The 67779-nt window shown below is 52.5% G+C and overlaps 5 protein-coding genes across 10 annotated transcripts; 1 reads left to right on the top strand and 4 right to left on the bottom strand.

Moving 5' to 3' along the window:
- Positions 1–25949: 25949 nt before the first annotated feature.
- OSBPL7 (oxysterol binding protein like 7) lies at positions 25950–37861 on the bottom strand. Of its 3 annotated transcripts, none has more exons than XM_061143851.1 (23): positions 37700–37856; positions 36208–36357; positions 35960–36085; positions 35728–35781; positions 35016–35129; positions 34595–34705; positions 34419–34500; positions 33676–33779; positions 33267–33359; positions 33057–33189; positions 32876–32970; positions 32602–32697; positions 31825–31962; positions 31159–31252; positions 30223–30455; positions 29949–30086; positions 29131–29194; positions 28951–29029; positions 27953–28097; positions 27712–27856; positions 27499–27625; positions 27165–27287; positions 25950–26983 (listed from the first exon to the last, which is right to left on the bottom strand). In XM_061143851.1, exons 2-23 carry the CDS (start codon positions 36280–36282, stop codon positions 26875–26877), a joined length of 2478 nt encoding a protein of 825 aa, XP_060999834.1. In that variant the 5' UTR covers positions 36283–36357; positions 37700–37856; the 3' UTR covers positions 25950–26874. The 3 variants fall into 3 exon arrangements, 2 of the variants coding, with proteins under 2 accessions (XP_060999834.1, XP_060999833.1); XM_061143850.1 differs by having other exon boundaries at positions 36208–36306; XR_009693014.1 differs by lacking the exon at positions 25950–26983 and having other exon boundaries at positions 27499–27581; positions 36208–36306; positions 37700–37861.
- Positions 37862–39478: 1617 nt separating this feature from the next.
- MRPL10 (mitochondrial ribosomal protein L10) lies at positions 39479–45290 on the bottom strand. The gene is made up of 5 exons (XM_061143854.1): positions 45157–45290; positions 43079–43248; positions 41698–41862; positions 41300–41444; positions 39479–40445 (listed from the first exon to the last, which is right to left on the bottom strand). The coding sequence occupies exons 1-5, from the start codon at positions 45206–45208 to the stop codon at positions 40189–40191; spliced, it is 789 nt and encodes a 262-aa protein (XP_060999837.1). The 5' UTR covers positions 45209–45290; the 3' UTR covers positions 39479–40188.
- A 40-nt stretch (positions 45291–45330) lies between these two features.
- On the top strand, positions 45331–49817 carry LRRC46 (leucine rich repeat containing 46). 2 transcript variants are annotated; one of them, XM_061143853.1, is made up of 9 exons: positions 45331–45446; positions 45620–45694; positions 45795–45903; positions 47191–47299; positions 48184–48230; positions 48515–48624; positions 48815–48884; positions 49051–49199; positions 49401–49817. In XM_061143853.1, exons 2-9 carry the CDS (start codon positions 45685–45687, stop codon positions 49769–49771), a joined length of 975 nt encoding a protein of 324 aa, XP_060999836.1. In that variant the 5' UTR covers positions 45331–45446; positions 45620–45684; the 3' UTR covers positions 49772–49817. The 2 variants fall into 2 exon arrangements, with proteins under 2 accessions (XP_060999836.1, XP_060999835.1); XM_061143852.1 differs by having other exon boundaries at positions 49329–49817.
- Positions 49818–50402: 585 nt separating this feature from the next.
- On the bottom strand, positions 50403–54137 carry SCRN2 (secernin 2). Of its 2 annotated transcripts, none has more exons than XM_061141119.1 (8): positions 54029–54137; positions 53471–53644; positions 52984–53165; positions 52224–52423; positions 51562–51840; positions 51252–51417; positions 50981–51161; positions 50403–50720 (listed from the first exon to the last, which is right to left on the bottom strand). In XM_061141119.1, the coding sequence occupies exons 2-8, from the start codon at positions 53642–53644 to the stop codon at positions 50562–50564; spliced, it is 1341 nt and encodes a 446-aa protein (XP_060997102.1). In that variant the 5' UTR covers positions 54029–54137; the 3' UTR covers positions 50403–50561. The 2 variants fall into 2 exon arrangements, with proteins under 2 accessions (XP_060997102.1, XP_060997103.1); XM_061141120.1 differs by having other exon boundaries at positions 51562–51777.
- Positions 54138–59580: 5443 nt separating this feature from the next.
- On the bottom strand, positions 59581–64416 carry SP6 (Sp6 transcription factor). Of its 2 annotated transcripts, none has more exons than XM_061141117.1 (2): positions 64281–64416; positions 59581–62083 (listed from the first exon to the last, which is right to left on the bottom strand). In XM_061141117.1, the coding sequence occupies exon 2, from the start codon at positions 62023–62025 to the stop codon at positions 60898–60900; it is 1128 nt and encodes a 375-aa protein (XP_060997100.1). In that variant the 5' UTR covers positions 62026–62083; positions 64281–64416; the 3' UTR covers positions 59581–60897. The 2 variants fall into 2 exon arrangements, with proteins under 2 accessions (XP_060997100.1, XP_060997101.1); XM_061141118.1 differs by lacking the exon at positions 64281–64416 and adding an exon at positions 64049–64154.
- Positions 64417–67779: the final 3363 nt, after the last annotated feature.

The raw sequence follows: 67779 nt of genomic DNA, 5'->3' as shown, positions 1-67779 counted from the left end.
TCTCAATACACACCACCTCTTACTCCTCAGAGACCCAGATATCCTCCACCTTTAGCGCTGCCCCTGAACCTGCTACCCTGAGGTCCGGCTATTTGGGAAGGGGAGTGTCAGGTGCCTGGATACACTGCTTGTCTCATCCTCACCCCCACCCCCAGAAGTCAGACCCCTCTACTAACTTCACCCACCAGGCTCTCAAAATGGCTCATAGCCTTATGCCATCACAGACCCCTCACCCACCGCACCACCTCCCCCAGCTAACTGAGCCTGGCAGGAGTCTGGGCTGGGTCATGTGAGTCCAGCTCTGGTCCTTGCAGTCCCTGGTTTTCCAGAGATAGCAAAAGTGGAGGGACTGTGAAGTGGTAAGACCAGAGACTTTCCTTGGCCTGGCACAGGCTGAGACAGTGAGAGTTGGGATGGGGAGCTTAGGCTCAGGGTCTGATTCAGCAGAGAATTCAGGACCCAGTGGGATGCCATTGCTCCTGCATCCCTCTGGTAAAGGGTGGAAAAGGTGGGATGTAGGGAAGGGAAGTCCTACAGACTCACCCTCTCCACCTCTCTTCCTCCGCACAGTTCAGGCCCAGGGCCACCTTTCCTGCAGCCAATTCTGAGGGGATGCAGCCTTCGGGTGCCCAGTCAGGGAAAAATCACTTCCAACCCCTCCCTGCTTCACAACAAAGGAAGCCAGGGGCAGAGGAAATCACACTGACTTGACAGGAAAACTGGGTTCTGTGCCTGACACTGTCATGGACTGTTGCCGCCTCTCTTGGTCTCCGTCTCATCTGTAAGGTAGGGATAAGTATGCCATGCAGCTCAGGTGATGGTGTGGCAGACTGGTTCCTGAAGATGTAGTTTGATCTTGGAGGGCTGGAAGGAATAGGGATCCTGACAACTGTAGGTGGGAACCAAAAACACTTCCTAAAATTCCCTAACAGCTGAAACAGAGCAGGTGGTGACCTGGGGTCTCTCTCAAAAATGGGGTCCCTCACCATCAGTCCGAGAGGGAACACAGCATCCCTGTGTCTGTTAGCCTGACGCCCTCCCCAATTAAGGAGCCTCAGGCTGTGAGGAGCTCCTGACCCACCTGCATCAGACACTCCAGGCTTAATGGGGCCAGAAAGTCCTGGAAGGGCAGCGCATCCTCGGCTGATAAAGATGAAGGTTAAGGGGGCAGAAATGGGCACCTGCCCCAGGCATCACCTTCACTTTCACCCTCTTCTTCACCTGTGGCATAGACCCAGGGTGGCCGGGGTTGGGGGAAGCCCCGATGCCTGTGGACACCCAGCTTCTCAGGAGCACCGGTGGCAGGGCTGCGCTGCTCAGCTTGGCCGCTCGGGTGTAGCTGGGGCCGTGGCCGCGGGGCGGAGCCCGAGGACGGGAGACGCCCGAACGCATGGCCCCGGCAGGGCAGGAGGGAGCGGAGCTCCGAGTCCTGGGTCGCCTCTGCGCTTCCCTTGGGGCTGCGGGGCTCTGGGCGCGGAGGAGACCGGGGCTCCGCGGGGGCGGCCGAGTCTCCGCGCCCTCCCTCCGCGCACACGATCGCGGGTCCCCCGGCCCAACACGCTCACCGCGCGCTGCGGGACCCGGGACCGCGCCTCCGCCGGCGACGCTCCCCCTGCAGAGGGCAGGCCCCTCAGAGTTACCAAGCAGATGCGGAGGCTGCAGGATGACAAAAAGGCACCTGGGTCCTGTGAATTAAAGGCGTACGTTTGTATACTGTGGGGGACCAGCAGCTCACACGATTCTCTCACCCCCTTTTGAAAATATAATAAGCCATTTTGAGGAAAAGGCACATTTATTGTAAAATGACAACTAATCAAATAACATTAGGAAAGAAAGTAGAACCCGGGAAGATGAGTGCCTGTCCCTGCCTCCCTCTGTCCCCAGGCCTGCTTTGTGGTCACATGATAAAAGCCTGGTGATTCCCTGTGAGGGTCTGAAGGACAGGCCCTCAGACCCCTAAAGCTGGGGTGCTGGAGGGGAGACCCCAGAGCAGGCTGGTGCAGACGGAAGCCATCATGCCAGTGCCATTACCATCTGAGATTCCAGGAGGACAGGGGCCCTGAGGGCCTGGGGAAAGACTGGACTCTTTGGTGGAACCTGGAGCAAAGACTTGCAGGCCAAGCAAGCTGAAGGGTCCTGTCCAGACACGGCCACCATTGACCCAGCGGCTCTGTCAGGCCGAACTGCTCTCCTCACACCCTCCCCTAGGAGTCTGAGAGCCCAAAGGCTTCCTCCACCCTCCTCAGGCAGTAAGACACTCTTCTGTCTATGCCGACCCTCAGAGCTGAGGAAATTCCAGGAACTGACCAGCAAACAGAGAAACCACAGGGCTTGGTGAGTGTGGGCAAAGTAATATCACAGGTCACTTAAGATGACTCAATACTTCAAGTGAGAGATTGTGTTAGGAGGGCCCCCCTGCGAAGGCTGCACCAGTGAAGGGGACCCTTAGGCTACCCAAGCCTGAACCAACCTTCAGGGTCTGTGTCAAGGACTGGGGATGAGAGCAGACACCTGTGGGTCAGCCAGGGTCGCCCAGCCCTCTGTGATTTGGGGCCCTGAATGGTGGGCCCTTTTCAGACTGGCAAACCAGGGATTGAACCCAGTCCCCCTACATTAGAAGCGCCGAGTCTTAGCCACTGAACCACCAAGGAAGTCCTTGTTCACATATATTCATTCACTCATAGTCGTGTCTGACTCTGCAACACGACTGAGCAACTTCACTTTCATCATTATCGTAACAATTATGTTCCTTTACCCTAATTTGTTTGATTGTTCTTGCTTTTACAATGAATGAATGAATGTATTTTTTTCTTACAATAATTTATTTTCTTTAAAACTTTTTCAAAAATTTTCAAAAATTTTTCAAAAAATGATGTTTTGGTTATGGATCTGCTGTGCCCCTATCTATACAAATATATACCTTAACGTATGTTTATCTTTCAATGCATATGGAAAAATCTTGAATCTTTACTACAAAAATGTGAACAGGGTCTTCCTTGGTGGTCCAGTGGCTAAGACTCCGTGCTCCTAATGTAGGGGGACTGGGTTCGATCCCTGGTCAGGAAACTGGATCCCCCACATGCTGCAACTAAGAGTTCTCATGCTGCAACTAAGACCTCATATAACCAAATAAATAAATACTATTTTTAAAAATGTGAACAATGTCATGTCTGGGGAGTTAGACAAAGAGTGAGAGCAAATCTTCAATGTCTTCTTTTGTACCCTCTAGGACTACTTACACATTTTATAAGTACTTCTTTTAGAGTTAAAATAAATTTGAGAAAAAGTATTCATAATATTTCACTCAATGATCCTAAAATAATAAGCCTCTGTTAGCACAGATTCACGTGTAAGGATGTTGGCTACAGCATGATTTAGAGAATATTTAGAAACTAGCAACCTAATCTTCCAGCAATAAAGAATTGGCTAAATCATTTGTCATCTACTTTTTCCATAAAATATGATATAACTTCAAAAATCCCACTTTTATAAAATACTTGATATGGGAAAATGCCCTTGATACATGCCCTTAAGTTTTTTTTTTTTTTTTGCCTTTAAGTTTTAAAAGCAGGAAACAAGTTTAAATGCAATTTATAATTTTCTTAATTTTGTTGTAAGTTTTCAAATTTTCTCAAATAGATTTGCATCGCTTTTATCTGCAAATGATTTAATTAAATGAATGCAAAGAGCATTTAAGCCTAGAAAAGGTTCATAAACCTTCCAACCCCTCCATCTAACGATGTGCACGTTGAATTGTTCCCCCTGTCCCCACCACACCTTTTTCTCCAAACTCCCCTGCCCCTAACTCAATCACCTCTTGACCCTCAGTCCTTTTCACGGGACCTGAAGTGCCGTCTCGTCATCCTGCAGCCTCCCGATTCCCTGGTCACTAACTCTGAGGGTAGAAGGGTCCCAGAACCGGGTCCCCCGGCTGCCCTCCCTGCAGCTGGGAGCGCCGCAAGCGGGGGCGCGGTCCCCGGTCCCGCAGCGCCGGCTGAGCGTGTTGGGTCAGGGCCTCCGCGATCGTTTGTGTATGCTGACGGAGAGCGCAGAGACTCCGGCCGCCCCCTCGGACCCAGCGTCTCCCTCGCGTCCGGAGCCCTGCAGCCCCAGGGGAAAAGCAGAAGCGGCCGACGAGCCGCCGCTCCCTCCCGCCCGGCCCGGCGCTCCGGCGTCTGCGGTCTTCGGGCTCCGCCCCGCGGACTCTGGGCACTGCAGCGCAGCTCTGCCCCTGGGTCTCCACACACGCGCGAAGCTGGGTGTCCGCACACGCGCGGGGTCACCTCCCACGCCGGACACCCCGTGTCGGCGCCGCAGGTGGCGATGAAGGTGGAAGTGAAGGTGGTGCCTGGGGCAGGTGCCCATTTCTGCCCCCTTAACCCTCATCCTTGCCGGCCTGGGACTCGCTGCCCGCCCCAGATTTTCTGGCATCTTTAGCCGGGAATGTCTCTCCTCTGTTCGAGGTGGGCGAGTCAGGAGCTCCTCACAGCCCGATAATATTTGGAGAAGGAGGTCAGATATAAGATTAGAAATACAGAGGATATTGTGTTTTGTCCGTGGAGTACACTTGACAGGAGCCAGGATTTGGGGCTCCTGCCTGACCACCAAAAGGAATGGGGCCTTGAGCCCAACGTGTGGTGGGCAGCACAGCCTAAGACAGCCCAGGCTGATGACTAGTCTGGTGACTCCCAAAATCCCACTTATCACCTTCTTGACCCCTGGAGTTCACAGTTTATTCAGTATCACCATCCTCTTTGACTCCTCTGTCAGTTCCTGGAGGAGAGTGGGAGAAGGAGGGGCCAGATATCCAGGGCTGACCAATGGGTTATCCCAGGGCTATCTGGTGCCCTGGCTTTGCAGGAACACAGTTACCTGAATTATGGCAAATCCTTGCAGTGGCTTTGCATTGCCATGGTAGATTAAGCACACCTCTGTACCCCATCTTGCCCCAAATCCCACAACAGGACAGAAAAGATGGGAGAGGGAAATAGTCTAAGCAACCTGGAAATGCTGAAGAGTTTCTTCAACATGGAGATCAGTCCAGATCAGTCTTCCTTGAGGAAGAAAATCATGACATCCCTGGTGGCTCAGACGGTAAAGAATCTGCTTGCAATGGGGGAGACCCAGGTTGGATCCCTGGGTGGGGAAGATCCCCTGGAGAAAGAAATGGCAACCCACTCCAGTATTCTTGTCTGGAGAAGCCCATGGACAGAGGAGTTCGGTGGGCTCCAGTCCATGGGGCCACAAAGAGTCGAACATGCCTGAGCGACTAACACCTTCACACTTTACACCGGGAATGGCCCTGAAGCTGGAACCAGAGTGATGAAATGCTGCATCGGGAGGAGTGGGCAGCACCGCCTCCCTTTAGTCACTACTGCTGAGCAGCAGGCATGAGTGATGCACAAATGGTAAAACTAGTGTGGGCCCTGTGACTGGAAAGCAGGATCAGGGCGTCCTCACACCCGGAAGACAAACTCCCAGCTCATCCCTCCTGGCGGCACGCTGTGTCCAATATCCTGAGAGTTAGCTGAGACAAATGAGATGCGTGAAGAGGTACAATTAGTATCTCCAGAGAGATGGCTGGCAACCTGTCACTTGCTCAGTCTCTAAAGAACCACACCTCCTGCTGAGCCTGTCCGTGGTAGTCCCCTCTCACACTGGCTCTGGGCTGGCCAGGGACCTGCTCTAATCAGCACACGGTGACAGAAGTGTGTCAGTTCTGGGTTTAACCTTAAGAAGGTCTGGCATGTTCCCTGTTAGTGTTCTTGGCAGCCCTGAGCCACCATTTAAGAAGTCCAGCTACCTTGCCGGAGAGATCAAGTCAAGAGACTAAACAAAGTCACTTAAATTGCATACAGCAAGTGAGATCTGGTCATCCCTGCTTAGTGCAGCTCTATGGACCACTGGCAAGACCAATAGAAGAACCATCCATAGAGCCCTGTCAAGAGGGCAGAATCATGAGCAAATAGTTGTTTCAAGACACTGAGATCTGGAGTAGTTTGTCGTACTGCAGTGAATGAATAAAAACCAAAGGCAAGATATCTCTCTCTCTCTCTCTCTCTCTCTCTCACACACACACACACACACACACACACACACAGAGCCAGAAATCCTAGAAATTAAATATTTGATTGCCAGGGGGGAAATTTTTTACAAAAAATGATTGGATAACAGTTGGAAACAGCTGATTAGTTAACTGGAATATTGAACTGAAGAATCTCCCATAATACAGTGCAAAGGAGAATGAAAGTGATGGAAAAAGTAAGTGAGAAGCTTGAGGTATTTGTAGAATTTCCACATCCATCTAATGGAAGTTCTATAAGAAGAGAACAGAGGGTAGAGGGTGGGAGGAACAATAAAGAAATACAATAGCATTTCTTATACATCTTCAATTTGAGAGAGTCCACCAAGTCTAGTGGAGGAAGAATTAAAAGATCAACCCACAAACACATTGTGTTGGCATTTCAGAGTCCAGTGATGTTGAGAATATTCTAAAACCAAAAGAGTGTGGAAAGCTAAGCAGATACCCAGCATACTGGAATAGGTGATGGAGAGCTCAGCAGGGGTTGACAGAGGTGGGAGGAGAGTTGGCCTCAGAGGGGCAACCCGGGGACTTTTTGAAGTAATGAATCTTGCATGTCCACACTGCTGTAGTGATTAATGACTTATGCATTTGTTAAAACTCAGACATGTACACCAAAAAGGGTGATTTTTACTATACATTAAATAAGTAATTTTTAAAGACTATGTAGATAGATCATGAATCAGAATGACTTGCGTCATGAACACAACACAAAGCTGGAAGACAAGAGAGAGAAATAGCCTAAAAGTGCTAAGGGAAAAGATTTTAAACCAGAAATCTTAAATGCACCCAAAATAACTTTCAAATGAGGAGGCAAAGTAAAGAAGCTCTTGGGTATGCAAACCTTAATAAAGTTTAACACTCATGAAGTGCTCAGTCGTGTCTGAATCTTTGGCCACCCCTTGGACTGTAGCCCGCCAGGCTCCTCTGTGAGATTTCCCAGGCAAGAATATTGGAGTGGGTTGCCATTTCCTCCTCCGGGGATCTTCCCGACCCAGGGATCGAACCTGAATCTCCTGCCGCTCCTGCATTGGCAGGCAGATTCTCTACCACTGAGCCGCCTGGGAAGCTTACATACTCTCTAAAAGAATGGTTTGAGAATGCACTCAGGAAGAAAAGGCAATGAATCCAAAAAAGAGGAAGATGTGGGGTAAATAAAGGGCAGGGGACAAAGAAATTAGTGTCCTTGAGTCTAATTAATTGTTGATAAACAAAAAGGGAAAGAAATAACAAGCTGAGAAGCACACCTCAGGCTCTCTCATTGTGGGTGTTGGCAGCAATACGGTTGGGCTCTGGGGAGAGGATGCTTCTGGGGGTCTTGTTTAGCCCAGGCCACAGTTTCTGTAAATCCATGCAGTGGAAAGTATTATGTATCTGTTAAGATGAATGATGTAGTCCTCCTCATATGCAAATAGGAATATACCCAAGATATACTATTAGGTTCAAAAAGAAACAAAAGTTTTAGAAGGATGTTTATAGAATGATTGCTGTTTTAAAATACATACGCATAGATACATACACACAAATACATACACATATATAGTTTGCATGTATAAAAACATCTGGATGATGCAACTGACATAGGACTCAACAATTGCACTCCTGGGCAATTATCCCAGTGAAAAAAAACATGTTTACACAAACACAGGCCTGTACATGAATGTTCATAGCAGCTTTGTTTATAATACAAATAAATAGAATATAAGCCAAATGCTGGAGGAGAGCATGGCAACCCACTCCAGTATTCTTGCCAGGAAGATCCCATGGACAGAGGAGCCTGTCAGGTTGCAGTCCGTAGGGTCGCTTTTGAACTGTGGTGTTGGAGAAGACTCGAGAGTCTCTTGGACTGTAAGGAGATCAAACCCACCAGTCCTAAAGGAAATCAGTCCTGAATATTCATTAGAAGGACTGATGCTGAAGTTGAAGCTCCAATACTTTGGCTACCTGATGCGAACAACTGACTCGCTGGAAAAGACCCAGATGCTGGGAAAGATTGAAGGCAGGAGGAGAAGGGGACAACAGAGGATGAGATGGTTGGATGGCATCACTGACTTAATGTACATGAATTTGAGCAAGCTCCAGGAGTTGATGATGGACAGGGAAGCCTGGCATGCTGCAGTTCATGGGGTCCCAAAGAGTCAGACACTACGGAGCGACTGAACTGACTGACTGACTGACTGAAGCCAAATATTGGAATCAGCTCAGATGTACTTCAACAGATAAATGGTTAAACAATTGTGATACATACATACCATACAAAACTACTCAGCAATAAGAAGGAATGAACTATTGCCATGGACAACAACTTGGATAAATCTCCAGGGAATTAAAAAAAAAAAAGAGCCCTTTTCAAGTGGTATATTGTATTATTCCAATTATAAAATATTTAAAAATGACAAACATTTGGAAATGGCAGTCAGATTGTTTTTTTGCCAGGGGATTAGGGATGGTGGGGAGAAGGGATGGAGGGAGGGAGATGTGGTTATAAAAGGGTGGCAGGAGAGAATCATTGCAATATTGGGACTGTTCAGCATCTTGACTGTACTAGTGAATACACAACTCTGCACAGGTGGTAAAATGGTACAGAACTATACACACACACAAATGATGAGAACAAGTAAAACTAAAGGATTCTGAAAAAATTGCATGGATGGTATCAATATTAACATCTTGGCTGTAATACTATAACACTAGAGTTTTGCAAAATGTTACCAGTGGGGGACGCTGGACAAAATGTCAGATCTCTCCATTATTTCTTTTAACTGTAAAATGAACCTACGATTATCTCAACAAAAATTTAAAAAAAAACAACATCCTTGAACATGTTTACTGCAAAATGATAAGACTGACGACCTTGAAAAGTGGGGATAGGAGGAAGAGTCAGTTATACATTGTATTTTGTAGGCATGTAGTGTTTCAATATATTCTACATCAAGAAAGCATCACTTCTGTAACCAAAAAAAGCAAATCTTTGTCTAAATTGCTTTAAAGACAGATATATAAACATAAATATGTTAATTTTATTTGTTGTATTAACAACATATTTGCAGTTTACCTTAGTGTATGGTGTTTGGTAAAAATCTGACTTTATTTTTGACCAAAATGGTTTATAAACTACTGTAGTACTGTTTGTCAAACTCTTCTTTCTTTCCCATTGCTTTCTGAATCTGCCTTCAGTACAGGCTGAATTCTTACATGGGCTCCTGTCTCCTCTGCTGTGTTATTTTTCATAATCCATTTGATGATTAGTAAAAAACACATGTGACTTAATTCATTTAGAAAGTATTTTAATATCTGATGAAAATTACTTAATTTTAACATCTATTTCTCAAATTTTTTTTCTTAAATGCTCTCATATTTATTCTTTCAGACACCTAGAAAATCAATAGCATTTAAAATCACACTGTCGTGTTGCAAAGAAGAGGCCATTCTTAATTGTTTTATTACAAAATAATTTATGTTCATAACAATTCAAATAATGCAAAAGACATAAAGACCACGATATCATTTCTCTCTCTCCCCATCCTATTCCATCCCTCTGACATAACTACTGTTTAGAGTTTAATGTGTATCCCTACACACCATTCTTTATGCTCATGTGAAAATGAAAGTGTTAGTTTGCTCAGTCATGTCCTACTCTCTGGGACCTAATAGATTGTAGCCCACCAGGCCCCTCTGTCCATGGAATTCTCCAGGCAAGAATACTGGAGTGGGTTGCCCATGGGATCTCCATGGGATCCTCCCGACCCAAGAATCAAACCCAGGTCTCCTACCTTGCAGGCAGATTCTTTACCGTCTGAGCCATTTTATGCTTATATAAACAACTAAATATCTATTCACATTGATGACTTTTTTCTTTTCATTAAAAAAAACAATGGATCATATTATTTACATTACTCTGAAATTTGCTTATCTTATTCAAGAGTAAATAATAGAAATGTTTCCTGGTCAACAAACATAAATCTTACTCATCATTTAATTTTATAATCTAGCTTTTCTATCTTTTTATCATATAGTAGTTTAAAGAACTAAATTGTTCTGGAAGATTTGTTATGAAAAGCTTTAGCCTCTCACATTCCCTATTCTTTTGTCCTTGGAGGCAACTCCCTTAACTCTCTTAACTCAAAATAACATGTTCATATAGCTACTAATTTGTTTTTCAAATTTGATACATTATCTATTTACTTCCCAGGATGGAAAATAAGGATTTACCTTTCTCACCTCCAACCCCTACTCATACACCCTCACTTCTCCACATAATTGTTTCATAAACATGGCTACTTGATTGACTAGATCATTAGTCCATGTTCACATCACTGGGACCATGTAAAGCCCTATTTACAGCTGAAACTCACAGAAGTCCTATGAGTACTTTTCCTTTTCTGAGCAACTTTTTTTTGCCTTCCAAAGTCAGTCATTGTTTTTGTTTGCTTATTTTCTAGAAATATATCACAACTTCAACCCCAAACCTTTTGCCAGTTGTCCAAATTGTTTCTCAGTATTTTCAGTTGCATCGGGTAATTTGATCTTTACACCTTATGGAAGAATCTTTCCTGAGCAGAATATTTCCTATTGCTCCAGTCTGGGCTGGCCACTCTGCAGTCATCCTTCTGCTTCTCCCTTGGGTTGAATTCCTGATGCCCGTTTTCCCTTTCTTGACTTCCACTCTCATTTTGGTAGAATATATCCTTTAGTAACTTCCTAAGAAGGAGGACATGGCTTGTATTTTCAGAATTTGTACATCTTGAATTCTTGGTTTCAATTCATGTTAAATTGGTAGTTTTTGTGGGTACAAAATTCTAAGAATTAACTTACCCTCACAGAAGTAATGGTTCATTTTCTTCTGACTTCCGGTGTTATCTTTGGGGTTTAAAGCTTTTCTGGTTTACATTTCATATGGTAAAAAATTTTTTTCTTTCTCAGGAAACTTGTAGGATCTTTTCCTGGTATTTGGAAATTTTGACTCTGTTTTAGATTTTTTAGTCAGTTTATATTTTTTGCTACATGGACTTTTCTCTAGTTTGGTGAGCGGGGGCTACTCTCTAGTTGCGGTGGGTGGGCTCTCATTGTGGAGGCTTCTCTTGATGAGGTGGACAGGCTCTAGGACACTCAGGCTCAGTAGTTGTGACACACAGGCTTAGCTGCTCTGAGACATGTGGTATCTGTCCAGATGAGAAATCGGACACGTGTCTCCTGCACCGGCAGGTGGATTCTTTACTGAGCCACTAGGGAAGCCCTGATTTTTTAATCAGTTTTATCTTCTTTGAAGAAATCTCTTCTGGGAATTCCCTGATGGTCCAGTGGTTAGGACTCCTCACTTTCACTGCCATGGGCCTGGGTTCATGGCACCTCTCCACTACCTAAAAAAGAAATCCCTTGTAAAACCTTCCGGTCGAAACTCACAGCTGGGAAAGCCTTGTCACCAGACTTTTCCAAGAGCAAGTGACCCTTTTGTCTGCTTATGTTTGAGAAGAGGACACGAAACACTTACTGGAGTAGTTGAGTTAGTGGAGTAGCTGAGCTTCATCTACTGTGGGCTCATGTAGTGATCTGGCTGGACCTTTTGAATCTTTCCTCATAAGCTAGTCAGATTCTCTAAGAAGGTCCTTTGGACCCCTTGCCTATAAAGTTTAAACCTTGAGGCCAGTGTCTGGGTGCTGAGTAGAGAAGAGGTCCAGGAAGGGAGTCTCAAAATTTATATCACTTATCCTCTTGTTTTCTGAATAGTAATTCCATTCTCAGCTACATCTGGGACCTCACAGGGCAGAAACTATTTATTTTAATCTCTCCACACAATAAAACTCCATTTTTCTTTTGGGAATTGGAAGGGGAAGTTGTTCAGCTGTGTTGAGTATGAAGAAAATCAGAGGATGCAGATGTTTCTTCAACAGGGTTTTAAACAATCTTCCTTTTCCTTTTTTGAATCTTACCTTCTACCCCACTTCAAGAAGTGCCTGGTGCCTTCTATGCAGAGCCTTTGGGAAATTATGTAGAAATCAGATTCCTTACTGGGCTTTTCCCACTGCTAGCTATACGGTCATTACCACTCACCATTTGTTCCCAGCTGCCAAAATTTTGTTAAGACTGTCTCCTATCTCAATTGCTATGTTTTTCTTTTAATGTCTATAAATAGCTGCTAAAAATAACCCATGAATGTGATAAGCAGACTGAAGTTTTGCTCCATTAAAGAAATGGAGAGTGGTAAAAATGGTAAAAACTAAAGTAACAATAGGATTATTTTTCCTAATTTTTAATCACTCTGAAAGAGAATTTACTTTAGTTCAGTATAGACCAGAGACCTCAATATAAGAGCTAGAAAACTTCTAGAAAATGCAGGAAAAATTATTTTTTAACATTAGGTTAGGCAAAAATATGCTAAATACTATACCAAAAGCAAAAAAAAAAAAAAAAAAAAAAAAACTGATAAAATTGGACTTCCCTGGTGACGCAGTAGATAAGAATTTGCCTGCCACTGCAGGGGACACAGGTTTGATCCCTGGTCGGGGAAGACTCCACATGCCATAGAGCAACTAAGCCTGTGCACTGCACCACAACTACTAAGGCAATGCTCCAGGGCCCACCAGCTGCGACTACCAGGCCTGCAGGCTGAAACTACTGAAGCTCAGGCACCTAAGAGCCATGCTTCACAGCAGGGGAAGTCACCACAATGAGAAGCCCATGCACTGCAGTGAAGAGTAGCCCCCACTTTCCTTAACTAGAGAAAGCCTGAAAAAAAAAAGCCAGGAAGACCCAGCACAGTCAAAAGTAAATATATAAATAAATAAAATTGATAACATTGGGCTTTATTAAAATTAAGAACTTATGCTCTTCAAATAATACCATTAAGAGAATAAGGAGACAAGCTACAGACTAAGAGAAAATATTTGCAAGATAAATATCTGATGAAGGACTTGACCCTAAATATATAAAGAGCTCTTAGAATGCAATAATAAAAAAACAGCCCAGTGATAAAGGGGCAAAAGATTCAAAAAGATGCTTCAATAAAGGAGATATATTAATGACAAGCACATGAAAGATGCTAAGATCACTACTCTTTAGAGAAATGCAAATTAAAACCACAATGAGATAATACTACACATCTATTAAAATAACTCAAAAATGGGAATTCCCTGGCGGTCTGGTGGTTAGGACTCGGCGCTTTCACTGCTATGACCCAGGTTCGATCCCTGGTTGGCAAACTGAAATCCTATGAGCCATGTAGCTAGGCCAAAAATAAATAAAATAGCTAAAAAACAAGCAAATGAAAATATAAACTAAGAAATTCATAATAATACAAGTGGTATTGAGAATGTGGAGTAAGTAGTGATCTCATCCATTCTGAGTGGGAATGCAAAATGGTACAGCCACTTTGGGAAACAGTTTGCAGTCTCTAATAAAGTTAAAGATATGACTCAGCAGTTCTACCCCTTTATATCTATCCAAGGGAAAAGAAAACTTAAGTTCACACAAAAATCTGTACATGGATATTTATAGTGACTTTATTCATGATTGCCAAGAACTGAAATAATCCAAATGTCCTTCAACTGGTGAATGGATAAACTAGGATACCTCCATACAATGGAAAACTACTCATCGACAGAAAGAAATGAACAATTGATACACCCAACCACATGAATCTCAGATGCATATGGTAAGTGAAAGAAGCCAATTCAAAAGGCTATATATATTATACTATTATTCTGTTTATATGACATGTTGGAACAGGCAAAACTATGTGACAGAAAACAGATCTGAGGTTGCCTGGAACAGAGTAGGGGAAGGAGTTGACAACCCAAGGGCACAATGTGTGAGGTAACAATATGGATTTGTTGAAAATGCAGAGAGGAAGTAAAAATGCATAGAAAAAATTTTCAAATGAAACTGTACTTCTAAAAGGGTGAATTTTACTGAATGACTATACTTCAATTATTAATAAATATTACCCAAATGATTCAATTTGATTTATTTAGTGGTGATTTTGCAGAGAGAAACATCACGCACACGTGTACAATCTGTCGTCTTTACTAAAAGCCATTTCATACATATGTGAAAAGCAGCCTTTCAATTTCTGTTTTGCTGGATTAATCCATTTGGGCCCAGGTGGGATAGTAAGGTTTTTGCCATCAAAACCAAAGCTGTAACAAATATCCACTTCTTGTTGTGCTTGTACTATAGGGGATATGACTTTAAAATTAGAATGCCAAAATCAGAGGGCACTTTTCTCTCTGAGCGGGTGAAAGCAGACAGTGATGCTTCTAAGCCTGAGTGAGGGACCTGGAGTCTGCTCCCCGACAGAGCAGAGCTCTACATGTCACTGCCCAGACCACCCACCTAGGAGGACATCAAGCCTCTTTCCCAGTGACTGCCAGCCCCACTACACAGGCTCAGAAGTTTTAGTAACAGTCAAACAATTAGTCCATTGCTGCAACTAAACTGATGTGTATAAAGTTTTAATAACACCTGTAAATTCTTTAGTGGTTTTATAACAATGTACATTAATATGACCATAACAAGGAAAAATAAGTGCATAACATGGAAAGAAATGATCTAAAAAGTAGCATTTATCACTGCCTTCGGAGGCAGGAACATGAGTGATTATTTTCTCCTTTCTGTATTTCTGCATTTTTTTCTATATATTAAGTGTTAGTCACTCAGCTGTGTCCGACTCTTTGCAGCCCCTATGGACGGCAGTTTGCCAGGCTCCTCTGTCCATGGAATTCTCCAGGCAAGAATACTGGAGTGGGTTGCCATTCCCTTCTCTAGGGCATCCTCCCTATCCAGGGAGCGAAGCCAGGTGTCCTGCATTGTAGGCAGATTCTTTACTGTCTGAGCCCAGGGAAGCCCACATATTAAGAGGATTGGGTTAATTTGATGAAGTTTCTTTCCATCTAGAGTAGTCCATCCACCCTGTCCTTACCCTTCTACTATTAAAATTATGTTGTTGAAGAAGCCAGGCCAGTAACTTTGTAGAATATCCCATATTCCAGATTTCTCTGTGCCTTTGGGATGGCATTTAACTTTTCCTTTATCCTCTGTTTTCTGTGAACTTGAAGTTAGGTCTAAAGGCTTGATTCGATTCAGGTTCAACTTTTCTCTTGGATAAGAACATTTCAAAGGTGGTACTAAGTCGTTCACATCACATGTCCCCAGAAGGCACATAAGGCACTTTTTGTATGAAAGGTTGATGAGCAGCTTTACAGTGAAGGCTTCAAGCTGTTACCTCCTGAAGCCACAGATCAATATTGGCACCACTAAGAATGGAACAACCTGACATTATGAGCCTTCTGGGGACATGCGATGTGCAGGACTTAGCACCACCTCTGAAATGTTCTTATCCAAGAGAAAAGTTGAACCTGAATTGAATCAAGCCTTTAGACCTAACTTTGTGTTCACAGAAAATGCAGAGGATAAAGGAAAAGTTAAATGCCATCCCAAAGGCACGGAGAAATCTGGAATATGGGATGTTCTACAAGGTAACTGGCCTGTTTTCTTCAACAACATAATATTAATAGTAAAAGGGTGAGGAGAGGGTGTACTACTCTAGATGGAAAGACACTTAAGAGACATCACCAAGTACAGTGTGTGGACCTTGACTGAATTCAGATTCAAATGATCCAACTATAAAAAAAAATTTGGAACCCTTGGAAAATTTGAAAATGGACTAGATGTTCCATGACACCAAAGAATTATTATTTTTTTAAGGCATGATAATGGCACTGGGGTTTTGAAGAAAACATCCATACATTTAGGGCTTCCCTGGTGGTCCAGTGGTAAAGAATCTGCATGCCAATGTAGGAGACTCAGGTTTGATCCCTGGATTGGAAAGATCCCCTGGAGAAGAAAATGGCAACCCACTTCAGTATTCTTGTTGGGAAATCCCATGGACAGAAGAATCTGGAGGGCTACAGTCCATGGGGTTGCAAAGAGCAAGATATGACTTAGTGACTAAACAACAATAACAAACCATACATTAATGACACATATTGAAATTCATAAAATTGAAAAGATGTGAGGTCTGGAGTTTAAAACAATAATAGGAAGAATAGATTATGCAAGTGTGGGAAAAGTTTGATAATTGCTAGTTCTGAAGGATGAGAATATGGGGGTTCATTGTATGTTCCTTCTACATTGTTTTATAATGCTTTTGTAATAATAATTAAACATTTATACAATACATGGTTATAATGTGAAGATCACAAATGGTGAGTGGATATCTTGGGATAACATTTCCATGGACAACATCATACATGATGCAAACATTGCTTCTCCTCAAGTAGCTCGGATAGAAGTGCTCAAACAGTCCCAGGAGTGATAATAAGTACAATGATACCAAAGGAGCAATTTGGATCAAAAAGTTTCATAAAATGAGAATGACAAAGAAATATTTCTATTCTAGTCTACGATAATTTTATATAATGACACTTTCAATATAAAAGTGTAAAATTAGTGATTTAAATGTTTTTGATAGTAAAAAGCAGTGTTAGAAATGAAAAAATAAAAGCTTTCATTTCTTTCAGCACCAGGTAAATACATCTCTAGGCTTAATTTTTTTCCAAAATTCTTTTAAGGAATATTCTTAATCTTCATATCTTTTATATTGCATTTTTTGTTCAGGTAAAAAAGATACATGTGGCATATGCCTTGGACTTAAAGTGTAATATTAAAATAAATGCCTATGAATCAAACACTCAATTAAGAACCAAAACAATACCAATAACTTTGCATCTATCTGTACCCTCCTTCCCTACCCATATGCCTGAGTCTCCCCTAGAGTTTACCATTATCCTGAGTCGTGAGTTTATTACTTTTTTGCTTAAAAAATTTTAATCCAATGTTCATATATTCTTAAACAAATTATTATTTAGTTGTACTTCTTTTTTAGCTTTCTAACTCTTTTAGAAGTTCCTTGGGATTCTAGTCTATTTGGTCTAAGACACGATGTCTTAAACTTTATTTTCACCAGGGTGAGGGAGGAGTTTGGACTCTTCTTGAGACTGGAAGCCATAAAGCCACTGGAGCTAATTTCATAATTAGCATCAAATCTTTCCAACCTGTTCGGTAGAATGGCCTGTGAGTTGTCAGCACCCTGGACAGATCAGAGTCATCTCAAGTGCCCTGCTGCCTTCCTGTCTCCTGAAAAAATAAAAAAATAAATAAATTCTCCTCCTTTCACCCCTCAGGTTTTGCCAACATTATCCTAAATCATCAGTGTTCTGAATGAGGGACCCATTGGCTCTTCTGGTTCTGGATTTTGCCCAAGTTGGGAGCCAAAGGATTTGTACTGAGTCGAGGCTTGGAGATAAGATGCTTAAGGCTTCCATCTCTCCTCCACCTGACATTTTTGTCATTATGTAAAAATATGCAAGAAAGTATTTTCCTTTTAATGTTGACAATGTGATTTTCTAGTGTCTGAAAACATACTTTCCTTCCATGTAATGTTTACAACATATTTCAGGCAAAAACTGACTTCTTCAAAATCCTGTCAAATCACAGTGAGCAAAATTAACCCCCTTCAAAAATATTACTATTTGCTAACCTCACACCCATTAAAACCGCTATCATAAAACTACAAGTGTTGGGGAGAAGAGGCAACCTTGTACACTGTCTGTGGGAATGTAAATTGGTGCAGCCACTGTGGAAAATATCCTCACCGACATTTATTTGTGGTCTTTTCGGTGATAGCCTTTCTGACAGGTGTGAGGTGACATCTCATTGTGGTTTTGCTCTGCATTTCCCTGCTGATTTGTGATGCTGAGCACCTTTTCATGTGTATATTGGCCATCTGTATGTCTTCTTCAGAAAAAAAAATGTCTATTCACATCTTCTGCCGATTTTTTAATCTTTTTCTGCCTATTTTATTTTATTTTATTATTTTTCTGCCTATTTAAAATCGGTTTATTTGGTTTTGAAATTGAGCTGTATGAACTCTTTTATATATTTTAGATATTAACTCCTTATCAGTCATTTCATTTACAGATGTTTTCTTCCATTCAGTCATTTGTCTTTTCCTTTTGTGGATGGGTTCCTTTGCTATGCAAAAGCTTTTAGGTTTAATTAGGTCCCGTTTCTTTATTTTTGCTTTTGTTTCCTTTGCTTTAGGAGACAGATCTTTTTTGTATTTTCTAACTGTCCAAGGATGAACGTGCATTATTTTTAACGGGCGGATAGGGGCAAAAAACCAACCAATCAACCAAACAAACAAAAACCAAGGAAAACCCAACAATCTAGAAAGGGAACTTGGTCACTACCTCCTCTCCTGACAGGGGTCTCTAAATTTTCCTTCCTTCAGGCATCTGCGCCTCCATGCCTCTTGTCCTCGCCCCTTGCGGGCTCTTCCAGCCCACGCAGCTCCTTCTCTGTCCTCCCCTCGGTCAGGACTTCCTTTTAGAGATGGTCCTCCATGGGACACATTTCATACCTATGAGATGGCGAGGATGAGTGTTCCAGGCTGTCGGGGGAGACTGTCCAGAACTGGGTCCCCAGGCCCCTTGCCCTCTCTGCAGCGGTAGCGCTGCAGACGGAGGCGCGGTCCGGTGTCCCGCAGCGCCCGGTGAACCTGTGGGACCAGGGGACCCGCGATCATCTGCGCGGAGGAAGAGCGCGGAGACTCCAGCCGTTCTGCGGTCCCCGGGTTTTCCCTGCACCCTGAGCCCCGCAGTCCCCGGGGAAACGCAGAGGCGACTGAGGACTCGGCGCGCCGCTCCCTCCCGCCTGGCTGGCGCCCTAGATCCGGCGTCTGCGGTCCTCGGGCTCCACCCCGCGGCCACGGGGCCAGCTGCACCCGGGCTGCTCGGCTCTGGCCCCAAGGGCTACTGCGAATCTGGGTGTCCACAAGCGCCGGGGCCACCTCCCACTCCGGCCACCCTGAATAGGTGCCACAGGTGAAGATAAAGGTTAAAGTGAAGGTGATGCCTGGGGCAGGTGCCCATTTCTGCCCCCTTAACCTTCATCTTCATCAGCCTAGGACGTGTTGCCCTTTCAGGACTTTCTGACCACTTTATCCTGGAGTGTTTGATGCAGGTGGGTCAGGGGCTCCTCACAGCCCCAGGCTCCTTCACTGGGGAGGGGGTCAGGCTAACAGACACAGGGGTGCTGTGTTCTGTCTCAGGGACTGATGGTGAGGGGCCCACAGAGTGGGGGGTGTCGCCCTTTACCCTCCACCAATGCTTAAACCTCACATCTTTGGGGGAAGATGCTTTGTATCCTTCTTTTCTTGGCCAAAGTATTGGGAAACTTAAGGCGTCAACTGGTGTCTGCGTGCCCACACTTCACCTCTGCCTCCTCTCTCAGGAGGTCTTGTGCTGCACTAGAAGGCAGCAGAGCTGGTGGTGACTCTGGTCGAGGTCAGGTCATCTGAAGCCACCCTTGTCCCAAGTCCCGCTGCTGAGAAAACACTGGGTCCCACAATCTCTTTTGAAAAGGAGAGAAACTGGTCCATTATCATTATACCCACCCTGGTGGCGGTTTAGTTGTTAAGTCCTGTCTGACTCTTGAGGCCCCATTGATTGTCGCCCGCCAGGCTCCTCTGTCCGTGGGATTTCCCAGGCAAGGATATTGGAGTGGCTTGCCATTTCTTTCTCCAGGGGATCTTCCCAAGCCAGGAGTCAAACCCAGGTTTCCTGCATTGCAGGCTGATGCTTTACCGACTGAGCCACCAGGGAATCTCCAATACCCACCCTACAGAAGGAGAATTGGAAAAGGGCAGAAATGGCAGAGTCAGAGCCAGAACTTAGATCGCCTGGTTCTAAGTCCAGGGTTCTGACCTGCCCTCTATGCCTTGAAGGTGGTGGAAGGGGACGGTGCTGGCCTCTGATGACCTAGCTTGGAGGAGAGAGGCTGCCTTGGGCCCCTCTTGCTAGTATTGCTGGTGGAGGTGGGGAGGACTCCCCACCTCCCACTTCTCTAGCTCTCTCCAGGGTCCTAGGCCAGAGGACTTCCCACAGCAGCCAAGACTTCTCTGCTAAACTGGCACTGGCCTAGCTTCCTTCTCATCCCCAATCTCATCCTTCCCAGGAGGCACAATGACAGCCCTTGACACCCCACACCGCCCCCCCACACACACACACCATGCATACACCCTTGAGAAGCACAACACAAGGAGTCTTCCCAGGCCCAGGACAGGAATACAAATGCAGGCCTACATGCGTGTGTGCTAAGCTGCTTCAGTCGTGGCTGACTCTTTGCGACCCTATGGGCTGTAGCCCACCAGGGGTCCTCTGTCCATGGGATTCTCCAGGCAAGAATACTGGAGTGGGTTGCCATGCCCTTCTCCAGGGGATTTTCCTGACCCAGGGATCGAACCCGAATCTCCTGCGTTGGCCGGTGGGTTCTTTACCACTAGCACCACGTGGGAAGCCCCTCGTGTATTAAATACTATAAACCAAGCTAACACATAAAATATGTTCTATTGTCCAAACTTGACATAATGTAACTTCATTATGACCTGAAAGGTCAGGTTCCTATTTAGAATTCCAGACTCCTCCGAGTTCCTCACTAATGAGGGGAGACCTGGCCCTAGGCCAATGGCAGACCCCCATTTCTGTCATGGGTTGGAACTGCTCACGCTGGCAGGCAGTTAACCCTGGACACGGTGTGCCTGGGAAAGATCCCTGCGCTGTGATCTAGAAGCCAGTTGGTCAGGAATTCCGTCCACCTTACAGATCCCTTTCCCGGTGGGTGGGGGGCGCTGTCAGAGGAAAGCCAGGTCCAGACCTTTCAAAGCTGAGGGCACTGGCAGGGGCACCTCTTGTTTGGACTGAAGGGTGGCCCTCTTCCTATTCTGTGTTCTACCTGCCTTTCTCTTTGGAAGTTCAAAGTTAGGGGACAAGACTAATTCAGAGTTTCCTGCCCTAGTATGTAATGGGTCTAAGGGCTACAGAAGCAGGAAAGGTTTCCTGCTTGGGTTTCACTCGGGTTTCCCAGGAAAGGGGGTTTCCTGGCCCAGTGAGTGTTTTCTGAAGAATAAAGGTGGGGACTTCCCTGGTGGTCCAGTGGCTAAGATTATGCTCCTAATGCAGGGAGCTCAGGTTTGATCTCTGATCAGAGAACTAGATCCCACATGCTTCAACTAAGAGTTCACATGCAATAACTAAGACCTGACACAGCCAAATAAATAAATATTAAAAAAGGAAAAACAGTGAAGGTGGACAGGGGTTGAGGGCACTGCTGATAAATGGTGTCTGTGCTGTGAGCTGGGCACCAGCCACTGAAAATTGTAGGGGTCTGATACTCTGAGCCAACAGTGGGTGCAGCCAGCTACTCGGGATGTGCCTGAATCAGTCCTTTCAAGACACCCAGACGCCCTCTAGAGGATGCTTGAAGAATCTCACCGCCTCCATCCTGGATACAGGGACTCTGAGACCAGCTCTTCTCTGCATTCTCTTTCCTTCTAGCTCCTGTCCAGACCCTTCCAATTTCTTCTTCCACTTACAGCCTCTGCCATAGTCCAGCCCACCCGTCATTCTGAGAGGCCTCTCCTGTTAGGAACCAGCAAGGCCCAGCATCCCCAGCATCCTGACTTCATGGGGCATAGTGCCAACCGTCTGGATTTACCCATAGGGAAGCACTCCTCCAAATACGTTAGGTCCTGAAAGCATCTTCCAGCAACCTGAAGATTTTGTACTACATGATGACATGTGTTCATGAGACATGGATAGTCTCATTAACTCCAGCTTTTACCGCCAAGATTCTCTCAGCCCTCAGGGGCACCCTGCCCAGAGCCCCATGCCGAGCTGACCCTGCTGTAGTGGGGATCTTGAGAGCTCTCAATGACCCCTCTTTACATGGGCTCTTAGGGGGCAGGTGAGGGGAGGATGGCAAGAAGCAGGGTGGATCAGTCCCTGAACTTTTAGGTCAGTTGGCCAGGTGAAAAGTCTGAACGAGGAAGAGGTAAGCAAGACTCAGCTCAAGCCAGCCTGTGAGGGGCCCTGTGAAGTCCCTCTGCCTTCCCAGACCACCTAAGGGGCACAGAGACGGGCCCCAGAGGGGACAGCACTAAGCCCCATCTCCTCCTCTGCCCATGCTGGAACCAGAGGGTCTCTGAAGGGGAAAGTCAGTAGTTCAGCAGGTCCTTTCCAGGAAGGGAGCATAATTAAACTAATGACCAGCCACATGGGGCCCCCTGAACTTTCCTTAAAAAGGATCCCAGGAAATGTGTCCTAGGGTCTTTAAGGAGAACGGGACTTCTTGTCTCCACTGCTTGTGGAGAACGGGACTAGAATGAGAGCACTGAGGATAGGAGAGCCGTGTATCCTTTTGGGGACAGACCAAAACCAGCGGACTTGGAGTGAGGCACCAGGACCTTTGCATCCTGAGTGGGCATCGGTCAGACCCTGAGGGCATCCCCACCACCGCCCGATGTGGCGCTCCTTCTCCCAGCCGTGGAGCGGGTGGGAGAGCCCCTTTCGTGGCCACATGGGCTGCATGGTGTTGGGGAGCGAGGAGGGGGTGCCTCCAGCTTGGGATCTGCACCCTGTCCTCCAGAAGGTAATGTGAAGTGCCCCCTGAGAGCTGCAGATCAGCACATAACGACCCCACCCACACACCTGCACTAGGAGATGACCAAACCCAGGCCCTGCATCCCTAGGGTGACCCCAGTGCCCCTCAGGATGCCTGTCTGGGAAAGCTCAACGCTGCCAGCAGAATTCACTGCTTCTTCAAGCCAACACCTGACCCAGGCCCCTGACCTCCCTTTCTTAGAGCATTTACTAAACAGAGCTTGTCATTGATTCCTTCCTCTGTCCCTCCTCCAACAAGAGTGTTTTTCACCAGAACCTGAATACCACTTCTTGAAGTCACTCATCAGGAAGGATGGAGGCCATGTCTCCTGGTCTCGCTCAGAGGACAGAATCCTGAGATAATTGCTGCTCGTGGGCACCCTGGCCTCATCGCGCTGACACTCCTAACACTGTAGTTTTCTCTTCTCTGAAGCTGCTTGAGACCCCCACTGCCCTTCCCCACTCCGTCATGCTCCCCTTCACCGCCCAGGGTCCTCTGCTCAGATCAGAACGGAGCTCAGCTCTTTCCCCTCCTGTCGGTAGTCAGTGAGAAAATCTGTTTTCACCACTTTAAAGTTCGACTATGTTTACCTCTGACACTGGCTCCTGGCCTAACCCTGGTCCAGCGCTCCTGCCCCTCTGTGGTTCACTACAAACACACACACACACACACACCAAACCACCCTTTATTCAGAAGATCCAGAGAATGGGGTGTGGGGGCAAGTTTTAAGTGTTTCTGGCCTTTTTTTGCCCCTTGCTACCTGGGTATCCCCAACAGCAACTCACTCCTTACGTTGTCTTTTTTTTAAGATTAAACCACTGATTTGCAATTTTTATTAACAAATTTCATCTATAAAAACCAAGATAATTGATAGCTTGATTTCAACTCAAGTTTTGACAGCAGTTGAAGTTTTACATTTAAAAAAACTGCAAAATGTCAACTAAAAAAAAACAGACAAAATGCCGGGACATGAGTTTGTACTTAAATTCTACCAACTTCAACAAATAGAGAATGGGTGCATATCAGTTCACATCAGTCCTCTGGTCTGAAACACACTTTCCACTGGACATGTCTTATTCACTCTTCTGGACAGGTGCGCGGGTGGCTTCTTCAGTCGTTAAGATTTAAAAGACAACTTTAATCTCCCTAAGTGGAGCAATTTGGGGTTGGAGGGTCCACAGCAGGTGGGCTGAAGACTAACAGCTCTTGCCTGCCTCCCTCACCCTCTGCCACCATCCTTGGGCCCTGGTTTTCCTCTGCTGTTAAAGCTCTGATCTTTGCTCATCCAGGGAAACAGGCCCCTGGCTTTACAAACTGGTGTGTCCCACCTTGCCTCTTTCCCAAGCTGAGTCAAAATATGGGCCGTTGAGCCCACATGCTACCCTCTGCCCAGGACTGCCGTATCCTCTGAACAAGGCCCGGGGTCTGGGCTGGGCTGCCCTGAGGCCCACAGGGAGCAGTCCTCCTGTGCATCCATCCTCAGACTAGACTGAAAGGGCTGGAGAAGGGGGCCTGGCCTTCCTTCCTCAGAGCAGACGAGAGCACCCTCCATGCCTGTCTTCGTGGTGCCCGGGAGGTGGCCACCACCCTCTGTACCCACAGTTGCTTCCTCCCCTTCACACTGTCCACAGAGCGCAGCCTGCAGTCAGAAATCCGGGCTCCCCTCAGCCCCGCCTGAGCGCCCCCATCAGCAGCCGCGCACCAGGCCCTGGCTGGGTAGGGAGGGCTTCTGAGAGACAAGGGTCCTCCAGCAGGAATGCCATGGCAGGAGCAAAACCAGCCTGAGCACCTTCCCTCCCGCTGTTGAGCTGGCACCGGGGAGGAGAAAGGATACTGGTCTCCATGGCAAAAGCCACAGATGACCTGGTTCCTGTGGGCAGAGGAGTTGCGGCTAGTCTCCTGTCTCCATTAGAAAAATACCTTTGGAATTCGGTCTATTTGAAACTCTAGTTCTTAAAACACGTGGGAGTTGAACATAGGCTGGACGGTCAGGCTGTGTGTGACTCTGGGTAGAAAGGGTCGGGGAGGAAGAGAGCACATCTTGTTTTAAAAAGATCCTGAATGTGTGCAGGCTTTGGCTTTTTCTGGAATGGGTTGAGGATATTTCTGGTGCATGGTGTCAGGACAAAGGTGTTCCTTTTAGCACCTTCTGTAAATAAACTGTGGAAATGTGGACCACACCCCCCAGGGGTGGCGGTGGGTGGGGTGGGGGCGGGGCTGGAGGCGAGGGAAGAAGAGAGGGACTAGGATTGGAAGGGCTGTTTTAGCTCAGGGGACCCCTCTGTTCTTGCCGCTCCCCTGAGAAAGCATGACCTCCCCTCGGGACACCCCTCACACCAGAGCAGAGCCTGTGGGGGCAGTGGGGTGGGCTGAGGGGCTAGGAGACCACTAATGAAATCAGGAGCCTGGACATATGTTCTCCTCTAAGACACAAAGGAAGCCAAATGAGGGAACGGAGTCTCCGAACAGAAAGGTGAAGCACTTGGTCAAGGTCAGAACAACTCTGGAGTAACAGGGCTGGGGTTTGAACTTGGGAGGTGGTGGGGGATGGGGTGGAGAAATGCAGCTTGCCCTGTTCTCCCATCCCTTCCAGTCCCTCCCCTCCCCGCGTCCTTTCCTTGAAACCTCACTGAGAGTGAGAGGGTGAGCACAGACCTGACCAAGGGTGCTGGGGGTGGGGGACAGGGACCACACAGGTTTCTGCCTGGTTGAAGAGTCTAGGTTTTCCCTGAGGCACTCAGAAGCAATGGATGTATTTGAAATTTATTTCTCTTTTAAAATATCGGCCCGAAAGCCAGCAGTAAAATGGAAGTGACTGGAGGCTCTGAAAGTGAAAGAAAGTGAAGTCACTCAGTCGTGTCTGACTCTTTGTGACCTCATGGACTGTAGCCTACCAGGCTCCTCAGGACATGGGATTTTCCAGGCAAGAATACTTGGAGGATGCTGTCCAGGTGGAAGTCGATGAGGGCCCAGTCTAAGCTGGCTATCACTGGGGAAGGGGCCAGAGCTGAGAGCCACTGAGGCACACTCGAGGTGAGGATTAGGGAGAGAGATGACACTGGGCCTTTAGCCCAGGTCAGTGGGGAGCTACGGACTTCCACTGAACTTGAGCCTGCCTGCCTACTGCCTACTCGGTGGAGCCTGACTCTTTGTGACCCCATGGACTATAGCTCCAGCCTCCTCCGTCCATGGAATTCTCCAGGCAAGAATACTGGAGTGGGTTGCCATTTCCTTCTCCAGGGGATCTTCCCAACCAAGGGATTGAGTCTCTTGTGCCTCCTGCATTAGCAGGCAGGTTTTGTTTTACCAGCTGAGCCTTGAGGAAAGCCTGAGCTTGAGCACACGTGTTTTTAAAGGAATGGTCACAGGCCAAAGTTTGAGACAGTCTTTATTGGAGCTTGGAATGTCATAGCAATTCACCTTTATCAGAGGCAGACTGGTAAGATGAGCAGCAATGGCAGCAGACACCCCCTCCCCCCGCTGGTGGGGGGACGTCCGGCCTACATGAGGAATCCTGCTCGCCCGCAAGCAGTACACAGGCACACACGTGCACGCACACACACACTTCTACACAGACACTCACACGTGTTCACTCACTCCCGGTGGGTCAGAGGCCAAGTACCCTTCCTGCCCCGCCTGCTCTGGGGGGATCCGCTGAGCTGAGACTGAAGGAAACCACTTGAGGACCAGGGACGAAGGAGCTGGCAGCTGCAGGCGCTTTGTGGTTTGGGAGAAGGGGATCTGGGAGGATGGGAGAGACTGCCAGGGCCAAGCAAAGGGAGCCCCCCTGGGCCAGGGCATGGAGAGAAAATGCTGGAGATGGGGCGTGGGAGGGACGGGGGTGGGAAAAGGGAAAAGGCCATCCCCTCTCCTTCACTCACTCCAACCTCACAGCCTCACAGCTGGGGCCGGAGTCCTGGGCCAAGGAAGCCTGGGGAGCATCAAGGGGTCCCCTGTGTCCTAGGAAGGCACTGAAATGGGGAAGATCTTGGAGGGCCTGGAGACTCCCCCAGGTACCCCAGGGAGGGAAGGAAGGGGGATGACAGAGCAAGGAGGGTCTTACATGCCGGTTGTCTGGGGGCAACAAGACTGGGGAAGCACGAATCCTGCTTTCCACCCCAAACAAGAGGTGGGTGATAGGCTGAGATGAAGCCCCTCTGGCCGGCAGAGGGGAGAGGGCCAGAGCCAGGGCTGCCCCTTCGGTCTCCAGGGCAGCCAGTGGGACAGGCTGGCCTAGTCCGTGTGTCCGTGGGGGCAGGAGGGAGGACCAAGGCCTCCTGCCCCCGGGGCCTGGGCTACCAGAGCACGGCCCCGTCCAGGTTCCCGTAGCCCGGCTCGGCCCGCAGCCGCCAGTACGTGTTGTTCGTCACCCACCACTCCTTCCCACTGCTGTCCGTCTGCCGCCTGGGGGAGAGGGGCCGGGGAAGGAGGGGGTGAACGTCCAGCACTGAGCCTGCTCCTGAGATGCTGCCCCACACTGCGGGCCCCACTCAAAGCAGCAAGGGACTAGTGGGCAGGGGGTGGCCCTGAATTCAGAGGAAGGCAGAGCAGCAAGGGTGTGGTGGTAAGGGGGGCACGGAGGCACCTGAAGAAGCGAGCCTGGTGGACAATGTTGTTCTCCTCCATCACTTTGCGCCTGTCTCGCTGAAGCTGCTCGATCCTTCTCTTCTGGGCCTCGGCCGCCTGTATGTTCCCCTCCTCCAGGTACCTGGGCACCCAGACTGCCGTCAGTGGAACCGCCCCACCCTGAGGGGCCCCCAAATCCAAGGCTTCTGTCCCTGCCCAGTTCTGCCCCCAGGCAGGTCCCATCTCCCTGAGGCAACACCAAGAAGGAAAGATACAGCCCCGGGTCTGTGTGGAAACCCCCATGGGGAGGGAGAAGCCTGGTGCTTCCAGAGTGGCTCCCGCCTGGCACTGACCTCTGGTCTGGCCGGAGCCGCGTGTCCGTGGAAGGCAGGGACCGTTTCAGCTCTGCGGTCAGCTCATTCAGCTCCAAGGCAAACTGAGTGAAGCCGAAGTTTCGCTCATAGTTTGGGGGCATTGAGTCTAGGGGGAAGGCAGGGGGCTGGGGCAGGTGGACTGTGCGCAGCTGCCCTCACCGCTGCCCAGCCCGCCCCGAGCACCCCACTTACTGGGCTTCCAGATGCACTGACCACCCGGCGGGGGTCCACGGTACAGCCCCTCATGCCACTTTCCAAAGAGTCGGTGGAGGACACGGCCACTCCGGCTGAACACGGCCCCCTGTACCTCGTGGATGTTGGAGCTCCAGTATTTGGCCTGCGGTGGGGGTGGGGCAGGGGGCTTAGGAAGAGGTCCCCTCCCCTTCTAGTGGAGGGGCTGCTGGGTGGAGAGTGTGGGCAGGGGGCTGCCCACCTTGCAGAAGGTGAGCTTGCAGTGGCAGGAGCTGTCCTGCGTGTTCCGGATGAGCACCTCCCCATAGTGCTCGATCCAGCGCTGGCCACTGAGGATGTTGTGAATGCAGGATGTCACCTTATTCCACTCAAAGTGGTCCCCAAACCTGAGAGAGAGAGAGCAGGGCGGGTGAGGGGCAGCTGGCTGGCCCTGGGGAACAAGTGCTACCCTGACCCGGGGAATGTCTCTCTTATCGGAGCAGGTCACATGGGTCTGGGGAAGGAACCCCGGTGTGCTGGTTCCAGCTCGGGGCCCTTCCATGAAGGATGACATATTTATTAAGTAGAGCAGCCTTCCCAGAGAGTACTCAACTAACACATCTCCATTTGCTGAGAAAGCTCCTACGTGCCTAAGTCATGGGAGTGAAAACATAAACAGGGTCCCTACTCTTGGATGCCAGGGACCGTGGTGGGCTGATCACATACAACAGCCTGTTTACTACCCACTTCTGCTGGCTGTTACTTATTACTCTTATTTTATAGACGAGCAGACTCAAGTATTTTTGCTGCTGCATAACTGTGAAGTGGCAGAACTAAGACTCCCACCCAGGACTCTTGACCCTGAAGCACAGGGTCTCCTGCACCCCTTGTACTGGCCTCCGGTTGCAGTTCCCCACCTGTAACATGAGCTAGATGAGGGTGCTTCAAATATGGTTTGTGACTCGTCCTAAAACTAGGTTTCTGTGTGTGTGTGTGTTACAGTGCACTCACTTCAAGTCTCAGATGCATTGCTTACTGTGAGTCATGGTCAAAAACTGTGAAAGCCTCCTGGTCAGATGGCCTTGATGAGCCCTTCCAGCTCCAAGACTTTCCCCTTTCTTTACTGACAACTGCTGTAAACACGGGTGTAAAGTGCATAGACACTGCCCCACGCCGAGCAGCTTCAGGATGCCTCCCCATCCCAGCCTGGGGGATGGCCTGTGGGCTGGGCCCAGCTGCCCAGCACTTAGGAACACTCACCTGGGCAGGCTCACGTTGACTGTCCCAACAGGCACAATCTCCAGGGATTTGCCCCAGAACTTGTTCTTCCACTTCATGTCTGGAGTTGGGTTGGGGGAGGGAGAGCAACAGCAGAGGTAAGACCAAAGGGTGTTCCAGGCCCCTCCCCATCTGCCCTTCACTCCCAGCTCCAACCTTCACCTTGCCAGAAGATGAAGTTTTCAGACTCCGCATGGCACGCTGAGATGGGAGGGTGGTGGGAGACCTTGAGGAGCAAAGAAGTTCTCTGGAGGCTGCTCCTGACCCCAGGCCCCTAACACCCCTCACTTTCACCCCCAGTTCCCCTGTGAACCAGAAGACCAGCTAATTCCAGGTCTCTTGTCCCTGTCATCCTTGGCCACCACCCAAATTCCATCATCCTCTCCTTTCCCACAAGCCCCAACTTTCTCCCTTCTCGCTCACTCCCCTCCAGGGCTCTCCTTGCCTCTCCCCATCCCCTGGTGCCCACCACTGCCTGAGTGTTCTCTACAAAGTGCAATTCTAAGAATGTCACTCTACTGCTTAAAACCCTCCCATGACTCCCTGTGGCCTTCAGGATTTAAAAACCAACCAACCAACCAATCAACTGTTCCTTATCTTCACCCACAGGGCTTCTCAAGGTTTGGTCCTGCCTTGTCTTTCAGCCTTGTCTCGAACTCTTCCCAAACCCTCCCATCCATCCCTTTACACTGCCTGGAATAGCCTGGTCTCCCACCTCCTTGCACACTTGGCCAACTCCAATCTATCCTTCAAGACTGAGCTCAAGATCATTCACTAGAGCTGAATAGCCTTCTGTGAGCTTCCTCGACCCAGAACACGATGCAAGTGTTTCAAGTCTATCTCCTCAAAAGTGGGCACCTCCTTTCCTGACTGCCCGTCTGCGGGGTGTTCTCACCCCTGCCCTGGCCCCTTGAAGCCTGGATTCTCCCTGGCCTCATCCACACGGCTCCCCCGCCAGCCCTCTTCTTCCTGGCCTGCACCTGCTCACTGATGAAGCGGAAGCCTCGGTCAGGGCGCTCACACTCATAGGTCTCCCCCAAGACAGGGTTGAAGGGCTTGCAGCCCGCCCGGTGGTACGTGGAGGAGTAGGCAGACACCGCGAAGGCTGCGATGTACACCTGCAGGGGGCGGGGCGCCAGGGGATCAGAGGAGATGCTACCCCACAGCCACCCCACCGGGTGAGGCCAGCGGCTGGGAGGCGGGGTCGTGGGGCGTGGCAGCAGCCGGGGCGGGGCCGGGGCGGGGCCGGCGCACCATGCGCTCGCAGGCGTCGGCGGTGCGGCTGGCCCGGTCCAGGAGGCTGCTGTACTCCAGCTCCTCGCAGAGCCGCTGCAGGGTGTTGAGCGGCTCGTTGAGCTGCACCGGCATCGACACCTTGGACAGGTCCTTGCCAATGTTGTTCCGCAGGATGTTCCACAAGCTCACGTCTGTGCCGGGCCCGCTGGCGGCCGGCAGGCATCGGCGGCGGGGCGGCCCCACGGCTCCCCCTGGAACACAGCCCGCCTGTCCCTCTCCGCTGCGCACCACAGCGAGGCCCCTCCCAAGCCCCTGCAGCGCCCCGAGGTGTGCTCACTCCCAGGCTCCAGGCTCGACTCACTACCAGGAGCCGGGGCAGGTGGCTGGGGGCTAATTCTTGATGAGCTCCCGGGGATTCAGGTGGGCAAAGGGCTAAGAACCAGAGGATGCTTCCCACTGCTGGAAACGGAAACCCTGCACCCCAGAACCCCTTCCTGAGTCCCATCCTTGGTTTCTACTCCCTTTCATAAACACAGAAACCAAGGTCAGGATGTAGATTATCCAGCCCATTGTATAGAAAAGGAAACAGGCTCCAAGGAGTAAAATGACACTACAAATGTCATTTGTAGTGACACTAAAATGACACTATAGCCATGCTGCTATAATAAAAGATGGCAAAGTGGGCTCTTCTGGCTCACTGAGGCCCACATGAGCCTTCTCAGAAGCCCGGCGTGGAGGCCGGCCCCAAGCTGAGCCAGCCCCACCCCCCAGAGCCACCGCTGGAGCCCAGCTCATAGCTGAGCCTTCCTCACTTCCAAAGTCACCCTGGAGTCAACGTCCAAAGCTATCAGCCCACCAGTTCTACAAGGGATGACTTCCCAAGGGGCCTGGGCCTGGACACACTCCGTTTCTGGGCCCACCTCCAGCCCTCCCTCCTGCTTGCCAGGTGGGCACCTTTCTGACAGCGCTCGGCTCCCCGGAGGTCCAGAACCTCCTCTGACAGGCTGGTGGTGACTTCACTGGTGCATGATTCCTCCTCCTCCGAGCCCTGGGCCGGGACAGATGACAGGCCGGGCAGACTAGGCCTCCCCGGGCAGCTGGGCAGTACCCAGGGCCTGGCGAGAGAATCTGCCCAGCTAGCCCTTTGGTGGGAAGGGGAAGAGAACATATTTGGGGGGTCTGAACCCTAAGACACTGCCCCAGGAGGCCTGGTGTCATGGTGTGCCCTGCCGCCTTGGGAGGGAGAGGGCCCCCAGCTCAGGGACCTGGTGAACATGAAGGGAGGGAAGTAAGGGATTCTTGGGATCCAGGGTTGGGAAAGCAAGGGTCAAGGGAATGCAGAGGCTGAAATGGGGTCACAGAAAGATGGCTGGGGGTGGAGCTGAGGCAGCAGTTTCAGGAGAAACCATGAAGATAGAGCACATCAAGCTGGAAGAAGGGTCCTCAGCAGAGATTTCTAAGCAGGGCCACACAAACCCAGAGGTCTGGCCATGTTCCCAGAGAGAGAGGCTGAGCTGATTAGAAAGGACTTGGGAATCTACTGATTCTAGTCTCCCGGGACCCCAGCCCTCTATTCCCATGGTCCCTCCCCTCTCACAGGCAACTTCCCCCTTCCCTCACCTCATTCTCAGAAGAGCTGGCAGAGAGGAGAACCTCACAGGCATCAAAGAACTCTGTGTGGGAGTCAGCAAGGGATAGGACGCTGCTCTGGGACAGCTGGGGGGTCAGCTCTCGCCCCTTCATGTACAGAGCTTCTTGCTGTGGGAGCAAGACTGGTGTCGGCCCGAGGCCCAGCTGGGAGAGTCGGGCCGGGCTCCCCTGGCCTGATAGTTCCCTTGAGAGGAAGTGTGACTGGGGACTTCTACTGTCTGAGTCGTGCAGAGCGGGAGGAGATGTGGAGGGGAGTGAGCATCATGTGGTACGAGGCCTGGGGAAAGATCCTGGCCTGGGAGTGAGGAGACACGGGTTCCATAATAACTGCCTGCATTTCCCAGCACTGACGCTGAGCCCAGCTCCACGCCCTTGGCATGTATCAACTCAATCCCGACACTCACTCTGCAATGGGGGATACCATTATCACCCCCACTCTGTAGATTAGGAGACTCAGGGTCAAGAGGCCAGCATACAGTACAGTCAAGTTCAAACCCATATAGTACAGGAGCCTGGGCCCATTATTAGATCCTTTGAGGCTCAGTTTCCTTATCTGTGAACTTGAGGGTAAGAATCAGCTTCCTCACGAGATCCTGACTTAAAAGCGCTCTACACACTATTAAGAAATGATCCGGATATGGCTGCTGCCTGTGTTCTGTGAAAGGGGCTGGAGTTTCAGGTCTGAAAGCGAACCCTGCCTTCACTCCTGCTGAGAAAGGAGGGCCCCACCGCCCAGCCAGCTCCTACCTCCTCGGGATTGAGGGAGCTGAAGGAATCTGCAGTGGTGTCGGAGGAGACGGACAGTGAGTGGAGGCGCCTCGGGCCGGCCGAGGTCTCAGAGACCTGCAGGGAGAGAGTGAGGGTGCAGGTACAGGATGGGGATGGGGGAAGCCCCCCCACACACACACCGAAGGCCTGTCAGGCAGGGCCTGCCTCAACCAACCCCCTTCCCGGCCCAGGCCTGCCCAGGCCTGCCATCTTCAGGCCGCTCCTCCCACCGACCACCCGGTCCCCTGCTCACCCCCAGCCTGGATGGCTCCGAACCCTGGTGCAGGCCCCTCAGTCGGTCCCGTTCAGCAGTGAGGGCGGCCAGGACGCTGCTGAGCGAGTTGTGCACTGCGGGGGCAGGGCCGGCATCAGACTCCCTTCCTCCCCTTGCCCTCCCCCACCTGCTCCCCGCCGCCCCTCCAGCTCACACTCACCCTTCTGGGCCAGGGCCCAGAAGCTGCGCTGCAGGTGGGCGTAGTCTGGGGGCGGCAGCCCTCGGGGGCCCGAGGGGTCTCGGGACTCCAGGTAGCGAGACAGGTTGGGAACTGAGCCGTGGAGACGACCCACCTGTGGGTGAAGGGGAAGGGTGGAAGGGCCCAGCCTCCTTCGGCGCCTCCCACCCAGCATCTCAGGGGCCACCTCACCCGCCCGATGGTGTCGTCCTTGGCAAAGCTCTGTGTGCACCACATGCGGCTGGTCCGCTTCCCCTTCTTGGGTCTCTCCGTCGTCACCGAGGCCTGGCAAGTCGAGGTGGGTGAGTTTCGGTCTCAGCGTGGGGAAGACCCCCAAAGCCAAGTGAGAGGCAGACAGCCACGGAGGAGGAGGCAGAAGACCAACAGCCTGGCAGCCGCCTGGGCACAGGGGGAAGGGGTCGCTCCAAAGGGGCAGAGAGACAGGCTGCAGGCGGTCTGGATACGGTGGGGAGGGGCAACGGGGAGACGGTGGCTCTCCAGGAAATGGCAGCATGTAAGGGGGACAGGGGACCTGTCTGGGGAGGTGATGGAGATTAACATGGCAAGAGGGGAGAGAGCCCTGTCTCCGTCTGGACCTCACCTGGTGTGTGGGGATGACAGGGGCCGAGGGGATCCGGTGCAGGGACTCCAGGCTCTGGAGGAGTCTGTGTAGTTCCTGGAGCTTGCCCTGACACTCCGAGAGCTCTGTGGGAAGGATGGATGAGGAAGGCCGGAAGCCAACACTGGCCGGCTTCCCTCCCTCCTCCAAAGACTTCACCAGCAGCCTGGGGAATCCCGACACTGCCTCCCCTCTCCCGCTCACAAGCCCACAGCCGCTTCCAGCTCTCACCCTACGGTTTGGCCTCCACGGGGCACCCGCACCCCAGTCCGCACTGTCCCCAGACCACAGTTCACCTCAGCTGCCTCCACACAGGCCAGCGGGCCCTCACCCTTACTTTCCCGACTCGGCCTGCATTTCCCTCTCCTGGGCCAACATCACAGCCCCCAACTCTAGGAACCTGGCGCCAGAACACACCCCTTCCCTGGCAATCCTTCTCAGGGCCCCTCCCTGTGTTGGCATCCGGGATCTTCTGTGTCATGAGTGCCAGCCCTGTGTGCTTAGAGCACAAGCCCCGCCATCTCTGCGAGCCTGAGGCTCTGGGGATAGGGCCTGAGGAGACCTGCTCAGCCTAGAGGTAGAGGCTGTCTCCCCCACCAGACGGGGCCTCCCAGAGCAGGGACAGAGGTCACACTTTCTCCTCCTTGTGACTGCTGATGCCACCGAGACGCAAGAACATGGGCCCTCCCCATGGAGGCGCGGGGCCAGGGGTCCCTGTCCCTCACCGTGAGAGCAGCGGTCCAGCCCATCACTGTCCCTCAGCCAGGAAGACACCTTCTCCGCTGCTGGAGGCTGGGCACCGGGAACCTGTGGGGCGAGTCAAAGGTCAGGAAGGCGCCTGCTCTCTGAGTCTCAGCCTGAATCCTCACATGACTGGGTCCTGCCCTGGGGCCCATCTTACCTTCTGGTGGGTGGTGCTGGGCAGCAGGCTTCGGGGCACATCCAGGTGCTGGGCTGAGCGGTGGGCACGCAGCTGGGCCACCCAGCTCTGGAACAGGTCCTGGGACTTGATCTGCAGAGGTGATAGAGAACGAGAGGGACGCATGAAGGGAAGGATTGCTTTCTAGGGGCAAGAAGTTGGGGCTCTGGTCCCCAGGCAGGCAGGGTCTCTCCTTACAGCACACAGATGGTGCAAAGGCCCCCCTCTGTGCCTGTTCATACAAGAACCAACAGCGCCAGTTTGCCGTTGGCTCTTGTACATGGTGGGAACTCCCCTCTGGTCAAACTCAGATGGCCCCTCGGCCCCTGCCTCTCTCTCCTGTGACCCAGTGCCTCTGCCAGGCTCGGGGGGCAAGCCACCCCCTGCCTCCCACGGATGTCACCTTGAGGTGGTAAATGTTGTCTTCAGTGTCAAGGTCAATGCGCTGGGCCTTTTTGTTGATGGACATGACCGACAGTCGGACATCGATGGAGCCATGGGGCTTCCCCTTGGTGATCTGGGATGGAGAGATCAAAGAGGGAAAAGGAGATGAGTTGAGGCCACCAGGGCCACCATCCCCTTGAGGTCATGCTAGGTTCAAAGGTCAGGCAGCAGGTTCACCCTCAGGCTCAAGTGACAGCGTCAGCAGGACATGTCAGTTGTCCTCCTGAGCACGGGACAGCCTGCTATGTCACGTCACAACCAGAGCTCCAGGGAGTCCAGAGCGAGGAACACTTCCCACCCTCAGGAGTCTGCAGGCAGGGCTGAGGACGATGAACCTCCTGGAGAGGGCCTGGGTGTCTAGGTCTTTAGTTTCTTGTTCCTGTCTGAGCATGGTACGAGGACAAGGAGGATAAAGCCCCTCAGTCTTGGGCACTAATTTGAGCCTGGCACTGTTCTGAGAGCCCTCACCAAACAAAGACTCTACAAGTGGGTGCTCACCCTCTCTCCACCTTAGGGGTGAGGAGTTGAGACCCAGGGAAGTAACTTGCCCAAGATCCCACATCCAGAAAACGGCATACCTGGGATTCGGGCCTTGCTCTGGGGGATTCCAGAAGCCCCCTGCCTGCCCAGGGCCCCCTCCTCTCACACCCGCAGCCGAGGCCCCAACTCACATCTTGCCGAGTTGTCGCGTAGTGAAGAATCCCATCCTCGAGCACGAAGTACCTCTGTGAGGATGCCCAGAGGGAACAGGGCCAGGGTGGGGGGCGCGGAGAGGAAAGGGTGTGGGGGAGAGCAACCACACGGAAGCGTCTCCTCACACACAGACAGCCTGCGCTGCCCAGAGGCCCCACACATCCCTTCCGGCCCCTGCATCTGGCCCCTCCCTCTGCCCTGCCGCCCTACCTTGTGCCAGCCCTTCAGAGGCCACTTCCTCTTCTTGAGCAGGTGGCCTTCCTGCCTCTCGGGCATGATATCCTCTGGCCCCAGCCGGCCCCGAGGCTCCTCCACCACCTCCCACAGCTCGGTGGTCTGCAGTCCAGGACAAAGGGTGGGGTGGGGGGGGGGGCAGAGTGGTGAGGCAACCACATCTGTCCGTCCCCTGAGGGCCAGCCCCCCTGCCCTCTGCCCCCGCCCGCTTCCCACCCTCAGACCTGCTGGCCACCGCTGGGCTTTGCAGACTGAGTGCTCTCGGCAAGGGAGGGAGGGTCCCACTCTTGGAAGTCCATGGGGAAGGGAGCGGCCACTCCCTGCTGTGGACGGAGAGCAAAAGGGGAGGGACGTCACCTTGTCCTGAGGGGGCCCTTGAAGCAGAGAGAGACCCTGTTAGCACAGACTGTCACCTTCCCCACCCCCACCCCCTCCTGCTCCCTCTGAGTCTTGAGAGCCCCAGCACATCTTCCGCTCACCTGCCAAGCCCATCCCGAGCCCATCCCCACTCTGGGCCGGTCACCCTGTCCACACCCTCCGTCTGCGGCCGCTGCCCAGAGAGGCGGAGCGCGCAGCAGGCAGGCCGGTGCCAAGAGAAAACCTCGAAAAGTCTGCTCCGCCCCACCTTAGGCACACACACATTCTCTGGCTCTAGGACACACTGGGTGCTTTCTCTGGAGGATTCCCTGGGGGTAATCAGAGGTAAGCCGGGCAGTGAAGGAAGAGGCTCCGAAATAGGGCAGAGGGATTCAGGGACTGGGCAGGCGAGATCTCACCCCAGCTCCTCTTCCTCAGGATCCCAACCCCACTACCACCAACACAGAAGTGCAGATGCCCCTGCCATCAACCTTTTACAGAGCACCCCCCAACCCCCGACCCCAGCTCCATACAGAGCCCCCCAGCTGCCTGACCAACTGGCCTCCCTATCCTCTAGCTCATGGGCTCCCATGGTTCTGCCTGGAGAAACTGAGCCCTGGGACACTCCTCATTTTCCCCTGGGCCCCCCATCAATCATTCTCTTAGGATGCCCACTTCGGACCCTCAGTCCACCGCCCCCCCCAACCTCCTCTTTTCCATCCCAGTCCTTGGGGCTCCTGAGAAACACCATCCACCTGGAAAGAGCTGGGGACAGGCTGATGGAGACATATGCTGAGGTCCACACTGGTCCCTCAGCCGTGCCCACAGGCGCCCTGGGCACCAGTCTTGGCCATCCTGTCTCCACGGGGAGATCAATAATGCAAGAGACTGTGTGTGTGTGAGATGGGGGAGGGGACTAGAGGGGCAAGGTTGGCCTGAGGCCGGGGAAACAGCTCACATCTTTCGATGGAGCTAGCAAGCACCTGAGGAGCTGAGGTCAGGAGGGACAGGGATACGGGGGGTGCAGGTGGTGGGAAGGTCAAGGCAGAGGGGTCCATGCCACGCTACGAGAGGCTGATCTGGGGGAAACTCCTGCATTTAGCCATTGGAAGTTCCCAAACTCTTCCAGTATTGGGACATCTCTGTACCCTCTTCCTGGCCCCGTGGGATCCTGGCCCCTCACTGCTTGTGGGTGGAGGGGCAGACTCTATTACGGAGGGCGCAGGTCGAGGTGAGCCAGGTGGGTGCCCCCTTTCCAGCTCCATTCCCACCCTCATCTCCGGAGCAGTGACCCGCCAGCTTCAGGTGGGAGGAAGCCCTCTCAGGGAATGTCAGCTGATGTCAGGGTAGCCCCCTTACCCCAGGGTCCATGAACGCCAGTGCTCCTTGGCCCGAGCACCACTCCGCCTCTGAGTCACGGTCTCCGAGCCACCCGCTCCCTGCTCTCAGAGCTGAGCTGTGGCGGCAGCTGCAGCAGGAACCAGGAAGGAAGGAGACGTCGGAGCCTCCCCTCTAGCCGGATCTCCTCACCTCCCCCTCCTCGGCCCCTCCTCCTGCCAAGCTCCAGGCGGCCGCTCAGCTCTGCCCCCCTGCTCCCCGGAGGACTCAGGGCTGAGTCGACACCCCAGTGCCCAGGAGGCTTGGGAGTGAGGACAGAGTCCCCCTTGGGCACAGTTCCAGATAGATCACAGAGTACTGGGGAGTTGCTGGCCTCAAGCCAGCGGTGGTAAAGAATTTACTCATACCAGCATGGCCTTGACCCGTTAGTACCCAAGGCCATTTCCTTGTTAACCCCCGCTCCTCGTTTTACAACTGAAAATAGGTGGCTAGATTTGGAGCCAGCAGAGCTATCAGGTTGACAGGAAGGGAGGGATGCCCCAAGGGGACACAGTTGATGGTGCCAAGGGCACAGTCAGCAGGGCAGTCAAGGTTAAGAGGGCCACAGTGAGGCTGTCACTGGGGGTGATGCACCTCCAGGTCAGGACACATGGGGGCCGGAAGCAGCTAGGTGGTAGGACACCCCCACCCACCCCCCGGCCTACCAAGCCTGGATCAGGAGCAGGTCCAGGGCAGTGACCAGCTGGCTGGTAAAGGGCTAGCTCAGCCTCCCTCTCTGAGCACCTTTGCCCTTCTGCTGGAGTCCAGCTGCTCAATTCTAATTAAAAACTTGCTCTTGCTGAAAAGTCTGGAATTTATTCAAATGGATGTGAACTGGACTGACAGCTTTAAGTGCACTATAGCCCCTTTCCAGAAAGAAATGGGTTTTGAATGGTGTGGCCTCAGGCACCACCAGTGGGTAAAGGGTGCAGTCTGAGGTTCTTTGACTCCCAATATGATGTGGGCCACTTTCCCATCCAGCTGTCACCGCCTGGGTCTCAGCTTACCCTTCAGGGTCTTTTCTCTCTGATGCGTGCGCTCTGCTCCATTCAGAACCTCGACACCGTTCCGGCCACCCCAGGAGGGCGCTGTTAGCACCTGGCAGGATTCTGGAGTCAGGGAGAGCGCTGGGCAGCACTGGCTAGACTAGCTCTGGCACCCAGGAGCCTCAAGGGCCTTTTAATTCTTTATGTTGATTGAGCATCCCTGGGCGAGGGGCACAGAGCTGGGCATGGTGGGAAGCTGATCCTGGACCAGCGAAGAAAAAGCTGCCGCAGATCACCACTGCCAGAGCAGCGTCTGCCCAGGACCGAGGAAGCTGCGGCACTGCTCCAGGTCCCAGAAATGATCCACGGCCACCTCCGTGCATCGCCCATGTCCACCTGGAATGGGCTCCCATCAAGGACAAGGGCGGGCTCCGAGTTAAACATCCTCCATGAGAAACTTTCAGTTCCCTGAGATCTGGATGAGGCCTCCTACTAAGAGCCCTCTGACCCGGGCGTTAAAACAGAATCCTGGTTTTTCCTCCCTCAGCTCTTTTGGTTTGAATCACCTGAGACATGTCAGTCACTTAGTAAAGCGGGCAGCTGCCTTCAAAAGGACAAGCATGTAAGCAGTGTCATTTGTGGGAGCAGGTACAGGGAAGTGACAGACTCGGACATGGGAAGAGGCAGATGTTCTAGGAAGGGAAGTGAGTCAGAGATGACCCTGGGAATGTGTCTACAGGGAGGATAAGCTTATAAACAGCAAAACACAGTTAAGTAAAATGCATTTCACTTTATCATAAAGCAGTGCTCCCAACCTTCCCATGACATGACACACCCCGAGGGTACACAATTAACACTCAAAGCACTCTTGGGACCCTAAGGAGAAAGTTCTAGTGTAGAAAACCAGGGGAGCATCTTTACAGCTGCAAAGAGCCTGGTTCAGTCCCTGTGCTGCCTCTTACTAACAGCATGACCTTTTCACAGGCCATTTAACTTCTTTTCCCCACAGAGAGTCTTCCTCTCTGTGAAATGGGGATAATGTGTGAGACATCAAGGAACTAGCACATGTAAAGTGGTTAGCAGTGAGCCTGGCACAGCAGGCTCTCAACAGATGCCATTCTCAGCAGAATTAACTGCTCAGCTGAGCTATTCTGGCACGTAGGAGCCACGAGGGGCTGGGCTGGGAGGCGTGTGCAGCAAGGCACAGTGAACACAGAAGACAGGGCTTCTCTGCCTTGGACCTGGAAAACAGAAAGAGATGGCTCCTATCAGGTCCCAAGTTAGGAAAACTAGTAACAAACATACTGATTACAAGCCTCCGTTCTGAAATGGAATTCCCCTACATCTCTGGGTGGCCATGTACTGGAAGAGATCACTGTCAGTAAAAACCAGGGAACAACGCCACTTCCCAGCCTAAGTTCCCCATGTCTCCGATAGCCAACAGGGCAGAGTGTATTTATGGGCAGGCTGGGTGCAGGAGGCTGGCTACGAGTCCTGAACAGGGTTGGGAGGACCCGGCTGCGCGCTGGCTGGCAGGACGGCGTCCCCCTCGTGCTGCTGTCTGGTATACTGATCCAGCAGGGCAGTCAGCTGGAGGGGGTGGTGCTGAAGCAGACAGTGCGTCCGGGCTGTGAGCAGGGCGAGTCCTCCCACCAGCTCCCCCTGTGCCAGGGCCAGGCTAGGGAGCTTGGAGTAGTTGATGAAGCCCTGCCTGCTGAGGATGGTGTCATCAATGCAGCCACCTAGAAGAACACAGGATCAGCGAGGCTCCCACACATGATTTTCCTCTTCAAAGACAATGGTCCCACCCTAGGAATTTGCTCTCCACCGCCCTTTTCTACCTCCCAGCCGCCCCCCCAAGTCCAGTCTCCACCTGTGTCCCACCCCACTCCCAATGTTTCAGATCAGTCCCCTCCTCTCCTTCCTAACTTTTCCTGGAAAACGCTTCCATGTATTATGTAATCCCCACAACATCAGTGTTTCCTCCTAAACTTCCTTGAAGAACCGTGGAGTGTGTGTTGATGGAGGCGGGGGTGGAATTTGTATTATCTCTATTATATCCACAGATTCCTGCCCCACCAACAGATAACTGTGAAATCAGCATTCTCTAAAAGAAGCGCCTTCAGGGTCCCTCAGCACCCTTCCCTTGGCCTGTTTAAGTATCTTCATCTGTGTGGGTCTCAACACCCACCCCCTTACTGGACTTCCTGGTGGCTCAATGGTAAAGAATCCACCTGCTAATGCAGGAGACCCAGGTTCAACCCCTGGGTCTGGAAGATCCCCTGGAGGAGGAAATGGCAACTCACTCCAGTATTCTTGCCTGGGAATTCCCATAGACAGAGGAGCCTGGTGGGCTCTAGTCCATAAGGTCGCAAAATAGTCAGACACGACTTAGTGACTAAACAAACAACAAAACACCCCAACTAGACTCCAGGTGTCTGAACGCCCCCTCCCCAGAGTGACAGAGGCAGGCCCCACTGTGAGAAGCGGTCTCCTCCAAGCACAGCCACAGCGTTACCCACACAAGCCCTGAAGGCGACACCAGGCTGCAGGAGCACCCATTCCACTTCAGCCCCGCCGCCAACTGACTGCTCACCCAGCAGCGGCAGGAAAGGCACACTCTTCAAGATGCGCACCATCTCCTTGACCTTGGGTTCTTCACTGACCAGCAGCAAGTTGTGCCCCACGAAAAGGGGCAGCAGGTTTTGGTATTTGGAATCCTCCAGGAAGGGCTTTAGGATCTGGACCGGCAGAAGAGAAGGGCTTACTGGGGTCGGGTAGCAGGAAGAGTCACCCACGTGGGTCACAGGCCATACCAGGTTGTGGGCTCAAGCTAATGAAGGTCTCCTCAATCCCTAACATAGCTCAGGCCCCGGACTAGGGAGCGGCCATGGAAGGGGGCTGGGGATGCCACTTCTGGGGAGAGATGCTGCTGTCTGACATGGGGGTGGAGCGGTTGGGGAACAAGGTGGGGAGTGAGAGTCCGCTCCCTACCTGGTTGGGGAAGACCTTCATCAGGATCTTGTGCTTCCGTAGCCGGTGTCGCATGAGAAGCTTGTCCTCTGCACTCATAGCCACATTCTGGCAGACAGCTATCATTCGGTTGTCTCGGAAAACTGCAGCTATCTCCCGACGGAGGAGTCGGATGAGGCCTGTCTCCTGAGGTCAAGAAGGGAGGACCAAGGGGACATAAGCTGCCCCTTCTAGTACTCCTTACTCCCTCAGGGATGGGGGCCGGAGCTCCCAGTGATGCCCAAGTGACGATTAGGGCACAGCAAGGAGAACCGGGCCCCTGACTCTCAGAGACACGTTCTCTCACTCCACCCTTTCATTTCCATTTGATAACTGCAGGTTTCACAGCAGTATTTTTATTATTTTACAATTTGATACTATCGTCTTTTGATGACACCATGCGGCTTGTGGGATCTTAGTGCCCCAACCAAAGACTGAACTCAAGCCTTTGGCAGTTAAAGCACAGAGTTCTAACCACTGGACTGCCAGGAAATGCCCTGGAACAGCATTTTTTCCCCCTCAAACGTTAAGCTTTTTTTTTTTTCAAGCGTTAAACTTTTTATGTTGTATTGGAGTGCAGCTGATTAACACTGCTGTGGTAGTTTCAGGTGAAGAGTGAAGAGACTCACCCATACATATATACGTAGCCACTCTTCCCCAAACCCCTCTTCCATCCAGGTTAGCACACATCATTGAACAGAGTTCCATGTGCCTAGAGCAGTGTTTTTAAAGCCTGAGAACACTCAGTCCCTTTGAAATGGACAACAGTCTGACCCAGCTAATGTTATTTTGATAATAATATTGTCAAAATTACTTAATGAGCCCTCTGACACTGTTCTCATGTTGAATTCTTTTATCAATTTAAATACAAGATTACTCTTTTGCAGTGTCGATTCAAAATTGAGGTATTTTCACAGAACAAGACTTCATTTTCTCAAGACAGTGTTTCTCAAAGTTGACAACTTGGGGAATTGAGAACCACCATCAAGTAAGCAATACTCCACTGATCTTTCTGTCCTTTTTCAAGGACCAAAAACTTTGTATTGTTCCTCTAAGAAAACCTGGAAGCTTCAAGATCGGTGGGATGTTCTCTCTTTCCCTTACCTATGTGGAGAGTTTCAAGCACACATTTTTGGAGACAAGAATGAAGGAAACCCACACCCGTCCAATCCACTGAGTCCAAGAGGCCAACAGAGAATCAAGGGCAGATTTCAATTTAAAGGATCTGAACTCTGGGACCAAAGTGGGGAAGTAACAATGTGGATGACCATGTCCTGGAGTGCTACTTCATTATGGCCACAGAGACAAGATCACTTTAATCCACCATCCCACCACCAGGCGACATGCCCAGCCTCCTCCTCACCTCCTGCGGGGGGCTGGGAGGGGACGGCAGGCATCTTGGGTTGACAACAGGTTTGGGGGCAATATACTCAGTCACAGCCATCAGCTTCTGCCGCTCAAAGTGCATCACACGACGGTGGCGGGTAACAGCCTTGGAGCCATAGCGGATAATCTGGTGGGTGGGCAGCCGGCCTGGGAGAAAAAAAGGGCCATGTGGTGAGATATAGCCTCTTGGAAGCCTTAGTCTGCTCCAGAGACAAAGAATCCACCCTCTATGCACAGAGCTCACAAAGCTAGCCTTGGCATTAAGTGGAACAAGAGAACTGTCTGCTGGAAAGCCTGAATCCCCAAACCTTTTCTTCTCTTTAATGGGTGACCTTAGCTCATGTGTTTCATCCTGGAGGAGCCCACTTCTCCAGCTCTTCTTTATGCACAGAAATGAGGAAAAACAGGAACAAAGGAGAAAGTATTTCAAACACATTTTTAAAAGGAAAGAGTTGAACAAACTTTTTCTTAAGTGACCAAACAAAAATGTTATGTTTGAGAGCTATATGGTTTGTCGCTACTACTCAACTCTGCCACTGTATCGTGGAAGCAGCCATAGTCACTATGTAAACAGATGCAGCTTGTTTCTAATACAACTATGGAGAAAAGACAGTGACCAGTCCTGCCATAATTTGCCAATTTTAAGCCAGTGGTTCTCAAAGTATGCACTACCACCACCTTCCACCCCAACATCAGCATCACCCAGGAACTTGTTAGAAATACAAGTTCTCAGGCCCTGTCCTAGATCTCCTGAGTCAGTAGCTCTGAAGAGGAGCCCAGAGAACAGTGTGTTAACAAGCCCTCCAGGTGATACTGATGATGGCTGAAGTTTGAGAATCACTGCTTTAAGCACTACTCCTTCCCCCAGGATTTGAAGCAGGAGAGAAAAGTTATACTGTTCTCATATCTTCTCCCAAACAAGTTTCCCTTCTCTGTACTTTTCTTGTTTACAGGCATTGCTGCAGAGCACCCCTCAGAAGACAAGGGGGACACTTGAAATACCTAGGCCAAAGAAACCCCTTCATTCTCAACAAAAGGACTCAGGTTACAGCTTCCCATTTTCAGCACTCCCCAAGCCTAGGATGGGATCTCAGAGAAAGTTTCAGTCAGAAGGTGGCTCTAATAATCAGAGCATGGAGATTTTGCAGAAGTGAGAGGTTTTCTTGCTAGTGGCCACAAATCCTAACTGTTGAGAACACAAACTCTGTATCAGATGGAACCAAATTTTTGCAGTTTTATTGAGATATAATTGACACACATGGAGCCAATTTTCAATCTTTCTCTGCCACTTACTGGCTGTGACCTTGACCATTCAACCAGTTTCTTCACCTGTGAAGAGGAGAAGAGAATGCCTTCTTCATATGATGCTTTGTGATTTAAATGAAATACATGTGCTTATCACTGTGCCTGGTCTATATAAGGTACTCAAAATCATTCATTAAACAAATATCTACAGCATGCCTACTAATGTCAAGCCCCATGCCACCTGCTGGCTATGCTGAATGAATACGGTTCTGCCCTGATGGAGTTTAAAGTCTAATAGAGAAAACAAACAAATGCAAAATTACAGTTTGTGATGAGGTGGAGGGGTCAATAAACAGGGTGACAGATACAGCCTTAACAGGGGAGATCTTCTTTGCAGAGGGTGGCTACGGGAGGCCTGAGATCTTAATTTCTGGAGGCAGAAAAAACTGGGTAATGGGTTAAAACCCTAAACAAAGCAGGGGGACTAGGGGATAGAGAATAAGTACTGTGGTTGTCCCCGACGCTTCTACTGTGTTGCTGTTACTACCAGCATCTGGAACCACAGGAAATTAGATCAAGCCAGAGATCTTCATAGGCTGCTTTAATGTTTAAACGAAATAATACATGTAAAGTACTTATCACTGCGCCTGGTCCATATAAGGTTCTCAAAAATCACTCATTAAACTAATATCTACAGTCATCGGGAGCTGCCTGGGATCAGAAATTTGGGGAGAGGACCAGCAGCAGAGGAGGGAGACGAGTAGAGAGCATCGGCCACAACGCGCCACGAAGACATGGGCCGCTCCTTACCCGCCTGGGGTAGGAGACCCCCTCGCAACATCCCAGCCACGGCCGCAGCCATCGCCACCGGAAGAACGAGCGGGAGATGAGCGCGACGGAAAGAGCTGAGGATTGTGGGTAGTCCCAGGACCGGAAGCGGGGGGAGGAGCCGCCGGCTGGAGCAGCAATCCGCCTGCGCCGAACCTGGCACCTGCGAGCCCGCCCTCCCCGGCGCGTCATCAGGCGTCCGGTCTCCTAGCAACGACGCCTCGAACCGCTCTTTACATCCGTCCGCACCGCTATCTACCTACAATCCCCCTGTAGGCCGCCTGGAAAGCCCCTATACACCCCTCAAACTCCAGATCCTCCACTTCGATTTACTTTCGTCTTCTGCCCCACCCCAACAATTAGCTCTGAATCAAGCCCTTTCCTCTGTCCCCCAATTCTCTGAGCTTCTCTCTCCTCATACCACCCTGGATTCTTCTATTCCCAGGGCCTGTCCAAGCTGCTCTACTTCTCTTGGTTCCAATCGCTCCGCAAGCCAGCAACTTTTAGATCATGCCTGGAGGTGAGTAGGGAGGTGAGATGGTAGGTAGAACAGTTGGTTAACAGTAGAGTCAGGCCTCCAAGAACAAGGAAATGTAACAACTGGACTCATCTTTTCACAGCTAAACTTGCCCAGAATCCAGAGGAAGTCAGTGGCATGTGCATTACTGAAGCCCTCATCACTAGGCGGAACTTGGCCTTCCCAGAGGATGAGGATCTGTCAGAGAAGATGTAAGTGCACCGGAGAGAAAGGGGTGCTGGAATGATGAAACACACAGAATGACCAGTCCCCTGAGCTCTACTGATTTGTCAACTTACTTTTGTCCCTCTCTTTATTTACTCTACACATTCAGTCAGTGGCAACGTCCAGCTGATTTTTCCTCCTTAAAAATCATTCTCTTTTTCACTATGCCCCCTCAGTTGCTTTAAATAAGGGTCTAAAGTCATCACTTCTCAACGAACTCCTAATTAGTCTGTCTGTCTCCAGTCCAGGCACCTCATACTGTTGCCAAAATGATCCCTTTAAATAACAAATCTGATCAGACACTCCCTGATAGGACCTTCCTTAACTTCCTAGCACCTCCAGAATAAAATCCAAACACTTTAGCCTGGTGCCTTTTCAACCTTATTTTTTGCCACTCTCTATAAGTGTGATTCCTCTAAGACCCCATGTTCTCACAGCTTAGCACTTACTACTCAGAGTGGTACTGGGGTGGGTGGGCAGCATCTGCATCACCTAGGAGCTTGTTAGAAATGAAGAATCTCAGGCCCACTTACTGAATCAAAATCTGCACTTTACCAAGACCCCCTAAGGGATTCATGGGCACATTGCAGTTCAAAAAAGGCTGGAATCACACAGACTATTCCTTCTGCTTGAAATGCCTTCTCATCCCCCCTCTCCTTCCAGCCTAACTCCTACTTATGTGTCATCTCCCCCAGGAAGCATTCCCTGAATCCCTCTGGATTCAATGTATAGTCTATGTACTCCCTTAGTCCTCTGCACATGCTTCTGTCATCCACTTGTCATCGATGTTTGGCCAGCTTCCCTAGTAGTGATGGGCAGGGACTCTTTCATTTGTCTCTAATGGGCATTCAGTAAATGTTGCAGGATTAATGAATGGATGGGTGGAACAAGTGATTTTCCTTCCATGGAACACTCTGAAGGGATGTGAGGAAGGATCTCCTCTCTGTCCCAGCCCCTGCCTCCCCAACCCAAGCTGGCTGGAGGAAGTCTGCCCCCACCTCTGCAGGAACCATAAGCTGCCATCACCCAGTTTCCCAGTCCAAGGACTCTAACTCCCCTTTCACCCTTATCCCTCCCAGTGCTACTGACAGATACTGAGGTCTCCAAGTCAACCCAGGTTCCCAATCTAGGCCCCACCTCATGAGTCAAGCAGGTGTCCCTGATATCTGATCAGAGTCACTGAGCCATCCATCCCTCCTTGAAACACCCTCCCCTCCATCTTCCTGCTAAGAGACCACAGAAGTGGCACTCCGTCACAGCACCCATTTGCCCAGGTTCCACACGCTTGCTGAACTGCAGACTGTTCGCCTGGACCGGGAAGGAATCACCACTATCAGGAACTTAGAGGGCCTCCAGAATCTTCACAGCCTCTATCTGCAAGGGGTAATGTCCTGTCTCCTGCCCTTCCTTCTCCCTGGGGAGGGGACTCCATCCCCTGTGAGCCATGTCTGTTTAATCTGAAAGACGCCAACCAGGTCATCTTGCCCATTTACTGGTGTTCAGGCAGGCAGACCTTCACTGAAACAGTTTCCAGATGAATCAGGAATTCTGTTCAACTGAAAGACCAGTACACCCGAAAGAGATCAGAATTCTGCTGAATTGAAAGACCAATGCACCCAAAAGAGATCCTGACCATGCTCTCGAATCACTGTTTTTCTATCAGACACTTTTCTCGTTCTAGAAGTCCTAGATGGTGTCTGTCCTAAATCTCTCATGTTATACAGCGCAAGTCCATTTCCTGTTTTGAAGGAAAGGAAGAGGAAGCCATAAGATTTCTCTGCATCAAAAAAAAAAAAAAGATTTCTCTGCATCCTTCAGAACCTCGAAGGCTTTTTGGTGGGGGTGGAAAGGGGGCAGTTAATCTCTAGGCTCCCTCAGGTTGAATATACCCAGATCCCTCCAAGTTTCCCCCACAGACACTGGCCAGATCAAAGGAGTACAGGTTTGCTCTTCCCTTTGTGTGTGCAGTCCACCACCAAGGCTTTTCCATTTCCTGGCTCCCCCTTGGTTCCGTTTCTCTGATGTCCAGGTTGTGGGGTGATCAGGGTATTTAAATCAAGTTTAGCCAGCCCCACGTTTATGTCCTCAGCCATCGACTCATCCCAAAGCACTCACAACTTGTTCAAGGAGTGGGGTGATCATTCCTAAAGGGCCAGGTCTCCAGCCTCAAGAGCAGACACGGTCTTAGGTTTAGGGCTTTGTCCCTTTAAAGGGACCCCACTCAGCTGACCTTACCTTGGTTTCCCCACCTTGGTTTCTTCCTGCAGAACAAGATTCAGCGAATTGAGAACCTGGCCTGCGTCCCCTCTTTACGGTACGTGGTGCCAGGGCTCCGGCAGGGTTGGGGGAGGGGAGAAGAGCTAGAACGAAGGGGAGGAAACCTGGAAATACTCCAGAAAACTGGCTCAGATGTCCCTAAGCCCGGCTGCTGGTCAGCCAAGGGCCCCACAAGCCTAGCTCTGCTTCCCTCACCCCAGGAGGCCCTGCGTCCCCACTCCTCCAGCTGCTGAGCCAGGGGGGCCCGGGCACCTGGGGGCCCCATCCCTTCCTCCAGCAGTTCTGTGATTTAGCTGTCTCTCCCCCTCCCTTCCCCTACAGCTTCCTGTCTCTGGCAGGAAACCAAATTAGGCAAGTGGAAAACCTCCGTGACCTCCCACACCTCCAGTTTCTGGACCTTTCTGAGAACCTGATAGAAACACTGAAGCTGGGTAGGAACGCCTTTGTTCTGGCTCATGGAATAAGTCCTGGGGTGCCCCCCCTCCTCTCTGCCCTCCTCCCTGTGCTTGCATCAGCAGCACATCCTCCAGGGGGCCTGGGGGGTGCTGTGTAAAGGGGCAGTGGCTTTGGACTGGAAGGTGGGGGTGCGAACCTCATCCCCCCTCTCTTTGCTGTGTGCAGATGAATTCCCCGAGAGCCTTCTCATCCTCAACCTGGCTGGAAACAGCTGCACCAACCAGGATGGCTACAGGTGAGGAGGAACTGCCGGTTCCTGTGTTGACCTGACCACAGGCCCATCTTCTAGCTCAAGCACACCACCCCTCCCGGTGTGGTTGCTGCGGCTTGTGTCTGCACATCCTCCCAGCTCCACACCCGGGGTACCCTCCTGGGTCACCTCTGCTCTTTCCGCCCCGCAGGAAGCTGTTGACAGAAGCCCTGCCACTGCTCCTAGACCTGGACGGGCAGCCTGTGGCAGAACGCTGGACCTCGGACGAGGAGGACGCAGCCTTGAGTGATGAGGATGAGGAGTTCCCAGAGCTGAGAGGCCCATTCTGCTCAGAACGAGGTGACCCCTGCTTTCCAAAGTGTGCAGCTGCCCTGTGGGGTCCGGGAGAAGCTCAGACGGGCAGTGGTGTCTGGGGCTGTGGTCCCAGGGCCAGAACAGTCCTTCCCAACCTTGTCTCCTTCCCTCTAGGGGTGGTAGGGGAGAGTTCGCTTTTGCCAAGCCCGGGGCTCTATCCGCCGCCCACCATCCCGCCCCTCACAGGCTTCCTCAAGGAGCTGGAGCAGGAAATGAGCAGGCTCCGGGAGCACAGGCAGCAGACAGCCCTGCTGGAGCACCAGCTGAGGGTGGAGACGCGGCCCGCCCTCACAGACCTCCCCCCGCTGCCAGGGGTACCCATGGCTGGGGATAGCAGCCCTTCCGTCACCCCCATGCAAGAGAAAGAAACATCCCCAGAGCCTGCTTCCCTGCCACAGGCCTCCTCTACCACCAAGAAACTGTGCCCTCTGGCTCCCAGGAGCCAGCAAAGCACTCTGCAGGCAAGGAAAGAGGCCAGAGCGGCCGCAGCCCCCAAAGCCTCTCTGGCCGGGGCCCCCGGCACAACCAAAACTGTGACCAAAAGAATCAAGAAGTGAAATGCAGCCCATGGCTATCAGCGAAGCCCCAGGCACACGGAGGAACGGGGAATGGGCTTCCCCTCGGCCTGAGAGCCCTGGCCTGTGGCAGGAGCCTGTCCCCAATAAAGCATCTCCAGACCCTGCATGTGTCTTCCACATCACTTGGGGCATCTCAGGGGAAGCTGTCAGTAAAAAGCACCCAGAAACAATGGCAGGAATACAGAGCCTGATTCTAAGGAACAGGATCTTTCAGGAGCTGCCCAAGGGACTGGCACCCCACCTCGGGGCCCCCACCTGGCTTCTGAGCCGGCAGGAGGAGGGCACTGCCTGGTGGAGATGCCATCTCACAGTAGACACATCGCATACCACCGCCCCCCTCCCCCACCAGGGACTGCCTTTCCAAGATTCAAGCCAAGAACCAAAATTCTAATTCTCCCCATAAGCAGCCACCTGCTGTACCAGCCATGCCCCTCCCATGTTCCCACACCCACATGCTGGGGGCCACCTCTTCTCCTCCCAGGTTCCTCCACCACCTAAGTCAGAAGAACGTGCTGCCCAGCAAGGCTCCCAGCGGCCCTGCAGCCACCTCAGGGCTGCCCTTTGTCCTCTCTTGGCCCTCCCACCCCCACTGGACCTGGACACTGAGCAAGAAAATAAAACACATTTATTAGGGCGAAGGCTGACCTGGCCACTCAGAACAAGGCTGGGGTGGGGGGCAAGGTGAGGGGATTGCTCTAGCCCTCTACCCCAGGGGTCCTGTGTCCACCACAGCCCCCTGCACCCCAGGCGAAGTCAAGAGGGGCCAGGCTCAGGCATATGCCTGGCTCTCCTTCTCCACAAAGGCCTGGAAGAGGCCGCCCAGCTCCTGGGCGGGTGGAGCACACTCCCTGGTCAGCAGCCCCCGCACAACCGCCAGGCCTTCCTGCTCCAGGTCCCGCTGCTTCTGCCGAAGCTGCTGCCCCCGAGCCTGCCCAGGAAAGGCAGTGATGAATCCCCGGGACAGGCTTCCCTCCGGATTACCGGGTAGGGGCAGATGGCTGCCATCTCACATAGCAGGAGAAATGATATACACCCAACATTCTCTAGAGCTGACTTTGAAGGGAGAGACTCCTCTCCTCAGCTCTAGAGTCTCCTTCGCTCCCAGTTCCCCTCACATTTCCAGAGTCCCAGTTGGGGTGGGGGAAGTGCGTCATCCCCCCCAGGGTAGCCCCTCTTCCCCGGGGTTACCTGCTCACTCTCCATCAGCCCCAGGGCCACCTGGTGTCCACGGTAGAGGGGGTGCCGGCGATCCACCCGAGTCTGGAATCGAGGCAGGGTCCGAACAGGGTCCTGTGCTCCAAAAGTGGGGGACAGCACCTGGGGGGCCTGGGCTGCCCCCACCCCAAAGATGAAAGGTTTGAAGACTGACCTAGTGGGACAAGGATGGAAGGATAAGGGCTCTGGCACCCTTCCATCACCCCTGCTTGGGGCGTTGCCCCCAGCTTCCCCACCCTCTCACCGGGACGGGTCTGGTGTGGCAGTGAGGAAGTGCACACAGGGCTGGGAGGGGTCCCGGGGCAGCACGGACACCATGCTGGCCGTGGTGCGGAAGCCCCCAGAGTCCATGCAGATGCCGCTCTCCTTGTCCCTGAGGATGCCCATCATCACCTCTGCCGTGATACCCCCTGCCAAGGAGGACACAGTGAGGGCCCCCCAGGGGCAGAAGGGGGCCCTCCGGCCTCAGAGGAAGCCCCCTGAGGCTGTGGGAGGGAAGAGAGCTGGGCCCCCCGCTGACCACTCACCGACCACTCGATGGTCCACTCACTGACCTTGCTGCTGCTGCAGCAGCTCCCGGCCGGCCCGGAAGCGGGCCTTGGCAGCCTCCATGCGCACAGGCTGCTGACTCAGGGAGAAGACCTGGGCAAAGTCAAAGGTGCCCTGCCCGTCCCACCAGCCCTGGGCCCGGGCGTGGGCCCGGAGCTCAGGGTGTTCTGCCGAGATGTCCGTGCCAATGCTCAGCTGGTTGGAGATGTTGCGGACCCCCTCTGCGGAGGAGATGGGGGGTCGCTCATATATTCTGGAGCTCCTGTCCTGTGCCAGGCACTCAGCTAGGTGCCGAGAACACAGTGGTGAAGAGAACAAGACAACCCTCGTGGAGGGGACAGATAAACCGATCACACGAATAAACGAGAGCCGGCAGCTGCAGGGAACATCATCATGAAGGGACCCCAGCTTGTGTATAAGGGAGAAGCCTGGCCACCAGGAAGTCCAGGAAGGCTCCCCAGAGGAAGCTGCAGGCTGAAGCACAAGAGGACTCCACCAAGTGAGGGGGGAGGTGAGGTACCCGAGTGGGCTCATCTCCCACGTCCCTGGACGTCCCCACCATCCGAGACATTTGCACCTGGATCAGGCCTTCCTTGCCCCCACCATCATTCCCACCCCAAAAAGGAGAATGCTTCTGGGAGGCAGGCCCCAGTGCCAGGCCCCTCACCCTGGATCCTCTGTGCAGCCCACAGCCTCCCTGCCGTCTCCAGCACCCAGGCCTCAGTCCGGTCGGCCAGCAGGAAAGTGTTGTGGTAGCAGAATGGCGTGGGGTCCTCCCGGCAGCTGCCCCCCTGCCCGTAGCGCTCCAGCAAGACTGTGATCACGTGCAAGGCCTCCCGAGCAGAGCTGCCCCGTTCCAAAGCCAGCCTGGCACAAAGAGTCCAGGGGACAGAAGGGCGATGGGGTATCAGTGCTGATGGCAGAGCTTCAGTGGACAGAAGAGTCCCAGAGAGGTTTGGTGACGAGCCCGTCACAGAGAAAATCGCCACCATCTAGAGGCTTGTGGTTTTCAAGCTGTGCTCTGAGGGGTTCATGAAATGGACTGAAACACGTTCTTGGAGGAAGAAGTGCCCTGAGCTCTCCAATCTCTTCTATCAGAGCTGCTTCATGTTTACTGGTTTTACAAACCAAAATTCTTCATGAGATTTCACTTGAAAATAAATTTCCTTCTATTGAAAAAAAAAGTTAAACCGCTGCCCTATTTCTGGGCCAAGAGACACCCAGAGCTGGCCACATTTGGGAGTTCCTCACCAGACTGTGGAGCTGGGGCCAGGAGAGGGGAGGGGCGGGGGCAGCCTACCTGGGGAGGATGACAGAGTGGGCAGAAAAGGGGAGTGAGGTGCTTGGGGGCAGGGACTGTGGCCTGGGTCAGCATTCAGCCCCAGATTTCTGGTGTATTGAGGGGATGAAGGAGGGCAGGTCCACACCTGAGTAAGTCCATTCCCAGCAGGGCTTCCCCTTTCCCGACTGGCTCCTTGGTCCACACTGCCTCATTGCCAATGCAGACCCCATGCTCGTTGGCGCCCATCTCAGCCCCCCACAGCCAAGAAGGGCGGCTCAGGATCACAGCATGGGTCTTGGACACCTGTTCCACCTCAATGTAGGTGCACTGGAGATGAGGGAGAGAAAGGGAAAATCCACTTAGAAAGGGGGAAGGTACCTATAAAGTGGTGGCGCTGTGCCAATCACCCTACGCAGCCCTTTGAGGAAGGTCTTATTATCCCCATTATACAGATGAGAAAACTGAGGTCGACAGAGGCTAAATAACAGGTTAGGTCCCAGTCAATAGACTCAAAGCTCATGTTCTTTTCACCACATCTGGTAGCTTCTCAGGTGGAGGGAACAGAGGAGGAAGGTTTTAGAAGAATACCTAGTTCTGCCACACCTCCCAGCACTCTATAAGGCCTAACCCACCTGGAGGCGGCTCCCAGGGGCGTGCGTGGCTGCCGGTACAAACACCAACTCCTGCACCTCATCCCGGGGCCGGTCAGAGTTCTTGGCAAAGATCACGGCCGGGAGGGCCGAGGCCGGGGGCACCGAGGCAAAGCAGTCGCAGGAACATGGGGTGTCAGGGCTCCACGATGCCATCTGGGGAGAGATGGGGATGCGTGTGTCCCTCTCAAGCCACCTTTGCACCATCCTCACCGGGGAGCGGTCCTAGGGAGCACCCCTCCCAACACGTGCAGACACTAGGGGAAGACCCTACGACGGGTGTGCGACGCACAGCACCGCACGCATGCTCGTTGCTCGGCGTGCGCGAAGGAAACGCCCACTCTCTCCACGGCGCTCCAGGTTTGAGAATCGGCAGACGGGCGCAGACCGCACGCTCCGAGGGCCCTGCTCTACTCTGGAACGTGACACTTCAGGGCAGTCGCAGGAGCGCCTCCCTCGCTACCCAACCTCTCTCCAAGAGTCCCAAACCCCTCTTCTGTCGGCCCTTTTCTCGCTCCCCCAACACTTTAGGCTCCTCACCCTCTCTCCGTGCAAATCCCCAGCTTAGTCCGGAGTCCTACAGCCTCCGCTTCAGGTAAGGTCTGTCCCAAGGGCGGAGGCTCCTGGAAGTGACCTGGAAGACTTCGGCCTCGGGGGCGGAGTCGAAATCGAGCGCCTGCAGTTCTTCCATTTGCCAGCAGAGTGCGCGCCAGCACCACTTCTTGGAGCGAAGCGGCCTTCAGAGTCCTGCTTGCTGCCTGCCCTACCCGGGTGCAGCTTTTAGGCCGGATAAAGGCTGCGACGAATCCGCTAGTTTCTCCAGTGGGGTCACTGTCGGGAGAGGGAGCCGGAGGTGGAAAGAAGCCCATGTGAGAAGGGAAGAAAGGAAAACTTGGCTGATCTGTTAGAGAATGTGGACTGCTAGGGCGTCTGGAGTTTAAGGAAGCACCTCAGCTACTTGTGACCTAATCTGAATTCCAAAGGCACAATTCCGGGCTGGTGCACCCTCCCCCGCATCACCTGTCCCCCTGCTCCTCCCCATCTCCCACCTCCCACTCCCCAACCCCTCAGAAATAAGATCGAAAAGAAAGAAAGATCGACAAGAGTGGTCACAGGCCAGGAGGCCTGCGAGTAATTTAGGTGAATTCCTTTAAAACTTTTAAAGCATATATACCTGGTGGCTCAAATGGTAAAGAATCTGCCAGCAATGTGGGAGACCCGGGTTCAATCCCTGGGTGGGGAAGATCCCCTGCGACTACCCACTCCAGTGCTCTTGCCTGGAGAATTCCATGGACAGAGAAGCCTGGGGGCTACAGTCCGTGGGGCCACAAAGAGTCAGACACAGCTGAGCAACTAACTCATATGCACAAAATCCCCAAAGGCCAATTCTGCCCCACATTGCTCAAACTCATTGGAAGTTAGCTTTGAAAGAAAATTTGGAAATTTCTAGTCCAAAGATTTGTAACCGAAACAGCAAAGGAGAAATCTTGACCAAGGGGGCATATATCCATATGGAGGTGGACTCTGATCTCAAATATTCTGCTTTCCAGGTCATTTTCCTGTACAAATCATCTCCATAACCAGCATTTAAGTGAATGCATCTCACTCCCATTTGCTTTATGGAGCCCTCTGGAATGTGGGGATCTAAGACACTGCAGATTATATACTTCACCCACGTCCACCCTGCCAACCAATCAGGGCTGCTGCTCAGACCTCTGGCCACAGCATCCCAGCCTGCTGTCATTCCTGGGATGGGACTGAAGGTGGAGGTGGAGGTTTCCCCAGGAGGCAGGCTGTGGGCAGCTGTGGGAGTGATGGCTGGGGAAAACCTACAAGATAAGGCTGTTGGGACATCTGAAATCCGAGACATTTTCCTTTTTAAAAAGATTATTTATCTTGCCTGGAAAATCCCATGGACGGAGGAGCCTGGTAGGCTGCAGTCCATGGGGTCGCTGAGTCTGACATGACTGAGCAACTTCACTTTCACTTTTCACTTTCATGCATTGGAGAAGGAAATGGCAACCCACTCCAGTGCTCTTGCCTGGAGAATCCCAGGGATGGCGGAGCCTGGTGGGCTGCCGTCTATGGGGTCGCACAGAGTCGGACACGACTGACACGACTTAGTGGCAGCAGCAGCACATTTTGAATGCTCAGTGAATATCTGCTGAATAAATGAACAGATGAGTGTTGACGCACACAAAAAAATTTTTTTAAGATTATTTATTTATTTATTTATATTTTATTGTTCCGGGTCTTCGTTTCTGTGTGCGGGCTTTCTCTAGTTGCAGCAGGAGGGGGCTACTCTCTGGTTGTGGTGCCTGGTCTTCTCATTGCGGCTCTAGAGTTCAGATGGGCTCAGCAGTTGTGCTGCACCTGCTTAGTTGCCCCAAGGCAAGTGGAGTCTTCCTAGACCAGGGATCGAACTGTGTCCCCTGAATTGGCAGGCGGATTCTTAACCACTTGGAAAGTCCTGAGACATTTTCTGATTGCCTCCAGCTAAACAAGGTTGGTTCCCAAGAGAGTGCTGTTTCCAGGGAAATGGGTGTCACTTTCAGAAAAGGGACTGCCACTTGAACAGAAGGTTGACCTAGAAGCTGGGCTGGAGGGAGAAAAGCATCACCTGGAACTGTGCAGACCAGCATCTCATCCTGCTCCTTTTTCCTGCTATAACATAGCACCGCAGGCCTCTTCGGGCAGGTCACTTTACCTGCCTCAAGGGCCTCAGTGTCTCCAGTAACAAATGAAGGCATTGGACTAGATCAGTGGTTCTGAATCATGGTGAGGAGGGATTATATTTCAACCACACAACTCCCATTGCATAGCACAATACTTTAATACTCTGCTTCTCAAAGTGTCTGAGGATTGCCAGCATCAGCATTATCTGGGAGCTTGTTAAAAATGCAGAATCTCTGGCCCCACCTCAAACCTACTGAATGGGAATCTGCATGTTAACAAGACCCCCAGGTGTAAAGTTTGAGAAGCGCTGCTCTGCTGCACCCCCAAGGGACATAATTTGGTGCGATGCTGGGGCGTGAATCGGGGTTTCTGGAAAAACTTCACGGATGGTTCTAATATGCCCTCTTCCAGGTGGGAACAACTGGACTACTTGGTTCCTGGGATTCTTTTCAAACCCACACTGCTCAGATGCTGAGCAGTCAAACTCGCTAGGATTAATGGGACGTGAAGGCTGCTTCTGGTGTGATGTACAGGGTGGGGGTGGGGTCTTGAGGTTGCCACCGGACGTCATTCCAGAAGCAAACATCAAGGCTGTGTGGTGATCAACACTGAATACCCACCTCGCTGGGCTGGAAAGCCAGTTCATGTCGTGCACTTCCCCAGGTGCCCGCTGGGGGGCAGGAACGGGCAGGAGGAGAGGCCTGGGGCCGTGCAGCACAGCCTCCCGCTGCAGTTCCCAGGCTGCTGGTTCCCCTGTCACTTTCCCGGTCCTGACTCCACTCACCCACCCTAGAGGGCTTCTACTCCCACTTCCCAGGACAGAAGACAGTGGCTCAGAGACGTTGCCCAGAGGGATCAGACCCATGTTCCTATTTCCCAAACTTGCTCTCAGCCCCTCTAGGACTGTCCTGCCGGGGGGAACAGAACTGAGGGGTCAGAGGTGGTCCCGGGCCCCACTGAGGGGGGAGGGGGCAGCCAGGCAGCATTGCTGCCAGGGCGAGCGACGAATCGTCAGAGCCCCACCAAAGGCCCCCGCTAAGAATGCAGGTCAGCGGGAGGAGCTGCCAGGGGAGGAGGGGTGGCCCCAGCCCTGCCCAGACAGGCCCAGCCGGCCCCGCAGCTGCCCTCCTGTCCCCTGGGGGCAGCGATGGGGGGCAGGAGGAGAGGATTCTCCAGTTTCCTCGGGTCTGAGTCCCCAGAACCAGGAAGACAAAAAGAAGAGTAGCAGGGAGTGGAGTGGGCCTGAGGTCACAGGAACGCGCCTCCACGCGCCTCCACCCAGGCATCTAAGTCCAGCAGCATATGAAAATAAACATTTGGCCCCCTCACCAGTCTGCTGTCCACTGTAATCCCTAAATCATGCTAATGCCCCCATTTAAGAAACTTTGGGACATCAGACTCTCCCAAACAACCTGGTACCAGACTTGGCTCTGAGAAAGTCAGTAGGGTTAGAGGGAGAGGAATAGGAGTCCCACTAGGGTAGATAATTTTGGCCATCATGTAGGATGGGAAGATGGAAGAATATAGTAACCTACTCTGCACCCTTGGAGCCAAAAACTGATCCCTATCAACCTTCCTAGGTTTGGGACTTTGGAGTCATGAGGCTTTTACCGTGACATGTGTCAGGCACTGACTGCACCAGGCACTGAGCAGCCTGGAAAAGTATGCGTTCGCGCATATCTGGGGATGCCCCATGGACCCACTGAAGTACTTCTGCGCATACCATGATTGTGTAACTGTGGTGGGTCTCTAGCTGGGAGCTGCAGTAGGAACCTTTCCTTCATACTTTCCAGCTGGGCGGGAGCCCATCAGATATCTGGGCTGCCTTTCATCACCTTGTCCCTGATAGGGATCATCCTGAGTGAAGAAATCGCTGTCAGTCACCCCCACCTCGCTCACAACCAGAAGGCCTGATTGACAGGCACACCCCCACAGGAGCAGGGAGAGGGGGCCAAGAGGCTGGCCATCTCTGGGAAGGCAGGGAACCAGCATTCTTGGTGGGGGAGGCTAAAGAAGGGGCTTGCATGTGGAAGAGGAAGGAAATATCTAGAATCTTTTCATCTCCATAGGTGAAGAACAGGGAGGGACAGTCGGCCCAGCTATCAACCCCGAGGGAACCCCACCCTCCTCCTGCACCAAAAACCTCGGGGCAGGGCAGGATCCGACCCTGCAATCAGCTCAGCTCTGCCCCCAAACAAAGGGAGGGGAGGCTGCCCAGGGCTGTGGTATCAAAGAGAAGTGTCCACCCCACCCTGCAGCCAGCCTGGTCCTCAATGCTGAGGGACCCTGAGTCAAAAAGGAAGCCAGAGCTGGAAGACAAATGAAGCAGTGATGTGGTTGATGACTTTATTATGGCATAAAAAACACAGGCCGCTTCTTCCTCCTCCTCCCCCCCACCCCCCTAAAGTGGGTTCACAGCAGTTAAAGGAAAAAAAAAAAATCCTACATTTCTCCTCTAGGGGGCTGCCTAGAAGGGGGCAGACAGCCAAGCAACCTTGGTCTATAAAAGAGGGGAGAAGAAAACCTATCCAAAGCCCTCACCCGCACACCTTAGAGCTCGGGGCCTCCATGGGGGGAATATCCACACCCCCTCCCCAACACCCACTAGGGAGTTCCCCTGAGAATGGTCACTGGGAAAGACTGTCCTGGTGGCACAGGGAGGGGGTGGCTGGTTTCGATGGGTGGAGGAAAACGGCATCTCACACCCACGGAACCCTCTCTCCCTCCCCCTTGTCCACCGGGCCAGGCAACCTGCAGGCACTGCCCATTCTCTGCTGCCCCCAACTCTTTCCACAAGGAAAGGGACCTCTGGTCAGATAAACAGGAGGTAGGGACAGAGGGAGCATAAAGACAGGACGTGACTTCTGAACCTACCCCATGGGTCCTTCAGGGAGAGTCACCCTATCCCTCATAAGAAGGGCTCTCTTCTACACAAACATATTCCCCCCCAGATTTCAGCCCCACTTCCCAAAAAGCACTCAGTCCTTGGACTGGGCTCCAGCATCCCCAAGGAAAAGATGCTATGGGCCTTAGGCCAGAGGACCTTGGCTGGGTTGAACAAGATGGGGTCTCCCTGGCTGGAGACCCCAGGCTCAGTAGAGAAACACACATACACACAGAAATACACACAAACATAGGTACACACAACATGCACACACATGTCCTAATATTAAATAAAATACCCTTTGCTTATAACTTAAAAAATCAATACACAAGTAACCCTTGCATAGGGCTCTGGGTGAAGAAAGAAGGGCAGGGAAAAGGGAGGTCAGGGGAAACCTTAAAACCTCTATCTGGAGCCTGGGAAAGCCCACTAGCTCCAGGGTCCTATGGCCCACCAGACCCTTCCCCCATCAGCTTCCTTCCAGGTGCCTGGCTCAGCCTCTGCTGGCTTCCCCCTGCCCCACGTTCCCCACTCCAGGACCACCATCAGGATGTATTTCTAGCATCTAAAGAAGGGAACAGGGATGTTTCCTGGACATCACCTCAGAAGGCAGTCCCCTTCCAACGAGAGAACCTCTTCATTTGGAAGGGGAGCCTCCTAACACACTCTACAGGAGGAGCAAGGCTGGTAGGCATCGGGAAAGGGGAGGGTCGAGCGAAAGAAATAGTGGGGCTTAGCTTCTCCCCTAAGAAGCAGAGAAGAGAAGATGGCCAGGTAGGGACAGACTTCTCCACTCAGAGCCAAACAGTTGGAGGTGGACATTCCCACCTAACCCCACGCAGCCAAGATAACCCTCTTCCTTCTATCCCTAAGGGGAAGGCAAATGCCGAGGGACCTAGGGTGAGGAACTACATCAGTTCTGGAGCATGGGCTCCTGGCTGCCTTGAAGCCCTACCCGGGGTGACAGACCAGAGTGGGCTACTGAATTTTATTTTTATAAAGACCAAAACTTAAGGTCTGAATCAGAGTTAGAAAGGGAAAGGCTTAGTTCCACTTCCTGACCAAATTCCTTTCTCCTGTTTTTTCAGAAGAGACTTCCTTGCTCAACCCCCACATCTAGCTCTCTCCTCCACCCCACTGGTCTTGCTGGAAGCTGTCGCGGGATTCTGGCCCTCTTCCCCTCTTCCTTCATGGCTCCATCAGACTGGGTCTGGAAGGCTTAATAAGGAGGCACATCAAAGGCGTTTACTTCTGTGGCGACAACCCTCCTAGCCAGATAGAATCTCCTCCCTTAGGGGGACCCCCAGCCTCTGATACCCCATCTCAGCTCTCCCTCCGGAAACCCTGGGGTAAAAGCAATCTAAGGGGGATGAAAGGGACCCGGGGCGCAGGGCGGCTCTGGAGGCCCTTTTATGTCCCGGTTCCCAGGCGCTAAGGACGTGTCCAGACAGCTACCCCCAGCGCCCGGGGCGGCCCCACTCCCCTCTGCTCCCGGGACACGCCGTCTCCTCCAACCTGTGCCCTCCGCCCTCCAGCCGCCACAGGGGTATCCCTCCCCAGCCCCCAGCCCAGGGGCGTGAGTGAAACAGAGAGGAAGGGGAGAACTGACCGGCATGCGCGGCTCCTCCCTGCCCAGTCAAAACAGTCAAACGCGCCTGTCCTGTCCAGCTCCAGAGACTGCGAAACCCCTAGCGCCCCGGTTCCCTGACCCCCACACCACTTTTCCTGCCTCTCAATAAATAACCCCTTTCTCCTCTTACTCAAGCCGCCCCCCCAACAGGGCATCAGGCCCGAGGGCTCTCTTCTGATGGCCCCAGGGAAGACCAGCGGGGAGGCAGGACGGAGGAGCTCAGTTGGAGGGAGCCGCGCTGCCCTCAGCCTCACGCTTGCCTTTGCCCCCGGGGGGCTCCACTCCGCCAGCCTTGCCCTCTGCCGCCGCTGCCCCGGCTGCCTCCTCTTTGGTGCCCTCGTGGGTTTTCATGTGTTTGGCCAGGTGGTCGCTGCGCATGAAGACCCGGCTGCAGACGGCGCAGGGGAACTTCTTGGTGCCGGTGTGGGTCTGGAGATGGCGCTGCAGCTCGTCAGAGCGCGTGAAGCGCTTGCCGCAGAAGAGCCAGTTGCACACGAAGGGACGGTCGCCGCTATGCCAGCGCAGGTGCGCCTTCAGGTGTGACGTCTTGGCGTAAGCTTTCCCACAGCCTGGGATGTGGCAGTTGTGCAAATGCTTCTTCTTGCCCCCATCGGGCCCGCATGGAGCCCCCAATCGCTCCGCCTCCAGGCAGTTGGGACAGCGGCAAACGGTCTGGCCTGAGCTGCGGGGCACCGACCGCCGGGAGCCTTTGGGCCGGGCCGCCCCGTCCAGACTGGTATCCAGGCCCTGGGACTCCGGGGCGGCCGCTTCCAACGCCTTCGCCCCGTCGGGAGGCCCCAGGAGGTGCTGCCCTCCGGCGGCTGGGAGGAGGTGGTGCGGGTGTGGGTGGGGCGGCGGGGCGCAGAGCTGGTGGTCTCCGACGTAGCCCCCCAAGCCAGCCTGAAGCGCCCCGGGGTGGCCAGGTGAGGTCAGCGCGCTCTGAGCGTGGGGGAGGTCCATCCAGCTGGTACCCGGATGAAGGTCCCACCACGAGCCATCCTCGGTGCCTGGGTGTGTCGGCCGGAACCACGATTCGTAATGGTGTGACATGTCCGGCTGCAGGAGCTTGGAAAAGGGTCCCGGGACCAAGGGGCTGTCGTTTTCCAGGTCCTCGCAGGTTACCCGAGAGGAGGCCCCCGGCAGCTCATAGCCCTGTGAGAAGTCCACCTCGGGGCCCAGCGGGAGGCTCTGCAGCTCTCCAGGCTGCAGCGGGGAGGGGTAGTCCCCGGCCTCCGGGCTCGTGTGGCCCTGGTATGTTTGGAGAGGCTGCAGGTCGAGGCGCGGCGGGGAGGCAGCAGGCGCGTCCGTGTGCTGGCTGCCCAGAGAGCCGCAGACGGCGGTTAGCATTGCCGGGATCCGGGGTGGGATGGGGGACAGGGATAGTCAAGGGCACCTCAGGTGGGACCTAAAGGAGGCAAAGAAGAGACAAAGTGAGGGAAGTAACTGGCTCATTCTCCTTCCCAGCCCGGATCCCCTCCTGGGCCAAGTGCTCCTTTCCCACCCCCAGGTGAAAAGCGGAGAAAGCACCTCTGGGTGTGGACTAGGAGTGCTAGGAAGGGGTGAGGGTGCGAGGCCCTCCACCCCCAGCAGACGCTGATAGTTCACCTTCTCCTAGGTGATCCTTCCTATAGGACCCAGCTCATCCTGGGAGTTGGGCTGGTCCCAGGTGAAGAGGTCAGATTTACCTAGATTACAGTTCTAGAGCTATCCTAGCTGCCCAGCTGGGTGTGAGGAGCATTGGCATTGCTCCCATCTCCCTCCCCCCAAACTCCCCCTGCAGATCTGCTGCCCGCCAGAATGCAGAATCTAGGCTCATCTCTAGTTTAAGTCCTCACCTTAACTCGGGACTAAGCTGGGGAGAGGGAGGTGTTCTAACCCAAAGCTTAAAGTGACCTGACTTCCCAAAGACCCAAGCAGGTTCTGAGGTTTTAGAAAAAGAGCCCTCTTTCCATCCCTGAGGCATGCTCAGTGAAGAAGAGCATTTCTCCGCCCTACACCACTCCCCGCAGCTCCCTGCCTGGCTGGATTGCCTCAGCCCCACCAAACCCACTCCCATATCTGGCCCCCATTCCCTTTCTCTTTAGCGGGACTTCACCTTCCTGGGGTACAGCTACAGTACCAGTTTTTTCAGAGGACGTCTCTCCACCAGAGAAAGCTAAGCCCTCTCTCTGGCCTGACCTACACCAGTGCCCAGCCAGCCTTCTGGCTGCTACCTCTGCCCTCCTCCAATCTAGGGGAGACCCAGATATGAGGCTTGGAGGGGTCTGCTTCCCCCGAGAAGGGGTCAGCCAGAGAAGAGCTTACCAGCAAGGGATTCAGGGACAGAGTAGGGGAAGCAACAGGAAAAGCCAGAATCACACAGAAATTAAGAGGAAGGATTACCCAGAGATATTATACAGGGAGTGCATTCTAGACTTGGATCGTTTTTAGGAGCTCTCCACATGATTCTAACATGCAACCAAGTGTCGAGAACCACTGCTCCTGGCCAATCCTCTTATTTGATTTTTCAATCCTCATTTCAAAGAAGAGGAAACTGAGCCATAATTGGAAAAGTCACTTGAAAAAAGACATTCAATCTATTCATTCAATCAACTAGTTTGTATCTCCGTGAACCAGGTCTCTCCATTCCTGGTCTATTTCTCTTTCCTTAAACCACTGGGAACCTAAAAACCACCCCCCTCCAGAAAGAGTGGGCCCCTTTCTGGAACACATACCTGTCACTTGAAGGTCCCCCTCATCTCACCACCTCTCAGTAAGATCTGGGAGCCCTGCCCTGATGCCTGGAGTGTGTGAGTCCGGGTGCCTGGGCCTTCGCTGATTGTGACGGGAGGAGACGCAGTGGTTTAGAGCAGGGATTTTTCCCTCCCAAATCAGTATTTGGATGACCTTACTATCTTCTGCTTCTGGGGGGCCAGGGAGGTCGCCTAGGTTGTCTGGGAGAGGGAGGAAGAAGGGCACTAGGGCGCCTACTCAAGCTCCTGCTGCCTCACCACAAGAAAGGAACTGGGTGAAACGGCAGGAACAGAGCCTCAGGCCCAGGCGGGGCAGCTCAGAAGGGGCTGGGTGGGAGCAGTGAGGTCTGGGACCCTAATAGCTTTTGGCGCCTGGGAACTGCCCCAGGGGTTGGAGTGGGGGTTGGGGGACAAGCTAACGATCCAGGCTCCAGAGTGGCCTCTCCAGCCACAAGGCCAGGGAGCCCAATCCTGGAAGGCACTAGCCTGCTATCGAGCTCTCGGTAAGGGAGACAGCCGGGCGCGTACCCGGGCTTGCGGCTCCCCAGGCGGGAAGGCGGGTAGAGAGACACCCTTCTTCCCTCTTCCGCAGGCTGCCTCTCCCATCACCGGAGCTCAGGTGGTTAGGACTTCCGTACTTCCAGTCCTCAAGTTTCCAGTCCTCCAGCTGTCCCAGTCGCTCCAGTTTCCCCAGTCTCCAGCCTCTCCCTTCCGCCCCGTTTTCACTCCGCCGGGGCTCTAAACCCCTCAGATTCTTTAGGACCACCTCCCCCGAGGCCAGAGGAAGCTGCGGCGCGTTCCGGGCACGTCTTTCCGAGGAGATCCCTAATGCGCGCGCCCCTTGCCGCCCCGACCCGGGCGGGCTCCTACCTCGAGTGTGCGCTCGGGCTCCGGGGCAAGGCAGGCTGGCGCGCTCCCGATGGGCGCTCTTGAACCCCGCGCGCCAGCGGGCACTCCAGCGGCGAGCGGCAAGAGCCGAGGGCTAGCGGGGGCAGCGAGCAGACCCGGCGGCGGGCGGCGGAGGAGGGGCGGAGAGAGGCGGCGGGAGGGCGGAGGGCGGGCGGGAGCCGGCGAGCGAGCGAGCGAGGCCAGCTCCGCCCGTGACTCACCGCGCTCTCTGCCTTCATCCTCTGCCCTGCGCTCCTTTTTCCCCGAATTCACGGCCCCGCCCACCTCACCTGCGGCCGCCTTTAACCCTTGCCGGCTCGGCCCGACCTGGCCGGGCCCGGGGGAGAGGGCGGGCGGGCGGACGGGCGGCGGGGGGGCGATCTCTAACTAGGTCGCACTCCGCCCCCTCCCTTGCTCCTCCTTGGCCCCTCCACTGCAGGGGCGAGGGGCCTGGGCGGGGTGTCTCCCGGGTTCTGGGGCCCGCCCCATCAAGTGGAATACTGCCCTCGAGCTGGCTCGGTTTGGCGGGCACGCGGGACTCAGACCCTGCGGGAATGGAGGAGGAGGCGGGTCCTGAGGGTGATACCGAGTCACCCTAGGGCGCCGTTTGCCTCGACGGCCCTCCACCCACCCGCCCACCCCTGTTGGGCAGAGCTGCCCCAGAACGGAGAAGAAAGAAAGAAACAGGATTGAGCGCCGAGTATGTGTCCGGTCTACCCCAGGCCTGGGCCGTGAGAAGTTGGTCTTGGCCGCTGCCCTCCTTCACCATTCCCCCAGCCGCTTCTCTCCACCACCACCAACTTTCCAGGTTCTTTGCGCTCTCTCTTGCTTCCCGGCTCTCTGGCCACTCACCTTTTTTTTTTGAGTAACCTCCTCCTCTTCTCTTTTCTCTTTGGAGAAGGAAATGGCAACCCACTCCAGTATTCTTGCCTGGAGAATCCCAGGGACGGGAGCCTGGTGGGCTGCCGTCTATATGGTCGCACAGAGTCGGACACGACTGACGTGACTTAGCAGCAGCTCCTCTCCTCTTCCCACCCGTCTGGCCGGTCTCTACCTGCCCCCTCAGCTCTCACTCTCCATCTACCCTTGGGCAGCAACCCCAACGCCTCCCAGGTCCGCGTCTCAAATACAGTCGCGTTCCCCTCGGACCCGAAGGTTCTCAGCCTGCCCCCAGCCCCTCTCGCCTTCTGGCGCACCCGACTGTGAAAGTTGGGTTAGACGCCGGGATAGCCTGGGGAAAGGACACTTCTGCAAAGATTTACGCGACCCCCTTGCCTCACTCCTTCCCAATTCTCATCTGAATGTCTAAACCCAAGGTTCCTAACTTTGGGGAAAGATCTTGGATTCCTCTGAGAAAAAAAAAAATGCACAATACAGCCCTCTGCAAAGTTTCAGGGCGTTTCCGACGCCCACCTACAAACTTCTCTCCAGATCAGAGTTGATTGAGATAACCAGGGCGGATGAGTCGGGGAGTTCCCGTCTCCTCCCCGCCAACCTGGCCTGGGCGCCGGGCTAGGAGGCTCCCTTCCCAGTGGGTGCCTCCCCCATACTTGCCGCTTCGACCTCCTGGAGTGACTGTTCTGTTGCAAGGGGAATTCTGATCAACTTCCTAATTTTTTTCGTTGCCCCGGCTGGCTTTCCCTATGTGCTCTGCCATCTGCTTTTTAAATTTCGTTTTTGTCTGTACATCTATTTCATACAGCCTGAGTGGAATTTAGGCTGATTCATTTTCACAGATAGAGACCCGGTTCCACCGCAGTTGGTTTACCTGTCCTGAATAGGAAGTGCAACTATTAAACTGCCAGACTGAGTCCACAAGGCACTTGAAAATCGATCTTTTTTGTGTATGGTTCTCCACCACCAAACATACACATTCTCATATCCAGAATCAGTGTTTGATTCATCTGCGCAAATCCCTCGTTTGTAAGACCCAGTTTCCTCATCTGGACAACCTGGGTACAAGTCAGGAGGGTTTCCTGGGGCTTAGAGAAATTGATGTTCCTAAAGCATTTAACCCATGGGGCCCCTGGTAAGCTCATAGTAAAGGGAAGGTATCGTTTATAGTGTTATAATTATTAAATAAGTTGGTTCCCAGCAAATGTTTGTTGGACTAAGGTATATTCACAAAGATCTTTGGACTGGAAGTTGACAGACCTAAATTCTATCTCTCTACTAGCTACGCTGATCTGGTGAATCAGGTTGCTCTGAGCCTCAGTTTCCTCATGAGTGAAATGCGGTTAGAGCAGCCGCCCTGTGGGGTAAAGGACAGGCGGGCACTTAGGAAGCCGAGAGGCGCCACCCAGATGTCAGGGATTACACTTTCTGATTGGGATTTCTTTTCTGACTCTTGGGCCCCTGAGATGTCGAGTCTCAAGAACGGCTCTGGGTCTTTGTGGCCATGGCTAAATGGACACCCCCTTTCTGTCCACATGGTTTTATTTCCATGCATTCAGCCTGCAAATCTTGACTTGGATTTGCACTTGAGTTCATAACCACATCTGGAACGGAGTTACAGGCTCACATCGAAGAGCCTGCTACTCGAATTTCTGGGTTAAGTCTGATTCGACCCCTAGGAATTCTCTTCCTCCTCCTCCTTATCCTCCCAGCAGCCCACTGACCTCTGATTTAACGCCTGAGCACAGATCTAACTCTCAGTGGGAAACCCGAGCCCCTCTCTCATTTATGTATAGGCACCAGCTTGTCTTGTCTTCCTGTTTCCATCTTTCCCTGGAAAGAACATGGAAAGGTATACTGCCCCTGGATGGTAGACATCCCACCGCGCTTTCACCCTGCCCCCCTTTAACCCCGACCGGTCCTGACCCATAGCCTCTTGGGGTTCCCAGAAGCAAAGACCCTCCATCTGCCTGGAGCTCATTGTCATTGTGAAATTCAACAACAGTGCAGTCAGAAAAGTCAGCCTTCCTCACTTCCTGCCCTCCCTGGGTTTCTGCCTCTGACTCAGGATAATTTCTTTCTTCCAGATCCCCCTCTGCTTTTGTTTCTTTGGTTCCAGCCCTTTCAATTCCCCACTTGCTGTGTTTCCTTACTTAATGATGCTCATAGTCTAATGTTGACGTGACTGCCAATATCGCCCCTGCCCACTGCCTTGATATCTCACTTCAAAGTTGAAGCACGCTGCCCACTGCGATCTGTCCAGGACTTGGGCCATTTCTCATTCCCCTAAAGCGGTAAACAGATTTTGCCAAAAGTGTCTTGCCACTCCTCTCCTTCTCATGCCTCACTTATAGTCAGCAATCCACTTTGTAGCTGGAGCAGCCTTGTTGGTCTCCATGTTCATTATAACCAGCATTTATTTATTGGTCACCTACTGTGTTCCGGATGCTTCGCACAAACATCTCTAATTCTCATGAGCATGCAGCAAAGTAGTTGTTATTATCCCCCCATTGTACAGATGAGGAAGCTGAAGTTAAATGACCTGCCCAAGATTACAGAGCTGTTAAGAGACAGAGAAGGAAACCAA

This window comes from Dama dama, chromosome 5, assembly GCF_033118175.1.
Source record: "Dama dama isolate Ldn47 chromosome 5, ASM3311817v1, whole genome shotgun sequence".
In the NCBI taxonomy this organism is placed as follows: Eukaryota; Metazoa; Chordata; class Mammalia; order Artiodactyla; family Cervidae; genus Dama; species Dama dama.
This window is presented reverse-complemented; position numbering and strand designations above follow the sequence as displayed.

Bases quoted from the DNA above. Each gene is read 5' to 3' on its own strand.
- OSBPL7 (XM_061143850.1), bottom strand. The intron at 30,087-30,222 runs GTGCGCCGGCCC...CGCCCCCTGCAG, and splicing joins CCGACGCCTGCGAGCGCATG to GTGTACATCGCAGCCTTCGC. The intron at 29,030-29,130 runs GTGAAGGTTGGA...ACCCAACTCCAG, and splicing joins AAACTTCATCTTCTGGCAAG to ACATGAAGTGGAAGAACAAG.
- MRPL10 (XM_061143854.1), bottom strand. From the start codon at position 45,208: ATGGCTGCGGCCGTGGCTGGGATGTTGCGAGGGGGTCTCCTACCCCAG. The intron at 41,863-43,078 runs GTGAGGAGGAGG...TCTTGACCTCAG, and splicing joins CTCCCAGCCCCCCGCAGGAG to GAGACAGGCCTCATCCGACT. The intron at 41,445-41,697 runs GTAGGGAGCGGA...CTGCCGGTCCAG, and splicing joins TGAAGGTCTTCCCCAACCAG to ATCCTAAAGCCCTTCCTGGA.
- LRRC46 (XM_061143852.1), top strand. The intron at 48,625-48,814 runs GTAGGAACGCCT...TGCTGTGTGCAG, and splicing joins GATAGAAACACTGAAGCTGG to ATGAATTCCCCGAGAGCCTT. The intron at 49,200-49,328 runs GTGACCCCTGCT...CCTTCCCTCTAG, and splicing joins CCCATTCTGCTCAGAACGAG to GGGTGGTAGGGGAGAGTTCG.
- SCRN2 (XM_061141119.1), bottom strand. From the start codon at position 53,644: ATGGCATCGTGGAGCCCTGACACCCCATGTTCCTGCGACTGCTTTGCC. The intron at 52,424-52,983 runs GTGTGGACCTGC...TCTTTGTGCCAG, and splicing joins CTGGGAATGGACTTACTCAG to GCTGGCTTTGGAACGGGGCA. The intron at 51,162-51,251 runs GTGAGAGGGTGG...TTGTCCCACTAG, and splicing joins GCCACACCAGACCCGTCCCG to GTCAGTCTTCAAACCTTTCA.
- SP6 (XM_061141117.1), bottom strand. From the start codon at position 62,025: ATGCTAACCGCCGTCTGCGGCTCTCTGGGCAGCCAGCACACGGACGCG.